The 72,089-nt window shown below is 42.5% G+C and overlaps 3 protein-coding genes across 3 annotated transcripts; all 3 read right to left on the bottom strand.

Annotated features, from left to right (window-relative positions):
- Positions 1–7,741: 7,741 nt before the first annotated feature.
- LOC117368677 (galactoside 2-alpha-L-fucosyltransferase 2-like) lies at positions 7,742–8,768 on the bottom strand. Its single transcript, XM_033962402.1, has one exon. The coding sequence runs from the start codon at positions 8,766–8,768 to the stop codon at positions 7,863–7,865; it is 906 nt and encodes a 301-aa protein (XP_033818293.1). The 3' UTR covers positions 7,742–7,862.
- Positions 8,769–18,324: 9,556 nt separating this feature from the next.
- Positions 18,325–35,069, bottom strand: LOC117368716 (galactoside 2-alpha-L-fucosyltransferase 2-like). Its single transcript, XM_033962468.1, has 3 exons — positions 34,991–35,069; positions 23,825–24,044; positions 18,325–20,360 (listed from the first exon to the last, which is right to left on the bottom strand). The coding sequence occupies exon 3, from the start codon at positions 20,314–20,316 to the stop codon at positions 19,288–19,290; it is 1,029 nt and encodes a 342-aa protein (XP_033818359.1). The 5' UTR covers positions 20,317–20,360; positions 23,825–24,044; positions 34,991–35,069; the 3' UTR covers positions 18,325–19,287.
- Positions 27,900–35,113, bottom strand: LOC117368717 (galactoside 2-alpha-L-fucosyltransferase 2-like). The gene is made up of 2 exons (XM_033962469.1): positions 34,991–35,113; positions 27,900–29,986 (listed from the first exon to the last, which is right to left on the bottom strand). Exon 2 carries the CDS (start codon positions 29,940–29,942, stop codon positions 28,914–28,916), a length of 1,029 nt encoding a protein of 342 aa, XP_033818360.1. The 5' UTR covers positions 29,943–29,986; positions 34,991–35,113; the 3' UTR covers positions 27,900–28,913.
- Positions 35,114–72,089: the final 36,976 nt, after the last annotated feature.

The following is a 72,089-nucleotide window of genomic DNA, read 5'->3' as shown; positions in this document are numbered from 1 at the left end:
ACCTTCTTTTTTTAACTTTAAGATAATTAGCCAGTAATCTTCTCGCCTTATTCGAATTACCATAATACAAAGCTTGCTGACAAAGAATACCTTTCTTAACCAATTTAGAAGAAACCTCATTATATTTATATTTAACTTTTAAAAGATCTTGTAGCGTAGAATTTTCCAATTTTTCTATCAATTTTGCTTCTAAAATCTTAATCTCTTGTTCTAACTTAATAAATTGCTTTTTTAATTGTTTTTTAGAATAAGCTGAAAATGATATTATTTGTCCTCTCGTAGTTGCCTTAAAAGCATCCCACAAGATTTCTAACAAGACTTCTTCCGTATTATTAATTTGAAAATATTCATTTATATTTGTCTGAAATTCGTCTCAAAATTTTGGGTATGCAAGCAATGCATTATCAAATCTCAACACAGGCCTATCATTATCTTGATCAACAAAATTTAAATTTATCCAGACACTACCATGATCAGATAAAATTATTGGATCTATAGTAGCTTGAGTGACATTTTGTACTAACTTATCTGAAACCAAAACATAATCAATTCTAGAGAAAGATTTATGGACATGTGAATAAAATGAAAATTCTCGATCATTAAAATGAAGAATGTGCCAGATATCTTTTAAATTACAGGAATTTGCAAAATTATACAACCCTAATGATTTTAAAATTTTGCTAGGTTTTTTTTATCTAATAAAGGATCCATAACAGCATTGAAATCTCCTGCTACTATCAAATTACTAGCAGCCAGTGATAGAACTATTTGTTGCAGAGTTTTAAAAAATTCAATTTGATTCGAATTAGGGGCATACACATTAAAAAGCGCTACTGTAGTACTGCCCATACTCATGTTCACATGTATCCACCTTCCTAATTGATCTGCAGCCACCAAATTAAACACTGCAGTGCATTTTTTATTAATCAGAATAGCTACACCTGCTTTTTTCCCTACCGCAGGAGCAAAGAAGCAATCTTTCACCCAATTACCAATTAGTTTCTTTGATTCATCTCCAGTATTCATCTCTTGTATAAAACAGACATCCGCATTCTGCTGCTTTAAATATAATAGCGTCTTCTTTCTTTTTATCGGATGATTCAGGCCATTAATGTTTAAAGAAAAATTTTAAAATCCATTTAAACAAAATGAAACATAATAATTACATATTTCTGCATTATAATTATTATATAATCATTTCCCCCACATTGAAAATTTAATTCAATCCCCAACCCATTCCCAAATAGATTCCCATTACACCCCCCACCTTTTCCCACCCCTCCCCCCCAATATAACATTGTCAACTTCGAAGCATACATACATAGCTCAAGTAAGTGAGAAACTCCCCCCAGGCCAAATTCATAACAACTCTCCTAAATATAATAATCATCTTAAATATTACATTGTAAGTCATTTAGCTAACTATAAATCACTTAAAATCTACTCTCAATCCATTTCCTCACTTTTTTTTTCTCTAAATAACATAAAATAAGTATTTGTTATATATCACATATGACAAAAAGTATTTACTTTCTTCTTAAATTCATAACTTAGATCTCCATTAAACATAAGATTTCTGCAGTCCACAAAAATTCATATTCCTGAATATTCCTCATTCCCCTCATTTCCCTCTCTAAAGGCGATACATTCCAATCTTCATGTACTCAAATCATCTCTTATCAACTTATAAACCATCCAATTAGTAAATTATATCATCATATAATTTCCTTTTTCATTCACTCATTCTACCATACATCCTTCACATTTATTCCTGAACTAATAAAATTTATATCCAGAATTGCAGGAACATCTCCATAGCGCCTAAAATAAATAGAAAGCTATTTCTTAAACAAGTTAATCCATTTATTATGATACTTCAGGCTCATATCACCATGGAAGTTCATAATATGATATATAACTAAACCACTCTACATCAACACTTGAACATAACTCCAAGCATTGCTTATGTTATATAAATATTATAGCAGTCCAGCAACATATTCCAAAGCGCAGCAGTTCTTAACATTCTATTTTCAGCTTCACCTATCCATTTCAATGCAGTAGTTCATCCAATTTTCTGGAAACCATCTTCAGGTTCTTCTTATGCTAAGCTGCATCATCCGTACATCTCTATTAAAATTCATATGTAGCACCAAACTTTAAATCTAGGCAAAGATCAGATGTGAAATAGAAATCAAAGTGAGGATCCAGCCGTATCATACAAGCGATCCTCATCAGTCTCAGCACTTCACATCATATTCCACTACCTTTTCCATATTGTCAAATCATTCACCATCTTCCATATTTGTTCATCTTTTTAAACTTCCGCTGACCCTTTGCCATATAATCATTAACCAAAAAAAAAAAATTTATTTTTCTATATCTCTGACATTCCATCACAACACTGCAGCAAGCCTCCCTCATGGCTGGTCACATGACCTAGTCAGAATGTTGAGTTCTTTTCAAAATTTAACTGCATCAAATCCTCCATTTATAAACTTTTAAAAGTTCTCAGTTTAATAATAAAATGATCAAAAACAAAAATCAAATAAACAAGAAATCAGCATCTAACTAATTTTCATGAGTCCATAGATAAATCAAACTGATCCAAAAATTCTTTCAAATTAGCTGCCTCCTCAAAATTATATGTTTTGTTTTCATAAGTCACTCTCATAATTGCTGGATATACCAATCCATATCTTGCACCCAAAGCTCTTAATCTAGGTCTCAAATCCAGAAGCTGTTTTCTTCTATAAGCAGTGGCTTTTGCAAAGTCTGGAACTATGAAAACTTTTGAATATTGGCATTTAAGATCTTTATTATCTTTAGCAAACTTCATCATTTCTGCCACCTGCTGATATCGTAATAGCTTGAAAATAATTGGACAGGGACCCTTTTGACTGCTTGATTTCCTCATTGAGATTCGGTGTGCCCTTTCTATTTCTAATGGGAAAGGACTCTTCAACGGCAAGATTTTTGAAATAAAGGACATCACAAATTTTATAGGATCTTCTTGTTCAACCCCTTCAGGCACCCCAATCAGACGTAAATTATTTCGCCTTTCTCGGTTTGACAGATCCTCCAGATCCCTTTTTAAAGCCTCTATTTCTTTGTGATCCTTTTTGCATTCCCTCAAATCTGCTTCAGATTTTTCAGCGCGCTTTTCCAACTGTTCAATTTTAAAATCAGCTGCCTGCATTCTTTTTTTCAAACTTTCCACTTCCTCTTTAACCTCTTTTATGTTCTTAGCGCTTTCCAATACAATTTCTTTAATTTTCTGTAATTCATTCATCAGATCTTTGTTTTCTATTTCCTCTGATGGCAACGGGACCATTGTCGGGGAGATCTAATCTAATTTTGATCTTTTTACACTCCCCGTTTAAATTCGCCGTATTATTTTTACCATGCTTACCTGAAGCCATTTTCACTCTAGATTTCCACTTTCCACCTGACTTACACAAGTTTTGACTGCTTTATTTTAACAAAATTGGCCTTTCACTGCAGGAGCCACTCGCTCACCCAACCATCCCCATACGCCGTGAAGCCACGCCCCCGTCTGTTATCTTCTTGAGGTCCAAAAAAGATCTCAGAGGTTCAGGCTGAAAGAAGACATCTCTCAGGCCTAGATTTTTAATTACACATTTGCAAGGATTTGCCAATAGATAATTAGCTCCTAGTTTCCTTGATTCCTCTCTCATTGCCAGGAATTGCTTGCTTCTCTCCTGGGTAGACTTAGTTACATCCGGATACAACCATAACCTCTGACTAGAGAATGACACAGTGGCGGGTAACCTGCTAAAACGGGAACAGAAAAAAAGTGGCCTTGTCTCCACAGTGACCTTTCTGCACGCGGACCAGCATCCCCCTCGGGAGAATCGTCGCGTGTAGGCATCTCCCTCTTTCTCTTCCCCTCACCTTACCTTCGTGGCGATTTTCATTTTTGTCTCCCAACAGCCCGAGCGTTTCAACAAGTCATGCATGGCTGCTTGAAAGTTGAAACTTCTCCTCTGACACAACCGGAAACAGGAAGTTGCATCAGAAAAGACATTTCGGCAGCCACACGGGACTTAAGAACTGAAGAAGGGACACGAACAATGGTCAACAGCCAGGATAGAAAAGCAGCAGCAACCATGGGGAAGTCAATCTCTAGGTACGGAAACCCAGGGCCTGAGAAGCCTGTGCTAGTCACATTACACTGCAGCCTGTCCCTTTTAGTACCCCTACCAACACACTGTAGAACGAAAGGCAAGGGAGCAAAATTTCTCTAACAGGATTTTTCTTAGCTTGATCTCCATTTCCCACGCTCTGTCCTTCACATCTAGCTGCACCTCCACCCTCTGACGATCATGTGGTTCCCCTCGCCTTTTCTGCTCAACAGCTGTGTCTTTGAGAGAAATGCTTTACAACCGACAGACTTGTTCATTTTAATTGATAAAATTATTTTGGATAAAAACTGATTAGATCCATTTTTAAGATACACACAGCTGAGAGGTTTTTTTTGTGCACTCTGGTCCTTTTCAGTCTGTTTCTGGTATAGCATTTTCTACAGTACTGGGAGTGTATGGATAAATAGATTCTCCTCTACAGGAATATGTTCAGCAATTAGCACAAATAGATACAATTGGGAAGGAGCGAAAGAGGGGAGCAGACAATGGAAATGGAAAGAGGGAGCAGATGCTAGATGGCAGGGGTAGAGAAAGAGGGCACATGATGGAAAAGGGAAGGAAAGGAGAGATTGAAATGTCATAACATGGGGTATGGGAGAAGGAAGGGACAAAGAGGAGAGAGATACAGACCATTGGCAAGCGAGTTATCAGAAGACAACCAGAGCCTGGGACCAACATGATTTGAATAACGACCAGGCAACAAAATGTAAAAAAATAATTTTATTTTCTGTTTTGTGATTATAATATGTCAGATTTTAAATGTGTATCCTGCTAGAGCTGGTGTTAGACAGCAAGCGTGAACTAGGACCTAAAGGAGAGAGGAAAATTCTTTTTTATTTAATTTGTTTACATCACAGAGCTGGTATAGAGAGATTGTAACCCTATACTTCTACTAAGGGATCCTTTTATTAAGGTGCGCATTTAGCATGCGCTAATCTTTAGCGCATGCTAAATTGGTTAGCGTACCTTAATAAAAGGACCCCTAAGTATCTTAATAAAAAATTTGCAGGGGGCCGCCAGTGCTGTTGAGCACTTTACATCGGGACAAGCAGTCCCTCAGCCGCCTGAGCCCCCAGCCAGCTGGAGAAGGTCCTTGCCATGAGCTTTAATTGCCAGGAGCTGCGGAGGAGATCTGCCACCAGTGCTGTTGAGCAGTTTACATCGGGACAGGCAGTCCCACAGCTGCTGAGCCCCTAGCCAGCTGGAGAAGGTCCTTGCCGGGAGCCTTAAATTGACGGTGAGCTGTGGTATGTGGCTCACGGTCGTGAGCCTCGGGACGCGAGCCCCTTCGGAGCCCGAGAGGAGCAGGGAGCAGTTTAATATCGAATCCTACTACTATGGGCAAAAGGAAAGCTAAAATAATTCCACTTACTCTGATGACGGACCCGATGGATCGTCATCTTTGGCTCCTGTTTTGCCAGATGTGTAAGAGCAGGTAACTGTAGTGTATCATTATCCTCTGGGGAACCTTCACCATCTCCTCAACCATTATATTCTGCTGGGACAGTAGACTCTCCCTTTCAAATTGTGGGAGTAGTCTCATCCCCACAACTACCTTTATTATCTGGACTGGAGATACCAAGTCAATCTTTAATGGGAGCTAAAGGGCTGACCCCTGTGCAGATGGTTAAGGGGCCGACTCCGATGCTCTCCCTAAAGATAAATTGATCACGCTAAATGATGTATGGCTAAGTGTTAACAGAATAGAGTCATCACTACAAAAAACCGTTTTTAATTTATGTCAATTTTCATCTGATATTACTGTAAAAATTTATGAGCATGAAGCTAAATTTGGTGAAACAGCAAATAAGATAGAAAAATTAGAACAAGGGGTAAATACTTTACAGGTTAATGCTGCTTCTAATATTAAGGATAGTATGATGATTCATACTAAATTAGAGAAACTGGAGAACTCTTTAAGGATTAAAAACCTTCATCTTTTAAATTTTCCTATTACACATTACCTATCTCCATTAGAACTCTTGAGAATGTATTTGAGGGAAATACTACATTATGCTAATGTGGAAACTTTTGAACCAGATAACCTCTCTTATATCTCAAGAGTCTCTAAGGCAGGGGTAGGGAACTCCGGTCCTCGAGAGCCGTATTCCAGTCGGGTTTTCAGGATTTCCCCAATGAATATGCAGATCTATTTGCATGCACTGCTTTCAAGGCATATTCATTGGAAAAATCATGAAAACCCGACTGGAGTTCCCTACCCCTGCTCTAAGGAAATAGCAGAAGAAGGTGATATGGACAAATTAGTTTCACCTGATAGTTTAAACATATCCCAGTTTCTCGAATCTTCTAAAGACATAATAAATAAATGGGCAACACTTCTTGTGGCTTTCAAGATAGAATTAGAGAAACAGGCTATTTTCAAGTTTCAAGTTTCTTTATTTTTTATAGACCGTCTATAAAAATACATGTCTAGATCAGTGATTCCCAACCTTGTCCTGGAGGAACACCAGGCCAATCGGGTTTTCAGGCTAACTCTAATGAATATGCATGAGAGAGATTTGCATATGATGGAAGTGATAGGCATGCAAATTTGCTTCATGCATATTCATTAGGGCTAGCCTGAAAAGTCATTTGGCCTGGTGTTCCTCCAGGACAGGGTTGGGAACCACTGGTCTAGATGGTGTACATTCTAAAAAATTATAGGAAACAGTTAAAATAAGTAAATAAAAACAATAATTCATCAAATATTAAATATATTGGACAAATTCAGATTAATGAACATGAAACAGAAGGAAAATAGGGGAGGGAGAGGTTATTTAAAATACATCGAAATAAAAATTATTACAAAAGAACGGTGATTGAGGAGTGGTAAAGACAGGAAGGGGGATCGCTTCAGAAGAAGTGTTAGCTGTTTCAAAGCTACTTATAAGTCAGGAAGTTGAAAACGCAAGATCTGTTCTGTGGCCAACGAATAACAATTTTTCCTGATGTCTCTAGACATACTCAATTTAAAAGGAAACAATTCCTTCAGCTAAAGCCTAAAGTTTTGACAGTTGGAGCCATTTTCTTTTTAAAATTCCCATAGTATGGTAGTGACAAATATATATTTTTTGATCCAGTTTAGCTAGAAGATTTTATTAAGAGAAAAACTTTATTAAAAGTTTAATTTCTAATTTGCTGTTTTTCAGTTAGGAGGATGTTGTATGATATAGGAACTAATCTACAAATTTGTCTGTCATGATGGTAGACTATAATAGTATGATATAATTTCCTATTTAAAACCTGGCGACCATTATAATGTGGACTAGATCATGGTTGATTAATTTCCAGATTTATGTGTCAGTGTATGTATATACAGATGTTCTGTGGATATTCATGAATATTTGTTGTTAATGTAATGAATAATCAGAATAAATAAAAAACTAGAAAAATTTGCAGAGGCGGGGACCGAGCTCGCGGGAATGGAGCTTGCGGAGACGGAAAGGGGCCGAGACGGGGAAAAAATTTTTTCCCCGTGTCATTCACTACCTCTGACCACAATAGCAAAAGGCAGAATTTTTAAAATGAATCCTCATGATAGAATTCAATTTCTGCTCCTCGGACTCAAAGGACCTGACATTTACTCTGAATCATGCATCATTTTAATTTCTCAAGTTTGCTTCCAGGAATTTACCAAATATGCCCTAGAAAGATCCCCGATTTATTCAGATTTTGGCAAGTGAGAGGAGAAAAGGGTTAATTTGTTTTATTTAGCTTTTGAAGAAGAGGTGAAAGGTCAGCAGGGATCCCCTTCCACTCTGGTAAGAAAGCAGCATCGTAATGGAAGACTTTCAAGAATTCAGACTCTGGTAGAGTGAAGTTGGCGAGGTAAATGGTCTCCCCTCCTACCATGTAGCTTGCCCAATAACCAAAGGTGCCAATGGTCATGATAGTGTGGTTACAATGAGCAAGGATGGCAAAGTCCTTCCCAGGTGAGGACTCTACCCCATCCCCGGAGAAGTGGACGTCTCCTCTAGAAGTATCAATGTTCTCCTTACACCACTCCATTCCATTACTGGTCACCACAAAGATGGGTTCCTGATACTTATTACGGAAATAGCTCATTGCCTTCTCCAGGTAGGTCTTGTCTGCCACTACTCCTTTCCAAATATTGGGCATTACATTGAGATAGTCCCCCCTTCGCACGTGAACCCCAATGAAAGTGGCATTCTTCCTTGTCCCTTTCACTTGCTCTAAATACTTGTTGGTCTCATCTCTGATGAAGTCATGGAAGGTGAACTCCCGGAGGATCTCCTCTCGGATGTGGTGGTAGAAGGTCCATGAACAAGGGTAGCCTGTGATCATTACATATTTCTCTTCAATGTACATGTAATCCTCTGACATCCAGTCATGGAAGTTATGGTATTTCCAAGGTATCTTATCAACCACATTTTTATGTAGCACTGGTAGGCTGATCTTGAAGATTGGGGCCAACCAGTCAAAGGTTTCCTGCTGTATGCAGGCCTCATAACCATTAAGTTTTGCCAAGGCATACAGTGTGGCAAATTGTCCCATTTGGTTGCCCAAGCGACCAATGCTGTTCACTGTCCAAATGCCCTTCCCCTTCTTGGTTTTGCATGGCTTGTTTGTGTTACTTGGCATGAGAGAAGCATCCAGGAGCTCTTTACTTCGTTCACCGACCCTCTTATTACTGAGTTGAAATATTACAGATAGAGAGAAGACAACCAGGAGGAAGAACCCAATGATGTAATACTTCCAGGCCATCCTGAAAGCTGCCTCTTTCCTCTTCACTGAGATCTGAGGCTGGCCTAGGAAAGAAAAATGAAAGAGTAACAGGAAAATATAATCTTTCTATACCATAATGTACCAAAGAGCTCAAGAAAGCTTGCAAAGAAAGTATATATATATATATATATATATAAACCAAAACAATATCATGCTATTATATCCCATTATTAAAATATAAACTCAGAAATATACTTTATAAAACCCAGAGTTGGTATTGTGACATCATAATGCCTCATTCCACCAATAAGAGCCAACCTCATCAGTGATGGCACAGTGGCTTCATTGTCCTAGACTTGGCTCACTTTTACCACATTTCGATTTCTAGAGTGGTGCAGTGGTTAAAGCTACAGCCTTAGCATCCTGAAGTTATGGATTCAAATCCCACGCTGCACCTTGTGACCCTGGGCAAATCACTTAATCCCCCCATTGCTCCAGGTACATTAGATAGATTGTGAGCATGCTGGGACAGACATGGAAAAATGCTTGAGCACCTGAATTAACTCATGTAAATCATTTTGAGCTCTCCTCACAGAATAGTATAGAAAATTGAACACAAGAATTGCCACTGCTGGGTTAGACCAGTGGTCCATTGTGTCCAGCAGTCTGCTCACACGGCAGCCCCCAGGTCAAAGACCAGTGCTCTAAATGAGTCCAGCCTCACCTGCGTACGTTCCAGTTTAGCAGGAACTTGTCCAACTTTGTCTTGAATCCCTGGAAGGTGTTTTCCCCTATAACAGACTCCGAAAGCGCGTTCCAATTTTCTACCACTCTCTGGGTGAAGAAGAACTTCCTTATGTTTCCACCAAAAAGAGCCAACCTCATCAGTGATGTCACAATGGCTTCATTGTCCTAGACTTGGCTCGCTTTTACCTAATTTTGATTTCTAGAGTGGTGCATGGTTATAGCTACAGCCTCAGCTCCCTGAGGTTATGGATTCAAATCCCCACTGCTCCTTGTGACCCTGGGCAAATCACTCAATCCTCCATTGCCCCAGGTACATTATACAGATTGTGAACCCACTGGGACCGACATGGAAATATGCTTGAGTACTTGAATGTAAAACCACTTAGGCTATAAGTGGTATATAAATACTACAATAAATAAATAAATAAACTGACCTGCTGCTAGAGACCACAGTCATGGTAGCTACAGCCTGCATGTCACAGGCATATCATATTTTTCCTACAGAAATCTCTCAGACATAGTGAACTCTTTTGTGTGAAATTGGAAAGTGACTTTCATTGTTAGTGTTTGATCGTCACTGTAATATACCATGATAGAACTGACATAGGCCCCTGGACAAACCACTAGGCTAAGCTTATCTCCATGCCAGGGCTGAAGGTTAACCTCAGCAGACTGTTGCCAGTAGCTCCTGCAGAGTTAACCGGACTGGGGAAGCATGAGCTGTGTTCATCCCTCCTCCAAGTCTGCTGATCTGACTGATTGAAGCAAAAAGTACACCTCTCTCACTCTGTTCCTGGAAATCCAAACTTCACTCCCATTCTCCTAACCTCTCCTCCGACAGCCTCCTGAGTTGACTGCTTTGTCCCTTTGAATCAAAGGCAGCCAGGCATGAAATGATAATAATGTGTATCATAAAGCCAGAAAAGAATAAGGGCCTAGATTCACTAAAGTCCACAAATCTATCCGATTCGTGTCATATCCGTTTCCGAGTCATTCTGGCCGATCAATTCAGTAAAGCTTTTCCATTCAAATGATCAAATCTTAAACACGCCCCCATTTGCGCACACATTTCGCTGTAACGTCGATCGATGCACGTGCGCACTGTATCCTTGTTGGTTTTGAAGCACTTAATGCATGTGCTAGCTCTATAGGACTTCACTGTGTAGAAATGGGGCGGGGTTTAATTGTGGATGTCATTGGCGGGCTCCGAATGTGCCTACCACAAAGCATTGTTATTGTAAAAAATGCAATATAAGAACTATAGTTTTTACCAGCCTCTTAAGTGTTGTTGCAAGCTGTATAAGCTGTGACCGTAGGTTTTAGTAAAATTTGTTGGAAAGATTTAAGGAGAAATAGCATCAGAGGTTTGTGAGCGAGCTATGGAATTCTTCAAGTTTGTCCTATTTTTATGGATTGATCTCGAAGTTTATTGCGCGCTTCCAAACAGCTTAACAACTTAACAATTCCAAACAGCTTAACAACTCAAGAAAAGAACTGTTAAGTTGCTAGAAGGCACAGCAGTTGAATGCGCTGGGATCACGCGCCGTTATATACAGCCTACGAATCCCAGGAGGCTGTGCGGTTCTCTCTGCCATAAAGCACGAAGCAAACAAAGGCGACCCCGTGACCTCTGATGCACGCAGCAATCTAGCTGGAAGAAGGGAGGAGGGATAGTTGGCCCTTAAAAGGTATCTTTGATATTTTTTTAAATTTGGCATTGATATATGAAATGTAAAATGCGCAAGGAGAGCACGGAGTTAATCCGTGATTTTCTCGCCATACGCATTACAAATCCGAGATTCACTCCCGTGCTTGCTATGCGCATTCCAAAAAAAAAATTAAAAAAAGATTTCTAATGCTTATGTACATGAAAGTTTACATATATTTAAAGTTTATATATATTTTGGATTTTTTGCAGAGTAGATATATATTTTTAATGGGGTTCTTAACATGCACGCGGCAGTTCCTAGGCAGGAAGTCGTTGAGGATGTAAAGCGACTGGTCAAAACGTTTTGGATTGGAAAGGCCAGTCGGTTTGGATGAAATGGTTTCATGAATCGATTCCTTAAGAAATTTACATGCCTTTTTACTCATTTGCAGGCGCAGATCAGATCGGGTGCAGATGGGGTCTGGAGGAAGGTTAGTGAATTGAGCTATAGTTGGAAAGTGAGCGCATACAGATCGGTACATGATCGGTTTTCTTAGTGAATCTAGCCCAAGGTTAGCACAACCTGGAGTTTTGGGGGGGGATTTATAAAGGATTAATTTGAATCAACCTCAAATCTAGTTGGCAAACATGCCCGAGAAGCATTAACACTTAAGATATTTCACTTTTCATGTACTGAACCTGTGCCAAACCATCCACCTTCATCTCCTTGTATAATTGTCAATCAGTATTTCCCAGAGGCTTTTGGTTACCAAAACAGGTCGTGCCATGGCCTTTTCTTGGAACAAAGCCAGGTGAAGGATTTGTGGATATACGGGCTGAAAAGTTAACTGTCGGTGAGACTTTTACATCAGTCGAAGTTGGAACCTGATCCACTAAACGTCATCTTCCCGGAGACCCAGGGACTGAGTCACTGAAGTTTTCGTTTCCCTCCCTGGGTCTCCAAGAAGGCGAAGTTTAGTGAATCAGGTTCCCAATTTCTTACCTCACAAGCTTAGTTTCCAAAAGTAACTTATTTGCCACTCCCATTTAATCATTATAGAATTATCTTGTGTTTGGAATTCTTTGTTAAAATAAAAACACATCAATTTACTTTCTACTCCCTTTCATATGGTTAACCTAATTATCTTCCCTGTTTAACTATTCCTTACACTTCACAACGCACACTCCAGTCTATTAACGATTATCGCTTGGTCCTGCCGGCTCCCTTTTTGCAATGTTCAGGATCATGGATCATTGGTCTGACCCAGCTGGACACATCTAATGTTCCAATGAAAATCTTCATGGGATAGAACCACGTGTCACAAAAAGGTGGCTTGCTGTATTTGCATATTCATTATTCAAAGCCAGCAAATTCTACTGGTTGAGCACCTGCAGGAAGAGGAAAAAAAATGTCAAGTTATATAATTAGTATTAATTTGATTCAACTAGAATGGGACAGGAGAGGGATTCAGTGTCTGAGTGTCAACTGTGAGGCAACGTTACCCATTCCAGAAGGGAGACTTTTTGGCCAGTCCTGGTTTTAAAATTACATCTCAAAGCAGTGTGGGAGTTGTAGTCCAGGATTCTATTCATTGACATCAGTACTGTAGGTTCTATAATGCACCAGGATGAAGTTGGCAGAAATCCAGGACTGGCCAAAAAAAAATATCCCTTCTGGAATGGGTAACCTGCTCACCCTACCCAGTGGGATCCCCTTCCCGGAGTTCAGGGGCAGTGCAGGTCACCTAGATCTGAGAAATCTTCTCCTAAGGAGAGAGAGACACACATCAAACTCTCAGGCAGGAAACGAAAAGCAGCAAGAATCAGTGGAAGGAAATGTCCGGGTCGAGGTTCAGGACCAGATCTAATCTAATCTGTCTGTACACCGCATTATCTCCTATAGGGAGCTCGGCTTGGTTAACAAGTGAATATCTGATTATAGAGTACAGTAAAACCTTGGTTTGCGAGCACAATTCGTTCTGAAAACATGCTTGTAATCCAAAACACTCATAAGAAATAATGGAAACTCCACAACCCAAAAACTTTAATAGAAAATACTGTATGTACTCGTATTTCAAGAACCACCATCAGCTCAGTTGTGATGATGTGACACGTGTATACTGTAATGTGACCATAGGCACTATTTAAATGAATTTGAATGAAGAACACTCCAATATCCAATATAGTCAAATGTAAGAAATTATCTCACATTCATGCCGTACTTTATTCTCCAAGGTTATAACAAGTCTTACTGGTCCTTAGCGGGTCACCAAGCACTCAAACTACTCTCATTGGGCTGGGCTTTATGCTCCCACTCGTCATTGGATCCAGTTCAATAAATACTTTAATTGTTTTTGATGATTATCATTTAATAAACTTAAATATTTAGCTTAAATCAATATGTACCAAAAGTATTTAGCTGTGCAAAAGATGCTTTTCAACAGGGGTAGAATCACCAACATGTTCTGCCTGTATAAGTCAAAGGGCTTTCTCAAGGTTACCACTCCCTAAAGCAGGGATGTCAAAGTCCCTCCTTGAGGGCCGCAATCCAGTTGGGTTTTCAGGATTTCCCCAATGAATATGCATGAGATCTATTAGTATACAATGAAAGCAGTGCATGCAAATAGATCTCATGCATGTTCATTGGGGAAATCCTGAAAACCCGACTGGATTTTGGCCCTTGAGGAGGGACTTTGACACCCCTGCCCTAAAGAGATAAAAAAGACACCTAAGTCTCCATAACCTAATGCTAAATTTTAGTGCATATTTTACACCTTTAAATAGTCTTAATGCCTTTAAAAAAAACCTCTTCATTCATCTCTATTTTCCTACCTCTTTACACCATTCAAACTGACCATTGCATCTAAGAAGGGATGGCGACCCCGCTCTTAACCCACAAATTTAAACGCTCCACATCCCCGACGTCAACGTCCCATCCGTTCTGGGACGTCAGCGTCTGACATCAGAACGTACATCATTTAACTATTATATTCTCAGTTATATTATAAATGGAACGATGCTACGAGGAACATACCCCCAGGAACCAACCTCCTATAACAGGGAAGCCCACTCAAGTTCATTATTTAACCCATTAGGGGTGACAGTGTTCAAACGATAGATCCACCGTTGCTCCAATATAACCACCATTCCAGAACCCGAGGAGATCGTAATAGGAGACCAAGACGATAAGCTGGTCTATTTAGAGGTAAGCCAAGAGGATGTACTCAAGCAGATTGACAGACTAAAGAGCGACAAATCGCCGGGTCCGGATGGCATTCACCCAAGGGTACTCAAGGAACTAAAAGACGTAATAGCGGAGCCACTTCGACAGATATGCAACCTATCCTTAAAAACCGGAGAGATCCCGGAGGATTGGAAAATAGCAAATGTCACGCCCATCTTCAAGAAGGGCGCAAGGGGGGACCCGGGAAACTACAGGCCGGTGAGCCTGACCTCAGTCCCGGGAAAGATGATGGAGGCACTGATTAAAGACAGCATCTGTGAACACATCGAAAAAAATGGGCAGCTAAAACCGAGTCAACATGGCTTCTGTAAGGGTAGGTCATGCCTCACAAACTTATTGTACTTCTTTGAGGGAGTGAACAGCCAGGTGGATAAAGGGGAATCTATAGACATCATTTACCTTGACTTCCAAAAAGCCTTCGACAAGGTGCCACACGAGAGACTGCTTAAAAAGATATGGAACCACGGGGTACAAGGGGAGGTCCACCGATGGATCAAAAACTGGCTGGCAAACAGGAAGCAGAGGGTTGGCGTAAAGGGACACTACTCAGACTGGAAAGGGGTCACGAGCGGAGTTCCGCAAGGGTCGGTGCTGGGACCGCTCTTGTTCAATATCTACATAAATGATCTAGAGGCGGGAACTAAGTGTGAAGTCATTAAATTTGCAGATGACACCAAACTATACAGCAGGGCTCAAACCAAGGAAGACTGCAAGGAACTCCAAAAGGATCTAACGCAGCTGGAAAAGTGGGCCGAAAAGTGGCAGATGAGCTTCAACGTAGGGAAATGCAAGGTCATGCACGTGGGGAAAAAGAACCCGATGTTCACATACACAATGGGGGGAACACCACTAGGGGTTAGTAACCTGGAGAGAGACCTGGGAGTGATGGTAGACACAACACTGAAGGCATCGGCGCAATGCGCCACAGCCTCTAGGAAAGCAAACAGAATGCTGGGTATCATTAAGAAGGGTATTACGACCAGGACGAAGGAAGTCATCATGCCACTGTATCGTGCAATGGTACGGCCGCATCTGGAGTACTGTGTCCAGTACTGGTCGCCGTACCTCAAGAAAGACATGGCGGTACTTGAGGGAGTACAAAGAAGAGCAACCAAACTGATAAAGGGAATGGAAAATCTCCCATATACCGACAGATTGAAGCAGTTGGGACTTTTCTCCCTGGAGAAGCGAAGACTTAGAGGAGACATGATAGAAACCTTCAAGATCCTGAAGGGCATAGAAAAAATAGACAGGGGCAGATTTTTCAGATTAAGGGGCGCCACAAGTACAAGGGGGCACTCGGAGAAATTGAGAGGGGACAGGTTTAGAACAAACGCTAGGAAGTTCTTTTTCACTCAGAGGGTGGTGGATACATGGAACGCGCTTCCAGAGGCTGTTGTAGACAAGAAAACATTAAATGGTTTCAAAGAAGGTTTGGATAGATTCCTAGAAGAAAAAGGGATTGGGGGGTATAGATAGGTATAGACCATTGCTCAGGCAATGGGCCTGATGGGCCGCCGCGGGTGCGGACCGCTGAGCAGGATGGACCTATGGTCTGCCTCAGCGGAGGCAACTTCTTATGTTCTTATGTTCTTAATCTCCCCTCCCAGTCACCCTCAGGCACTTGCATTGCAAGACCTTACTTGTATATCAAGTTAAAATTTAATAACACATTTTGCTTGTCTTGCCAAGTTACTAGCAATCCAAGGTGTTACTGTATTTGAATTGAAAGCGAGATGGAGTTAATCCAAGAGTTTCTGCCATCTTATAAATGAGTTCACAATCGATAGCAAGTGAAGATTATTCATATTCTCTGAGATTATCAAAGTACTGTTGAAATAAAAGCCTTTTCATAGACCTATGGAAAGTCTGAAGAGAGACAAGTGATCTAATAGATGGAATTCCATTCCAGACCCTACGAGTCTATACTTACCTGTTGATCTTATTCCCTTAAAAGATGGAAAAGGAGAGTTTATATTTTTGAATATTTCTTGAATTGAGAGATCTTTGGGTGTTCAGGGATCAAGGCAGTAGGGATGCAAATATACCATATAAGAGTTTGAAAATTACACAAGCGTATTTAAATTGCATTCTGAAATAGACAGTAAAGCCAGTGAAGTTGCCTTAACAAAGGAGACACAAGATCAAAATTTCTCTTTCCAAAAAATCAATTTTGCTGCAATCAATTGGAGTCGATTTAAGCTGTCCTTGATCAAACTAATATAGACAGAATTGCAATAATCTTGGGATTAATTCTTCACCAGTGACCCTGGCTTACGATTTAACTTCCATCCCAAACCTGCCAAACTCTTTCAAGGGCGTTCTCTTTCTAGATCAGATTAGACATGTTTGAAATTAATCCTCCTCCACCCACATACACACATGGTTCAAATCCCCATTCTGGCTGGGGATTCAGTTCACCTTCTTCAGAGCTGAATTTTTGGAAAAGGTTTCCAGGACTTTAGGTCTCCTCCTGCTTCCTTGCAGAGGACAAATTTTAAAAGGATTTGCACACTCAGAATAAAGGTCTACAGGGAAAAGAATTAGGAATGCATCTAAATAATTCATCCTCTGAAAACAAGATCCCTAGAATGACTTTACTTCACCTGGAGAATTTAAAAAAGTTATTAAATGTTAAAATTAGGTCATCAGGCAGGTCAAGTCTTATAAGAAAGAGGCTTATCCAGTCCTGATTTTGCCCCAATGAATCCTGGGACTTGTGGTTTTGATTTTCTATCTAAGCCAGGGGTGTCCAATGTCGGTCCTCGAGGGCCGCAGTCCATTTGGGTTTTCAGGATTTCCCCAATGAATATACATGAGGTCTATTTGCATGCACTGCTTTCATTGTATGCTAATAGATCTCATGCATATTCATTGGGGAAATCCTGAAAACCCGACTGGACTGTGGCCCTCGAGGACCGAATTGGACACCCCTGTTTTAAATTTTCCTATTACACATTACCTATCTCCATTATAACTCTTGAGATTGTATTTGAGGGAAATACTACATTATGCTAATGTGGAAACTTTTGAACCAGATAACCTCTCTTATATCTCAAGAGTCTCTAAGGCAGGGGTAGGGAACTCCGGTCCTCGAGAGCCGTATTCCAGTCGGGTTTTCAGGATTTCCCCAATGAATATGCAGATCTATTTGCATGCACTGCTTTCAAGGCATATTCATTGGAAAAATCATGAAAACCCGACTGGAGTTCCCTACCCCTGCTCTAAGGAAATAGCAGAAGAAGGTGATATGGACAAATTAGTTTCACCTGATAGTTTAAACATATCCCAGTTTCTCGAATCTTCTAAAGACATAATAAATAAATGGGCAACACTTCTTGTGGCTTTCAAGATAGAATTAGAGAAACAGGCTATTTTCAAGTTTCTTTATTTTTTTATAGACCGTCTATAAAAATACATGTCTAGATCAGTGATTCCCAACCCTGTCCTGGAGGAACACCAGGCCAATCGGGTTTTCAGGCTAGCCCTAATGAATATGCATGAGAGAGATTTGCATATGATGGAAGTGATAGGCATGCAAATTTGCTTCATGCATATTCATTAGGGCTAGCCTGAAAACCCAATTGGCCTGGTGTTCCTCCAGGACAGGGTTGGGAACCACTGGTCTAGATGGTGTACATTCTAAAAAATTATAGGAAACAGTTAAAATAAATAAATAAAAACAATAATTCATCAAATATTAAGTTTAAGTTAAGTTTATTAGGATTTTATATACCGCCTATCAAGGTTATCTAAGCGGTTGTTACAATCAGGTACTCAAGCATTTTTTAAATATATTGGACAAATTCAGATTAATGAACATGAAACAGAAGGAAAATAGGGGAGGGAGAGGTTATTTAAAATACATCGAAATAAAAATTATTAAAAAAGAACGGTGATTGAGGAGTGATAAAGACAGAAAGGGGGATCGCTTCAGAAGAAGTGTTAGCTGTTTCAAAGCTACTTATAAGTCAGGAAGTTGAAAACGCAAGATCTGTTCTGTGGCCAACGAATAACAATTTTTCCTGATGTCTCTAGACATACTCAATTTAAAAGGAAACAATTCCTTCAGCTAAAGCCTAAAGTTTTGACAGTTGGAGCCATTTTCTTTTTAAAATTCCCATGGTATGGTAGTGACAAATATATATTTTTTGATCCAGTTTAGCTAGAAGATTTTATTAAGAGAAAAACTTTATTAAAAGTTTAATTTCTAATTTGCTGTTTTTCATTTAGGAGGATGTTGTATGATATAGGAACTAATCTACAAATTTGTCTGTCATGATGGTAAACTATAATAGAATGATATGATTTCCTATTTAAAACCTGGCGACCATTATAATGTGGACTAGATCATGGTTGATTAATTTCCAGATTTATGTGTCAGTGTATGTATATACAGATGTTCTGTGGATATTCATGAATATTTGTTAATAATGTAATGAATAATCAGAATAAATAAAAAATTAGAAAAATTTGCAGGGACGGGAACCAAGCTCGTGGGGATGGAGATCGAGCTTGCGGAGATGGAACGGGGCCGAGACGGGGAAACATTTTTTTCCCCGTGTCATTCTCTACCTCTGACCACAATAGCAAAAGGCAGAATTTTTAAAATGAATCCTCATGATAGAATTCAATTTCTGCTCATACTTCTGAGGTCATCGGACTCAAAGGACCTGACATTTACTCTGAATCATGCATCATTTTAATTTCTCAAGTTTGCTTCCAGGAATTTACCAAATATGCCCTAGAAAGATCCCCGATTTATTCAGATTTTGGCAAGTGAGAGGAGAAAAGGGTTAATTTGTTTTATTTAGCTTTTGAAGAAGAGGTGAAAGGTCAGCAGGGATCCCCTTCCACTCTGGTAAGAAAGCAGCATCGTAATGGAAGCCTTTCAAGAATTCAGACTCTGGTAGAGTGAAGTTGGCGAGGTAAATGGTCTCCCCTCCTACCATGTAGCTTGCCCAATAACCAAAGGTGCCAATGGTCATGATAGTGTGGTTACAATGAGCAAGGATGGCAAAGTCCTTCCCAGGTGAGGACTCTACCCCATCCCCAGAGAAGTGGACATCTCCTCTAGAAGCATCAATGTTCTCCTTACACCACTCCATTCCATTACTGGTCACCACAAAGATGGGTTCCTGATACTTATTACGGAAATAGCTCATTGCCTTCTCCAGGTAGGTCTTGTCTGCAACTACTCCTTTCCAAATATTGGGCATTACATTGAGATAGTCCCCCCTTCGCACGTGAACCCCAATGAAAGTGGCATTCTTCCTTGTCCCTTTCACTTGCTCTAAATACTTGTTGGTCTCATCTCTGATGAAGTCATGGAAGGTGAACTCCCGGAGGATCTCCTCTCGGATGTGGTGGTAGAAGGTCCATGAACAAGGGTAGCCTGTGAACATTACGTATTTCCCTTCAATGTGCTTGTGTTCCTCTGACATCCAGTCATGGACCCAATGGTGTTTCCAAGGTATCTTATCAACCACATTTTTATGTAGCACTGGTAGGCTGATCTTGAAGATTGGGGCCAACCAGTCAAAGGTTTCCTGCTGTATGTAGGCCTCATAACCATTAAGTTTTGCCAAGGCATACAGTGTGGCAAATTGTCCCATTTGGTTGCCCAAGCGACCACTGCTGTTCACTGTCCAAATGCCCTTCCCCTTCTTGGTTTTGCATGGCTTGTTTGTGTTACTTGGCATGAGAGAAGCATCCAGGAGCTCTTTACTTCGTTCACCGACCCTCTTATTACTGAGTTGAAATATTACAGATAGAGAGAAGACACCCAGGAGGAAGAACCCAATGATGTAATGCTTCCAGGACATCCTGAAAGCTCCCTCTTTCCTCTTCACTAAGATCTGAGGCTGGCCTAGGAAATAAAAATGAAAGAGTAACAGGAAAATATAATCTTTCTATACCATAATGTACCAAAGAGCTCAAGAAAGCTTGCAAAGAAAGTATATATATATATATATATATAAACCAAAACAATATCATGCTATTATATCCCATTATTAAAATATAAACTCAGAAATATATAAAACCCAGAGTTGGTATTGTGACATCATAATGCCTCATTCCACCAATAAGAGCCAACCTCATCAGTGATGGCACAGTGGCTTCATTGTCCTAGACTTGGCTCACTTTTACCACATTTCGATTTCTAGAGTGGTGCAGTGGCTAAAGCTACAGCCTTAGCATCCTGAAGTTATGGATTCAAATCCCACGCTGCACCTTGTGACCCTGGGCAAATCACTTAATCCCCCCATTGCTCCAGGTACATTAGATAGATTGTGAGCATGCTGGGACAGACATGGAAAAATGCTTGAGCACCTGAATTAACTCATGTAAATCATTTTGAGCTCTCCTCACAGAATAGTATAGAAAATTGAACACAAGAATTGCCACTGCTGGGTCAGACCAGTGGTCCATTGTGCCCAGCAGTCTGCTCACACGGCAGCCCCCAGGTCAAAGACCAGTGCTCTAAATGAGTCCAGCCTCACCTGCGTACGTTCCAGTTTAGCAGGAACTTGTCCAACTTTGTCTTGAATCCCTGGAAGGTGTTTTCCCCTATAACAGACTCCGAAAGCGCGTTCCAATTTTCTACCACTCTCTGGGTGAAGAAGAACTTCCTTATGTTTCCACCAAAAAGAGCCAACCTCATCAGTGATGTCACAATGGCTTCATTGTCCTAGACTTGGCTCGCTTTTACCTAATTTTGATTTCTAGAGTGGTGCATGGTTAAAGCTACAGCCTCAGCTCCCTGAGGTTATGGATTCAAATCCCCACTGCTCCTTGTGACCCTGGGCAAATCACTCAATCCTCCATTGCCCCAGGTACATTATACAGATTGTGAGCCCACTGGGACCGACATGGAAAAATGCTTGAGTACTTGAATGTAAAACCACTTAGGCTATAAGTGGTATATAAATACTACAATAAATAAATAAATAAACTGACCTGCTGCTAGAGACCACAGTCATGGTAGCTACAGCCTGCATGTCACAGGCATATCATATTTTTCCTACAGAAATCTCTCAGACATAGTGAACTCTTTTGTGTGAAATTGGAAAGTGACTTTCATTGTTAGTGTTTGATCGTCACTGTAATATACCATGATAGAACTGACATAGGCCCCTGGACAAACCACTAGGCTAAGCTTATCTCCATGCCAGGGCTGAAGGTTAACCTCAGCAGACTGTTGCCAGTAGCTCCTGCAGAGTTAACCGGACTGGGGAAGCATGAGCTGTGTTCATCCCTCCTCCAAGTCTGCTGATCTGACTGATTGAAGCAAAAAGTACACCTCTCTCACTCTGTTCCTGGAAATCCAAACTTCACTCCCATTCTCCTAACCTCTCCTCCGACAGCCTCCTGAGTTGACTGCTTTGTCCCTTTGAATCAAAGGCAGCCAGGCATGAAATGATAATAATGTGTATCATAAAGCCAGAAAAGAATAAGGGCCTAGATTCACTAAAGTCCACAAATCTATCCGATTCGTGTCATATCCGTTTCCGAGTCATTCTGGCCGATCAATTCAGTAAAGCTTTTCCATTCAAATGATCAAATCTTAAACACGCCCCCATTTGCGCACACATTTCGCTGTAACGTCGATCGATGCACGTGCGCACTGTATCCTTGTTGGTTTTGAAGCACTTAATGCATGTGCTAGCTCTATAGGACTTCACTGTGTAGAAATGGGGCGGGGTTTAATTGTGGATGTCATTGGCGGGCTCCGAATGTGCCTACCACAAAGCATTGTTATTGTAAAAAATGCAATATAAGAACTATAGTTTTTACCAGCCTCTTAAGTGTTGTTGCAAGCTGTATAAGCTGTGACCGTAGGTTTTAGTAAAATTTGTTGGAAAGATTTAAGGAGAAATAGCATCAGAGGTTTGTGAGCGAGCTATGGAATTCTTCAAGTTTGTCCTATTTTTATGGATTGATCTCGAAGTTTATTGCGCGCTTCCAAACAACTTAACAATTCCAAACAGCTTAACAACTCAAGAAAAGAACTGTTAAGTTGCTAGAAGGCACAGCAGTTGAATGCGCTGGGATCACGCGCTATTATATACAGCCTACGAATCCCAGGAGGCTGTGTGGCTTTCTCTGCCATAAAGCACGAAGCAAACAAAGGCGACCCCGTGACCTCTGATGCACGCAGCAATCTAGCTGGAAGAAGGGAGGAGGGATAGTTGGCCCTTAAAAGGTATCTTTGATATTTTTTTAAATTTGGCATTGATATATGAAATGTACAATGCGCAAGGAGAGCACGGAGTTAATCTGTGATTTTCTCGCCATGCGCATTACAAATCCGAGATTCACTCCCGTGCTCGCTATGCGTATTCCAAAAAAAATTAAAAAAAGATTTCTAATGCTTATGTACATGAAAGTTTACATATATTTAAAGTTTATATATATTTTGGATTTTTTGCAGAGTAGATATATATTTTTAATGGGGTTCTTAACATGCACGCGGCAGTTCCTAGGCAGGAAGTCGTTGAGGATGTAAAGCGACTGGTCAAAACGTTTTGGATTGGAAAGGCCAGTCGGTTTGGATGAAATGGTTTCATGAATCGATGCCTTAAGAAATTTACATGCCTTTTTACTCATTTGCAGGCGCAGATCAGATCGGGTGCAGATGGGGTCTGGAGGAAGGTTAGTGAATTGAGCTATAGTTGGAAAGTGAGCGCATACAGATCGGTACATGATCGGTTTTCTTAGTGAATCTAGCCCAAGGTTAGCACAACCTGGAGTTTTGGGGGGGATTTATAAAGGATTAATTTGAATCAACCTCAAATCTAGTTGGCAAACATGCCCGAGAAGCATTAACACTTAAGATATTTCACTTTTCATGTACTGAACCTGTGCCAGACCATCCACCTTCATCTCCTTGTATAATTGTCAATCAGTATTTCCCAGAGGCTTTTGGTTACCAAAACAGGTCGTGCCATGGGCCTTTTCTTGGAACAAAACCAGGTGAAGGATTTGTGGATATACGGGCTGAAAAGTTAACTGTCGGTGAGACTTTTACATCAGTCGAAGTTGGAACCTGATCCACTAAACGTCATCTTCCCGGAGACCCAGGGACTGAGTCACTGAAGTTTTCGTTTCCCTCCCTGGGTCTCCAAGAAGGCGAAGTTTAGTGAATCAGGTTCCCAATTTCTTACCTCACAAGCTTAGTTTCCAAAAGTAACTTATTTGCCACTCCCATTTAATCATTATAGAATTATCTTGTGTTTGGAATTCTTTGTTAAAATAAAAACACATCAATTTACTTTCTACTCCCTTTCAAATGGTTAACCTAATTATCTTCCCTGTTTAACTATTCCTTACACTTCACAACGCACACTCCAGTCTATTAACGATTATCGCTTGGTCCTGCCGGCTCCCTTTTTGCAATGTTCAGGATCATGGATCATTGGTCTGACCCAGCTGGACACATCTAATGTTCCAATGAAAATCTTCATGGGATAGAACCACGTGTCACAAAAAGGTGGCTTGCTGTATTTGCATATTCATTATTCAAAGCCAGCAAATTCTACTGGTTGAGCACCTGCAGGAAGAGGAAAAAAAATGTCAAGTTATATAATTAGTATTAATTTGATTCAACTAGAATGGGACAGGAGAGGGATTCAGTGTCTGAGTGTCAACTGTGAGGCAACGTTACCCATTCCAGAAGGGAGACTTTTTGGCCAGTCCTGGTTTTAAAATTACATCTCAAAGCAGTGTGGGAGTTGTAGTCCAGGATTCTATTCATTGACATCAGTACTGTAGGTTCTATAATGCACCAGGATGAAGTTGGCAGAAATCCAGGACTGGCCAAAAAAAAATATCCCTTCTGGAATGGGTAACCTGCTCACCCTACCCAGTGGGATCCCCTTCCCGGAGTTCAGGGGCAGTGCAGGTCACCTAGATCTGAGAAATCTTCTCCTAAGGAGAGAGAGACACACATCAAACTCTCAGGCAGGAAACGAAAAGCAGCAAGAATCAGTGGAAGGAAATGTCCGGGTCGAGGTTCAGGACCAGATCTAATCTAATCTGTCTGTACACCGCATTATCTCCTATAGGGAGCTCGGCTTGGTTAACAAGTGAATATCTGATTATAGAGTACAGTAAAACCTTGGTTTGCGAGCACAATTCGTTCTGAAAACATGCTTGTAATCCAAAACACTCATAAGAAATAATGGAAACTCCACAACCCAAAAACTTTAATAGAAAATACTGTATGTACTCGTATTTCAAGAACCACCATCAGCTCAGTTGTGATGATGTGACACGTGTATACTGTAAAGTGACCATAGGCACTATTTAAATGAATTTGAATGAAGAACACTCCAATATCCAATATAGTCAAATGTAAGAAATTATCTCACATTCATGCCGTACTTTATTCTCCAAGGTTATAACTAGTCATACTGGTCCTCAGCGGGCCACCAAGCACTCAAACTACTCTCATTGGGCTGGGCTTTATGCTCCCACTCGTCATCGAATCCAGTTCAATAAATACTTTAATTGTTTTTGATGATTATCATTTAATAAACTTAAATATTTAGCTTAAATCAATATATACTAAAAGTATTTAGCTGTGCAAAAGACGCTTTTCAACAGGGGTAGAATCACCAACATGTTCTGCCTGTATAAGTCAAAGGGCTTTCTCAAGGTTACCACTCCCTAAAGCAGGGATGTCAAAGTCCCTCCTTGAGGGCCGCAATCCAGTCGGGTTTTCAGGATTTCCCCAATGAATATGCATGAGATCTATTAGCATACAATGAAAGCAGTGCATGCAAATAGATCTCATGCATGTTCATTGGGGAAATCCTGAAAACCCGACTGGATTTAGGCCCTTGAGGAGGGACTTTGACACCCCTGCCCTAAAGAGATAAAAAAGACACCTAAGTCTCCATAACTTAATGCTAAATTTTAGTGCATATTTTACACCTTTAAATAGTCTTAATGCCTTTAAAAAAACCCTCTTCATTCATCTCTATTTTCCTACCTCTTTACACCATTCAAACCGACCACTGCATCTAAGAAGGAATGGCGACCCCGCTCTTAACCCACAAATTTAAACGCTCCACATCCCCGATGTCAACGTCCCATCCGTTCTGGGACGTCAGCGTCTGACATCAGAACGTACATCACTTAACTATTATATTCTCAGTTATATTATAAATGGAACGATGCTACGAGGAATACCCCCAGGAACCAACCTCCTATAACAGGGAAGCCCACTCAAGTTCATTATTTAACCCATTAGGGGTGACAGTGTTCAAACGATAGATCCACCGTTGCTCCAATATATTTAATCTCCCCTCCCAGTCACCCTCAGGCACTTGCATTGCAAGATCTTACTTGTATATCAAGTTAAAATTTAATAACATGTTTTGCTTGTCTTGCCAAGTTACTAGCAATCCAAGGTTTTACTGTATTTGAATTGAAAGCGAGATGGAGTTAATCCAAGAGTTTCTGCCATCTTATAAATGAGTTCACAATCGATAGCAAGTGAAGATTATTCATATTCTCTGAGATTATCAAAGTACTGTTGAAATAAAAGCCTTTTCATAGACCTACGGAAAGTCTGAAGAGAGACAAGTGTTCTAATAGATGGAATTCCATTCCAGACCCTACGAGTCTATACTTACCTGTTGATCTTATTCCCTTAAAAGATGGAAAAGGAGAGTTTATATTTTTGAATATTTCTTGAATTGAGAGATCTTTGGGTGTTCAGGGATCAAGGCAGTAGGGATGCAAATATACCATATAAGAGTTTGAAAATTACACAAGCGTATTTAAATTGCATTCTGAAATAGACAGTAAAGCCAGTGAAGTTGCCTTAACAAAGGAGACACAAGATCAAAATTTCTCTTTCCAAAAATCAATTTTGCCGCAATCAATTGGAGTCGATTTAAGCTGTCCTTGTTCAAACTAATATAGACAGAATTGCAATAATCTTGGGATTAATTCTTCACCAGTGACCCTGGCTTACGATTTAACTTCCATCCCAAACCTGCCAAACTCTTTCAAGGGCGTTCTCTTTCTAGATCAGATTAGACATGTTTGAAATTAATCCTCCTCCACCCACATACACACATGGTTCAAATCCCCATTCTGGCTGGGGATTCAGTTCACCTTCTTCAGAGCTGAATTTTTGGAAAAGGTTTCCAGGACTTTAGGTCTCCTCCTGCTTCCTTGCAGAGGACAAATTTTAAAAGGATTTGCACACTCAGAATAAAGGTCTACAGGGAAAAGAATTAGGAATGCATCTAAATAATTCATCCTCTGAAAACAAGATCCCTAGAATGACTTTACTTCACCTGGAGAATTTAAAAAAGTTATTAAATGTTAAAATTAGGTCATCAGGCAGGTCAAGTCTTATAAGAAAGAGGCTTATCCAGTCCTGATTTTGCCCCAATGAATCCTGGGACTTGTGGTTTTGATTTTCTATCTAAGCCAGGGGTGTCCAATGTCGGTCCTCGAGGGCCGCAGTCCATTTGGGTTTTCAGGATTTCCCCAATGAATATACATGAGGTCTATTTGCATGCACTGCTTTCATTGTATGCTAATAGATCTCATGCATATTCATTGGGGAAATCCTGAAATCCCGACTGGACTGCGGCCCTCGAGGACCGACATTGGACACCCCTGTTTTAAATTTTCCTATTACACATTACCTATCTCCATTATAACTCTTGAGATTGTATTTGAGGGAAATACTACATTATGCTAATGTGGAAACTTTTGAACCAGATAATCTCTCTTATATCTCAAGAGTCTCTAAGGCAGGGGTAGGGAACTCCGGTCCTCGAGAGCCGTATTCCAGTCGGGTTTTCAGGATTTCCCCAATGAATATGCAGATCTATTTGCATGCACTGCTTTCAAGGCATATTCATTGGAGAATCATGAAAACCCAACTGGAGTTCCCTACCCCTGCTCTAAGGAAATAGCAGAAGAAGGTGATATGGACAAATTAGTTTCACCTGATAGTTTAAACATATCCCAGTTTCTCGAATCTTCTAAAGACATAATAAATAAATGGGCAACACTTCTTGTGGCTTTCAAGATAGAATTAGAGAAACAGGCTATTTTCAAGTTTCAAGTTTCTTTATTTTTTATAGACCGTCTATAAAAATACATGTCTAGATCAGTGATTCCCAACCTTGTCCTGGAGGAACACCAGGCCAATCGGGTTTTCAGGCTAACTCTAATGAATATGCATGAGAGAGATTTGCATATGATGGAAGTGATAGGCATGCAAATTTGCTTCATGCATATTCATTAGGGCTAGCCTGAAAAGTCATTTGGCCTGGTGTTCCTCCAGGACAGGGTTGGGAACCACTGGTCTAGATGGTGTACATTCTAAAAAATTATAGGAAACAGTTAAAATAAGTAAATAAAAACAATAATTCATCAAATATTAAATATATTGGACAAATTCAGATTAATGAACATGAAACAGAAGGAAAATAGGGGAGGGAGAGGTTATTTAAAATACATCGAAATAAAAATTATTACAAAAGAACGGTGATTGAGGAGTGGTAAAGACAGGAAGGGGGATCGCTTCAGAAGAAGTGTTAGCTGTTTCAAAGCTACTTATAAGTCAGGAAGTTGAAAACGCAAGATCTGTTCTGTGGCCAACGAATAACAATTTTTCCTGATGTCTCAAGACATACTCAATTTAAAAGGAAACAATTCCTTCAGCTAAAGCCTAAAGTTTTGACAGTTGGAGCCATTTTCTTTTTAAAATTCCCATGGTATGGTAGTGATAAATATATATTTTTTGATCCAGTTTAGCTAGAAGATTTTATTAAGGGAAAAACTTTATTAAAAGTTTAATTTCTAATTTGCTGTTTTTCAGTTAGGAGGATGTTGTATGATATAGGAACTAATCTACAAATTTGTCTGTCATGATGGTAGACTATAATAGTATGATATAATTTCCTATTTAAAACCTGGCGACCATTATAATGTGGACTAGATCATGGTTGATTAATTTCCAGATTTATGTGTCAGTGTATGTATATACAGATGTTCTGTGGATATTCATGAATATTTGTTAATAATGTAATGAATAATCAGAATAAATAAAAAACTAGAAAAATTTGCAGGGACGGGAACCGAGCTCGTGGGGATGGAGATCGAGCTTGCGGAGATGGAACGGGGCCGAGACGGGGAAAAATTTTTTTCCCCATGTCATTCTCTACCTCTGACCACAATAGCAAAAGGCAGAATTTTTAAAATGAATCCTCATGATAGAATTCAATTTCTGCTCATACTTCTGAGGTCCTCGGACTCAAAGGACCTGACATTTACTCTGAATCATGCATCATTTTAATTTCTCAAGTTTGCTTCCAGGAATTTACCAAATATGCCCTAGAAAGATCCCCGATTTATTCAGATTTTGGCAAGTGAGAGGAGAAAAGGGTTAATTTGTTTTATTTAGCTTTTGAAGAAGAGGTGAAAGGTCAGCAGGGATCCCCTTCCACTCTGGTAGGAAAACAGCATCGTAATGGAAGACTTTCAAGAATTCAGACTCTGGTAGAGTGAAGTTGGCGAGGTAAATGGTCTCCCCTCCTACCATGTAGCTCGCCCAGTAACCAAAGGTGCCAACGGTCATGATAGTGTGGTTACAATGAGCAAGGATGGCAAAGTCCTTCCCAGGTGAGGACTCCACCCCATCCCCAGAGAAGTGGACATCTCCTCTAGAAGCATCAATGTTCTCCTTACACCACTCCATTCCATTACTGGTCACCAGAAAGATGGGTTCCTGATACTTATTACGGAAATAGCTCATTGCCTTCTCCAGATAGGTCTTGTCTGCCACTACTCCTTTCCAAATATTGGGCATTACATTGAGAAAGTCCCCCCTTCGCACGTGAACCCCAATGAAAGTGGCATTCTTCCTTGTCCCTTTCACTTGCTCTAAATACTTGTTGGTCTCATCTCTGATGAAGTCATGGAAGGTGAACTCCCGGAGGATCTCCTCTCGGATGTGGTGGTAGAAGGTCCATGAACTAGGGTAGCCTGTGATCATTACGTATTTCTCTTCAATGTACATGTATTCCTCTGACATCCAGTCATGGACGTTATGGTATTTCCAAGGTATCTTATCAACCACATTTTTATGTAGCACTGGTAGGCTGATCTTGAAGATTGGGGCCAACCAGTCAAAGGTTTCCTGCTGTATGTAGGCCTCATAACCATTAAGTTTTGCCAAGGCATACAGTGTGGCAAATTGTCCCAATTGGTTGCCCAAGCGACCACTGCTGTACACTGTCCAAATGCCCTTCCCCTTCTTGGTTTTGCATGGCTTGTTTGTGTTACTTGGCATGAGAGAAGCATCCAGGAGCTCTTTACTTCGTTCAACGACCCTCTTATTACTGAGTTGAAATATTACAGATAGAGAGAAGACACCCAGGAGGAAGATCCCAATGATGTAATGCTTCCAGGACATCCTGAAGGTTGCCTCTTTCCTCTTCACTGAGATCTGAGGCTGGCCTAGGAAAGAAAAATGAAAGAGTAACAGGAAAATATAATCTTTCTATACCATAATGTACCAAAGAGCTCAAGAAAGCTTGCAAAGAAAGCATTTATATATATATATATATATATATATATATATATATATATATATATATATATATATATATATATATATATAAACCAAAACAATATCATGCTATTATATCCCATTATTAAAATATAAACTCAGAAATATATAAAACCCAGAGTTGGTATTGTGACATCATAATGCCTCATTCCACCAATAAGAGCCAACCTCATCAGTGATGTCACAGTGGCTTCATTGTCCTAGACTTGGCTCACTTTTACCACATTTCGATTTCTAGAGTGGTGCAGTGGTTAAAGCTACAGCCTGAAGTTATGTATTCAAATCCCACGCTGCACCTTGTGACCCTGGGCAAATCACTTAATCCCCCCATTGCTCCAGGTACATTAGATAGATTGTGAGCATGCTGGGACAGACATGGAAAAATGCTTGAGCACCTGAATTAACTCATGTAAATCATTCTGAGCTCTCCTCACAGAATAGTATAGAAAATTGAACACAAGAATTGCCACTGCTGGGTTAGACCAGTGGTCCATTGTGCCCAGCAGTCTGCTCACAAGGCAGCCCCCAGGTCAAAGACCAGTGCTCTAAATGAGTCCAGCGTACGTACCTGCGTACGTTCCAGTTTAGCAGGAACTTGTCCAACTTTGTCTTGAATCCCTGGAAGGTGTTTTCCCCTATAACAGACTCCGAAAGCGCGCTCCAATTTTCTACCACTCTCTGGGTGAAGAAGAACTTCCTTATGTTTCCACCAAAAAGAGCCAACCTCATCAGTGATGTCACAATGGCTTCATTGTCCTAGACTTGGCTCGCTTTTACCTAATTTTGATTTCTAGAGTGGTGCATGGTTAAAGCTACAGCCTCAGCTCCCTGAGGTTATGGATTCAAATCCCCACTGCTCCTTGTGACCCTGGGCAAATCACTCAATCCTCCATTGCCCCAGGTACATTATACAGATTGTGAGCCCACTGGGACCGACATGGAAAAATGCTTGAGTACTTGAATGTAAAACCACTTAGGCTATAAGTGGTATATAAATACTACAATAAATAAATAAATAAACTGACCTGCTGCTAGAGACCACAGTCATGGTAGCTACAGCCTGCATGTCACAGGCATATCATATTTTTCCTACAGAAATCTCTCAGACATAGTGAACTCTTTTGTGTGAAATTGGAAAGTGACTTTCATTGTTAGTGTTTGATCGTCACTGTAATATACCATGATAGAACTGACATAGGCCCCTGGACAAACCACTAGGCTAAGCTTATCTCCATGCCAGGGCTGAAGGTTAACCTCAGCAGACTGTTGCCAGTAGCTCCTGCAGAGTTAACCGGGCTGGGGAAGCATGAGCTGTGTTCATCCCTCCTCCAACAGTCTCCTGATCTGACTGACTGAAGCAAAAAGTACACCTCTCTCACTCTGTTCCTGGATATCCAAACCTCACTCCCATTCTCTTAACCTCTCCTGAGTTGACTGCTTTGTCCCTTTGAATCAAAGGCAGCCAGGCATGAAATGATAATAATGTGTATCATAAAGCCAGAAAAGAATAAGGGCCTAGATTCATTAAAGTCCACAAATCTATCCGATTCGTGTCATATCTGTTTCCGAGTCATTCTGGCCGATCAATTCAGTAAAGCTTTTCCATTCATAGAAAACATAGAAACATAGAAATAGACGGCAGATAAGGGCCACGGCCCATCAAGTCTGCCCACTCCAATGACCCTCCCTATCTATCTTTGCGGATAGATCCCACATGTTTGTCCCATTTGGCCTTAAAATCTGGCACGCTTCTGGCCTCAATAACCTGAAGTGGAAGACTATTCCAGCGATCAACCACCCTTTCTGTGAAGAAGAACTTCCTAGTGTCACCGTGCAGTTTCCCGCCCCTGATTTTCCACTGATGTCCCCTTGTTGCCGCGGGACCCTTGAAAAAGAAGATATCCTCTTCTACTTCGATGCGACCCGTGAGGTACTTGAATGTCTCGATCATATCTCCCCTCTCTCTACGTTCCTCGAGTGAGTAGAGCTGCAACTTCCCTAACCGCTCCTCGTACGGGAGCTCCTTGAGTCCCGAGACCATCCTGGTGGCCATTCTCTGGACCGATTCCAGTCTCAGTACATCCTTGCGGTAATGTGGCTTCCAAAATTGTACACAGTACTCCAGGTGCGGTCTCACCATGGATCTATACAGTGGCATAATGACTTCCGGTTTACGGCTGACGAAACTCCTGCGTATGCAACCTATGATTTGCCTTGCTTTGGATGAAGCTTGCTCAACTTGATTTGCAGACTTCATGTCTTCCCTGACAATCACTCCTAAGTCTCTTTCTGCTTCAGTTTTTGTCAAGATCTCGCCATTTAGGGTGTAAAGTTTGCGTGGATTTCAGCTTCCCAGGTGCATGACTTTGCATTTTTTGGCATTGAAACTGAGTTGCCAGGACCTAGACCAGTGCTCCAGTAGAAGTAGGTCATGCATCATGTCATCCGCCATTGAATTATTGTCTGTTGTGCTCTTGTTCACTACATTGCTTAGCTTGGCATCATCGGCGAATAAAGTTATTCTTCCTCGGAGCCCTTCTGTCAAGTCTCCTATGTAGATGTTGAACAAGATCGGGCCCAGGACGGAGCCCTGTGGCACTCCACTTATCACCTCTGACATTTCGGAGGGGGTGCCATTCACCACTACCCTCTGAAGCCTACCTCCAAGCCAGTTCCCAACCCAATTTGTCAATGTGTCGCCCAAACCTAAAGAACTCATCTTGCTTAGCAACCTGCGGTGTGGTACGCTATCAAATGCTTTGCTGAAATCTAGGTAGACAATGTCCAGGGACTCACCAGCATCCAGCTTCCTCGTCACCCAGTCAAAGAAGCTGATCAGGTTGGATTGGCAGGATCTCCCCTTAGTAAATCCATGCTGGCGGGGATCCCTTAGTTTCTCCTCGTCCATGATTCTATCCAATTGGTGTTTGATTAGGGTTTCCATTAGTTTGCTCACTATCGATGTGAGACTCACTGGTCTGTAATTTGCCATCTCCATCTTGGAGCCTTTCTTGTGGAGTGGGATGACGTTAGCTGTCTTCCAGTCCATCGGGACGTTACCTGTACTAAGGGAGAGATTGAAGAGCGCGGATAGCGGTTCCGCTAGGACATCACCCAACTCCCAAATCTTAAACACGCCCCCATTTGCGCACACATTTCGCTGTAACGTCGATCGACGCACGTGCGCACTGTATCCTTGTTGGTTTTGAAGCACTTAATGCATGTGCTAGCTCTTTAGGACTTCACTGCGTAGAAATGGGGTGGGGTTTAATCGCAGGTGTCATTGGCGGGCTCCGAATGTGCCTACCACAAAGCATTGTTATTGTAAAAAATGCAATATAAGAACTATAGTTTTTACCAGCCTCTTAAGTGTTGTTGCAAGCTGTATAAGCTGTGACCGTAGGTTTTAGTAAAATTTGTTGGAAAGATTTAAGGAGAAATAGCATCAGAGGTTTGTGAGCGAGCTATGGAATTCTTCAAGTTTGTCCTATTTTTATGGATTGATCTCGAAGTTTATTGCGCGCTTCCAAACAACTTAACAATTCCAAACAGCTTAACAACTCAAGAAAAGAACTGTTAAGTTGCTAGAAGGCACAGCAGTTGAATGCGCTGGGATCACGCGCTATTATATACAGCCTACGAATCCCAGGAGGCTGTGTGGCTTTCTCTGCCATAAAGCACGAAGCAAACAAAGGCGACCCCGTGACCTCTGATGCACGCAGCAATCTAGCTGGAAGAAGGGAGGAGGGATAGTTGGCCCTTAAAAGGTATCTTTGATATTTTTTTAAATTTGGCATTGATATATGAAATGTACAATGCGCAAGGAGAGCACGGAGTTAATCTGTGATTTTCTCGCCATGCGCATTACAAATCCGAGATTCACTCCCGTGCTCGCTATGCGTATTCCAAAAAAAATTAAAAAAAGATTTCTAATGCTTATGTACATGAAAGTTTACATATATTTAAAGTTTATATATATTTTGGATTTTTTGCAGAGTAGATATATATTTTTAATGGGGTTCTTAACATGCATGCGGCAGTTCCTAGGCAGGAAGTCGTTGAGGATGTAAAGCGACTGGTCAAAACGTTTTGGATTGGAAAGGCCAGTCGGTTTGGATGAAATGGTTTCATGAATCGATTCCTTAAGAAATTTACATGCCTTTTTACTCATTTGCAGGCGCAGATCAGATCGGGTGCGGATGGGGTCTGGAGGAAGGTAAGTGAATTGAGCTATAGTTGGAAAGTGAGCGCAAACCGATCGGTACATGATCGGTTTTCTTAGTGAATCTAGCCCAAGGTTAGCACAACCTGGGGTTTTGGGGGGATTTATAAAGGATTAATTTGGATCAACCTCAAATCTTGTTGGCAAACATGCCCGAGAAGCATTAACACTTAAGATATTTCACTTTTCATGTACTGAACCTGTGCCAAACCATCCACCTTCATCTCCTTGTATAATTGTCAATCAGTATTTCCCAGAGGCTTTTGGTTACCAAAACAGGTCGTGCCATGGCCTTTTCTTGGAACAAAGCCAGGTGAAGGATTTGTGGATATACGGGCTGAAAAGTTAACTGTCGGTGAGACTTTTACATCAGTCGAAGTTGGAACCTGATCCACTAAACGTCATCTTCCCGGAGACCCAGGGACTGAGTCACTGAAGTTTTCGTTTCCCTCCCTGGGTCTCCAAGAAGGCGAAGTTTAGTGAATCAGGTTCCCAATTTCTTACCTCACAAGCTTAGTTTCCAAAAGTAACTTATTTGCCACTCCCATTTAATCATTATAGAATTATCTTGTGTTTGGAATTCTTTGTTAAAATAAAAACACATCAATTTACTTTCTACTCTCTTTCATATGGTTAACCTAATTATCTTCCCTGTTTAACTATTCCTTACACTTCACAACGCACACTCCAGTCTATTAACGATTATCGCTTGGTCCTGCCGGCTCCCTTTTTGCAATGTTCAGGATCATGGATCATTGGTCTGACCCAGCTGGACACATCTAATGTTCCAATGAAAATCTTCATGGGATAGAACCACGTGTCACAAAAAGGTGGCTTGCTGTATTTGCATATTCATTATTCAGAGCCAGCAAACTCTACTGGTTGAGCACCTGCAGGAAGAGGAAAAAAAATGTCAAGTTATATAATTAGTATTAATTTGATTCAACTAGAATGGGACAGGAGAGGGATTCAGTGTCTGAGTGTCAACTGTGAGGCAACGTTACCCATTCCAGAAGGGAGACTTTTTGGCCATTCCTGGTTTTAAAATTACATCTCAAAGCAGTGTGGGAGTTGTAGTCCAGGATTCTATTCATTGACATCAGTACTGTAGGTTCTATAATGCACCAGGATGAAGTTGGCAGAAATCCAGGACTGGCCAAAAAAAAAATCCCTTCTGGAATGGGTAACCTGCTCACCCTACCCAGTGGGATCCCCTTCCCGGAGTTCAGGGGCAGTGCAGGTCACCTAGATCTGAGAAATTTTCTCCTAAGGAGAGAGAGACACACATCAAACTCTCAGGCAGGAAACGAAAAGCAGCAAGAATCAGTGGAAGGAAATGTCCGGGTCAAGGTTCAGGACCAGATCTAATCTAATCTAAGACTTAAGTCTGTACACCGCATTATCTCCTATAGGGAGCTCGGCTTGGTTAACAAGTAAATATCTGATTATAGAGTACAGTAAAACCTTGGTTTGCGAGCACAATTCGTTCCAAAAACATGCTTGTAATCCAAAACACTAATAAGAAATAATGGAAACTCCACAACCCAAAAACTTTAATAGAAAATACTGTATGTACTCGTATTGCAAGACCTTGCTTATTTAGAACAGTCGCTACACTCCTGCAGTGTCAGAGAGAGAGAGAGAACCACCATCGGCTCAGTTGTGATGATGTGACACGTGTATACTGTAATGTGACCATAGGCACTATTTAAATGAATTTGAATGAAGAACACTCCAATATCCAATATAGTCAAATGTAAGAAATTATCTCACATTCATGCCGTACTTTATTCTCCAAGGTTATAACAAGTCTTACTGGTCCTCAGCGGGCCACCAAGCACTCAAACTACTCTCATTGGGCTGGGCTTTATGCTCCCACTCGTCATCGAATCCAGTTCAATAAATACTTTAATTGTTTTTGATGATTATCATTTAATAAACTTAAATATTTAGCTTAAATCAATATGTACTAAAAGTATTTAGCTGTGCAAAAGATGCTTTTCAACAGGGGTAGAATCGCCAACATGTTCTGCCTGTATAAGTCAAAGGGCTTTCTCAAGGTTACCACTCCCTAAAGAGATAAAAAAGACACCTAAGTCTCCATAACCTAATGCTAAATTTTAGTGCATATTTTACACCTTTAAATAGTCTTAATGCATTTAAAAAAAACCTCTTCATTCATCTCTATTTTCCTACCTCTTTACACCATTCAAATCGACCATTGCATCTAAGACGGAATGGCGACCCCGCTCTTAACCCACAAATTTAAACGCTCCACATCCCCGACGTCAACGTCCCATCCGTTCTGGGACGTCAGCGTCTGACATCAGAACGTACATCACTTAACTATTATATTCTCAGTTATATTATAAATGGAACGATGCTACGAGGAATACCCCCAGGAACCAACCTCCTATAACAGGGAAGCCCACTCAAGTTCATTATTTAACCCATTAGGGGTGACAGTGTTCAAACGATAGATCCACCGTTGCTCCAATATATTTAATCTCCCCTCCCAGTCACCCTCAGGTACTTGCATTGCAAGATCTTACTTGTATATCAAGTTAAAATTTAATAACATGTTTTGCTTGTCTTGCCAAGTTACTAGCAATCCAAGGTTTTACTGTATTTGAATTGAAAGCGAGATGGAGTTAATCCAAGAGTTTCTGCCATCTTATAAATGAGTTCACAATCGATAGCAAGTGAAGATTATTCATATTCTCTGAGATTATCAAAGTACTGTTGAAATAAAAGCCTTTTCATAGACCTACGGAAAGTCTGAAGAGAGACAAGTGTTCTAATAGATGGAATTCCATTCCAGACCCTACGAGTCTATACTTACCTGTTGATCTTATTCCCTTAAAAGATGGAAAAGGAGAGTTTATATTTTTGAATATTTCTTGAATTGAGAGATCTTTGGGTGTTCAGGGATCAAGGCAGTAGGGATGCAAATATACCATATAAGAGTTTGAAAATTACACAAGCGTATTTAAATTGCATTCTGAAATAGACAGTAAAGCCAGTGAAGTTGCCTTAACAAAGGAGACACAAGATCAAAATTTCTCTTTCCAAAAATCAATTTTGCCGCAATCAATTGGAGTCGATTTAAGCTGTCCTTGTTTAAACTAATATAGACAGAATTGCAATAATCTTGGGATTAATTCTTCACCAATGACCCTGGCTTACGATTTAACTTCCATCCCAAACCTGCCAAACTCTTTCAAGGGCGTTCTCTTTCTAGATCAGATTAGACATGTTTGAAATTAATCCTCCTCCACCCACATACACACATGGTTCAAATCCCCATTCTGGCTGGGGATTCAGTTCACCTTCTTCAGAGCTGAATTTTTGGAAAAGGTTTCCAGGACTTTAGGTCTCCTCCTGCTTCCTTGCAGAGGACAAATTTTAAAAGGATTTGCACACTCAGAATAAAGGTCTACAGGGAAAAGAATTAGGAATGCATCTAAATAATTCATCCTCTGAAAACAAGATCCCTAGAATGACTTTACTTCACCTGGAGAATTTAAAAAAGTTATTAAATGTTAAAATTAGGTCATCAGGCAGGTCAAGTCTTATAAGAAAGAGGCTTATCCAGTCCTGATTTTGCCCCAATGAATCCTGGGACTTGTGGTTTTGATTTTCTATCTAAGCCAGGGGTGTCCAATGTCGGTCCTCGAGGGCCGCAGTCCATTTGGGTTTTCAGGATTTCCCCAATGAATATACATGAGGTCTATTTGCATGCACTGCTTTCATTGTATGCTAATAGATCTCATGCATATTCATTGGGGAAATCCTGAAAACCCGACTGGACTGCGGCCCTCGAGGACCGACATTGGACACCCCTGATCTAAACCAAAGGGAACAACCAAAAACTACAAGTCCCATGATTCACTGGGGTAAAACCAAGCCCAGAATACTTTCTTCCTTAGGACATGGAATTAGGTGGCAAATCTATATATAAAAATCACCCTGAAAACTTTGACATTTGATAAATAGGAAAATAAGTCAAGGGGGCTAATGTTTTGCTCCTTACAGACAAATCTGAAGTGATCTTGTTTTCAAGAATATAGAAAATTATACCCAGAGAAAATCCTAAAACCAGTCAAGAGACAGGAGTTTCCAAATAGCTCCAGTATCAGTTGTAACAACAATTTCTTTCTAACCATTTCTATTCACCCTGCTATAGAAGATCTTTGTACAGTACTAGCAATAATTCCTTCTCCTTTAGGAAAGTCCTCTAAATAAGACCATTACACAGTCCCAGCAGTAATTCCCCTATAGGAATATTTTCCTCTATAAGGTCTGTGTGCTTTCTTCTCTGCGGTATCTTTGCTCAGTACCTCTCTAACTCTTGCTCTTTCAGTCTCACTCATTCTCCAAAGGTTGATGCCACTTTATCTTGCTTCATATTCTATGCTGACATTATTCCTAGACCTGATGGATGATTTCTGTTACCTTGTGCCCACCCCACCCCCTGCTTACCTGTCTGCATTTCTTGGGTCTCAGGGAGGGGTTTTGTCCTCTTTGAAAGCCTCTCTCCTGAGAAGAGCGCTGGAGTAAACTCCTGCCTAGAGGACTTGGCTATGCCAGAATTCCTTGACAGCCTGCCTGTAGAAAGAAGGGCGTAATTATACCTGCTGGTCTCTGGGTTAGTTATGATGAAGGCTGCTGGTGAGAGGAGGAGGAGAGCTATCAGTGTACAGAGACTGCAAAAGAGATGGAGGTGAAGTACCAGGAAGCACTAGCACATAGCACTATGGAACCTGACACTGACTGCACAGCTGAGTTTTATTGTTGGCGGAGGGTGGCAGGCAGTTTTCGCAGAGAACAGATTTTCCATGTCAAAGAGATGTAATTAATGCTTCAGATAATGTCCAAGCCTGGAGCAGCCAGCTGATGGCTAAGACCTTGGCAAGGGTACCTGTCCCTGTCTGGGCTGTTGAGGGGCCATTTGAGGGTGTAGGGAGGGTTTAAAGGTTTAGGGGGGTAAACCAAAGTGCCCATTCCAGTGTGGCACTCTCCTTCAGGCACCTGACACATTAGATTCTTAAGACCAGGACTCTCGCACTCTGATATGATCCGGGAGATACCGGACAAGTCAGTTTATTCCAGAGTCTTGGTCTATTAAGATAAAATGTGGAAGATAAGGTAAGGAGCAGAGGAAGGTTTCAACTCACGTAATACAAGTTGAGCTGCAGTCAACCGCAATAAGAGAAAGGATAAAGGAGGGGGGGGGGGGGGGCATTCGACGTGTTCCAACACATCTGGAATCTGTGCTTTAAAGCAGCAGCATCTGGAACAGAGGTTGAAAATTCCCAGAAAAGAGCAGAGAGAGAGAGACAGGCTGGAGTGAACAGGGCACAGCTGGGAGCTTGGGGTGGGCAGACTGCTTCTCTTCTCAGATATGGGGAGCGGGTCAGCAGGGTGTGCCACTGTTATGAGCTCAACCTGGTGGAGAATAAAGAGGAAGACCCCCACCCCAGTACCTAATCACTGTCAATATCCCAGCCCATCCTTTCTGTCTCCTGCTGATCTTCCTACTAGAGAAGGACACGGGGAAAAAATTTATTCCTGTCTCTGCCCGGCCCCGTGAGCTCGGTCCCAGTGCTCACCCCATCCCCACAAGCTCAGTCGCTGTCTCTGCAAAGCTTCTGATTCCAGCCGCACAAGCCTCAAATAATTATGATTTTATATTAAACTTATTTTATTAAAGTATAGAAAGAAACAATATTCTGTACAATTGTCATTTTATAAACACAAATAATACAGAGCAAGGATCAATAAATCCCCTGTCTCTCCTCCCCTTCACAAATATCCCCTCCACTATGGAGAAAACTGAATAAGCCAAATTATTACAGAATGCTACACAGAAAATTCAAACTAACAGAATACTTCAGTCACACATGGCAGGAATAATGTTAGGGGAGTGCAACTAGGGCAATTGCTCCCTGGTCAGAGAGCCCTAAGCCAGCTGGAAGTTAAAGAAGCCTGGCCTGGGCTTTGCAGTCCTCGGTTATGTCTAACACTAGCTCTAGCAGGATACATATTTGAAATCTGATATATTCTAATCGCAAAATAGAAAATAAAATTATTTTTTTCTAACTTTTTGCTGTCTTATCATTTTATTCTTCAAATCATGTTCTCAGGTGCTGGTCTGTTTTCTTTTGTTTTCTCTTAATTCACTTGCCAGGGTCTCCTGACTATTTGACATTTCTTCATGCTCGCCATCCATCTTCTATCTCTATGTATGTATTGTTCCCCATGTTCAGCATCTCCCTTCTCTATGTCTCCTATACATCCCTTTCTAGTATTTCCCCTGTGCCCATCTCCCTGCCTTCATCATCTCACCATTCCATAATCCCCTCCCCCTGTATACAGGAGATGGGGAAAGAGAGAGAGAGAGATCCAGGGTGCATCTCTCCCACTCCCTCTACTGCCACATCTCCCTCTCTCATTCCCCAGATCATGTGCAGCATTTTTCACCACTTCCCACCAGCCCCATGCCCAACATTTCTCCTTCTATCACCCCTCTCCAGCACATGCCACACCTCTCCTTCCATCATTATGTCCAACATTCCTCCCCCTTCATCCCCTTTAATCTGTCCCACTGTTCCCTCTCTATCTTCCTGTCATCCTTCTCTTCCCCATGTATCCATCCCATCCTTCTCTTCCCCATGTATCTCTACCTCACTCCTCTCTCTCTATGACCAACAATTTTCCTCTTTCATCCTTTCCCCATGTGCACCATCTCTTTCCCTCTCACTCACACACTCAGGCCCAACAATTCTCGCTTTCTATTCCTTCCCTCCTTCCTATGTCCCGTTAGTTCCCCCTTTTTCCCTCCTTTGTGTACCAAGTTCAGGCCCCCTCCCTTCCTTTTATGCCTCCTGTTCCTGCCCCCTCCCTGCCTTCCAGCCTTTGTCCCAAATTTGTGCCCCTCCCATGTCCCAATGCTCCATCCCCTCTCTCCTTTACTTGTTCCCTTCAGGGCCATCCAGCTGGGCTGCTCCTTCCTGCCTTCAGCCACACTTGTTCTTTGCTCTTGCACACTGCACACGGCTGACCTGCAAGCATTCCCTCTAATGCCAGCTCTGACTTCAGAAAGAAGTCATCTCAGCCACCTGCAGCATACAAGAGCCATTACCCGTATCCCTGCAAAGAACAAGTGCAGCTGAAGGCAGAAAAGAGCAGCCCATCTGGAAGAAGGACTGTTGAGATAACTGGAATCCCTAGCTTCCCTCCAACGTCAGCTCTGACATTGGAGGGAAGTCTTCCGGGTTGGCTTCAGCAGAGGCGGGGCATGCAGCTAGAGGGCAGAAAGGAGGCATGTTTACAAATGGGATCCCCAGTGGTGGCAAACGGCAGTGGCTCCACATTGGGGAGGAAGGGGCGAAAACTGCACAGTGTCGCGTACCCCCTGAAGTGGTTAATGGTGGTTAGGAATGAAGGGGTGCTTCCAACGGTGCTTCCAGAACTTTACATCGTTCTCGTGGGTGGTGAAAAGTTTTGTTCCTGTGTCTCCTATTCTCCTTCCAGCCCTGTTGAGGCCTGCAGCTATAATCCATGATAGAAAATATTCAAATAAATCGTAGCTCCAGGAATTAATCCAGTAAAAAGATCTCGTAGAAGTCCCTTGGCCTATTCCAGAAAGTAGCCACAGAGGGCGCCAATTAGTCATGTTCAGTGCTGCTACTTGGTGGTCATTATCCAGAATATAAATTGGACCACACTGAATTACAACCATGTGGGGCTGTGTTAGTCCACCGTTTCTTTAGTTTTACTTCAATTTATTACCTGAGTTGCAGAGAGGGTGAGCCACCTGTTCTGAGCCTCCTCAGACTATGATGGAGCCATTTCCTCTTTTAAATATAACAGTAAATACTTCCTGTACCTAAATGAAGCTTGCCTTAGAAAAAGGCGTGAGCTAAATGCTTAAATAATAATTTATTTTTATACATCGTTTTTACAGAATCTCCAGGACATACACAGTGCTGATCGGTGATAATAAATATTCAGTACATTAAGTCTCAAGCTTAGTTAAAGACTTAGTGAGCATTTAAGGCAATGAAAGATACAATATGTTGCACAAAGTCACAAGATGTGTTGGTGGTAGATGTGAGATTGGAACCTAGATCCCAGTCTGTTTCTTTAACTAATATGCTACACTTTCTCAGAGTGATGCATCCTGTTCAACAAGCATCTTTTCAGCTGTCCTTTAGCTGATCTTTCTGCTCATATTTCTGAGTTCCTCAGACTGAAAGACCCTGGCATTTACTCAGAACCATGCATAATTTTAATTTCTCAAGCTTTGCTTCAAGGAATTTACCAAATATGTCCTAGAAAGATCCCTGATTTATTCAGACTTTGGCAAGTGAGAGGAGAAAAAGGGGTTAATTTGATTTCTTTAGTTGTTGAAGAAGAGGTGAAAGGTCAGCAGGGATCCCCTTCCACTCTGGTAGGAAAGCAGCATCGTAATGGAAGACTTTCAAGAATGCAGACTCTGGTAGAGTGAAGTTGGTGAGGTAAATAGTCTCCCCTCCTGTCATGTAGCCCGCCCAGTAACCAAAGGTGCCAATGGTCATGATAGTGTGGTTACAATGAGCAAGGATGGCAAAGTCCTTCCCAGGTGAGGACTCCACCCCATCCCCGGAGAAGTGGACGTCTCCTCTAGAAACATTAATGTTCTCCTTACACCACTCCATTCCATTACTGGTCACCACAAAGACAGGTTCCTGATACTTATTCCGGAAATAGCTCATTGCCTTCTCCAGGTAGGTCTTGTCTGCCACTACTCCTTTCCATGTATTGGGCATTACATTGATGTAGTCCCCCCTTCGCACGTGAACTCCAATGAAGGTGGCATTCTTCCTTGTCCCTTTCACTTGCTCTAAATACTTGTTGGTCTCATCTCTGATGAAGTCATGGAAGGTGAACTCCCGGAGGATCTCCTCTCGGATGTGGTGGTAGAAGGTCCATGAACAAGGGTAGCCTGTGAACATTACGTATTTCCCTTCAATGTGCTTGTATTCCTCTGACATCCAGTCATGGACCCAATGGTATTTCCAGGGTATCTTACCAACCACATCTTTGTGTAGCACTGGTAGGCTGATCTTGAAAATTGGGGCCAACCAGTTAAAGGTTGCCTGTTGTAAGTAGGCCTCATAACCATTAAGTTTTGCCAAGGCATACAGTGTGGCAAATTGTCCCATTTGGTTGCCCAAGCGACCAATGCTGTTCACTGTCCAAATGCCCTTCCCCTTCTTGGTTTTGCATGGCTTGTTCTTGTTACTGTCCTCTGTGGCTTTATCCATGCTTGCTATGAGAGAAGCATCCAGGAGCTCTTTACTTCGTTCACCGACCCACTTATTACTGAGTTGAAAGATTACAGACAGAGAGAAGACAACCAGGAGGAAGAACCCAATGATGTAATACTTCCAGGACATCCTGAAGGTTGCGTCTTTCCTCTTCACTGAGATCTGAGGATGGCCTAGGAAAGAAAAATGAAAGAGTTACAGTAAAACATAATTTCTCTATACCATAATGTACCAAAGAGCTCAAGAAAGTTTGCAAAGAAAGCATTTATATATATATATATATATACACAAATCAATATCATGCCATTATTAAAATATAAACTCATAAACATACTTTATAATAAGATTTTAAATAGTTTATGAAAAGGTGTTCAATGTTGTTCATCTCGATTCTACAGGAAAAGAGTTCCATATTTGCAGGTTTCAGCTATATTCAATTCTTATAAGAAAATGACAATCTAATTTATTAAAATGCAGCCGTCAATTTGATCCATTCTGAGCTTGTAAACTCATGAAATTTTATAGGGCCACATCATCTTTGATTAAGTTATACTGGCTTGTATTGTTCAGGCTTATATTGAACGTAAGCTAGCATGTCTGATATTCAGCTTATCTGATAGTTTGAGCCCAGAATATTTATAGAGTTTATTATAATTTCCTTTACATTCAAAATACTGTCATGCAGGGTTCTACTCCTTGATTTTTTCCCCTCCTTCTTAGGTGTGTAATACAAGAAAATATTAGAGAAATCTATATCTTACCACCTCCCTCCCCACTTTACAAAATCGTTGCGTGGTGTTTAGTGCTGGCCGCGGTGGTAACAGTTTTGATGCTCATGAGCATCGGAGCTGTTACCGTCATGACCGGTGTTAAAAACGGCGCTACGGTTTTGTAAATGGGTGCAAGTGAGCTAAAAACTTTAACAGCCTGGTAAATCATGCCAAATCATATCTTCCTATTTGATTTGATTTGATTTCTTATATAAATGTATTTATTTAGAAAATATCCATTATGATAATTTCCTGACACTGATTCTTGGGATGATTGTAACATTACAAGAAATCATTATAAAGCATAAAATGTTATTTCTATCCTGAAATGTTATTTCTATACCTTGCAGCATAGGCAGCAGAACGCAAGCTCCGCCCACAGACCCCGCCCAATCTCTGCCCCAGAACCTGTCCCCATAATAGTACTACTGAAATTGTAATACCATTTTTTCCATTCATTTTTCATATATACACACAATATAATCTTATTAACAATACATAATGGTTAACTACATAAAGCACATTCTATGCTTCTCAACATTCATTCCCACCAGAACACCTGGCCTTGGTCACACATGCAGAACACAGATAACCCCTATGCAAATACAGGATCATAAACTAAAAGTACTAATATATACAAACAAAACCCTAAGATGCAAGACTCTACGTGCACTACAACCCCCAGAGAAAGAAACAAATACATTTCTTCCTGAAAAGTGCAAAATATAGACAGCAGATGTCATTTCTCAAAGCTGACACAATTCAATCACTAAATTAAAAATAAAATCATTTCCCCTATCTTTGTTGCCTGGTGATTTTGGTTTTCAAACCATATTTCCCAGTCTCTGGCTGCACTTCCTTCTGTCTGTGCTCTTAACTATGTATCCAGGGCCACTTACCCATTTGATGGCTTTCTCTCCTTCACTTTCTGCCATAGATCCGTCTGGAGCATTAACTTTTAACATTCAACTTTCTTCAATTTTTCTGCTTTCTTCCCAAAATCTACTTTTCCATGTCTTCCCTTCCCATCTATCCATGTGCACCATCTCCTTCCTCGTTCTTTTCCCCTACTCCCTTCTATCCATAAGAAGCATTTCTTCTTATCTCTTCCCTGTCGCACCCATCTCTGTGCATCATCTCCTCCCTCTGTCTCCCCTTCCCCTCCATTCCTATGCATCATCTCATCCCTCTCCCATGGTCAGTCATCTCTTTCCCCCCCCCTCATATGGTCTGGCATCTTTCTCCTTCCCATAGCCTGGAATCTCTCTCCTCTACCATGGTCTGGCATCTCTCTTTCCTGCCCTCCCTCTTCCCAAGGTCTAACATCTCTCCTCTCCTTTCTGCGGTCTGGCATCTCTCTCTCCCCTCCTTCCCTTCCATTATGTGGTCTGGCATCTCTCTCTCCTTCCCATTCCAATGGTCTGACATCTTTCCCTTTGGGTCATCTCTCCTCCCTCCCAGTGTAACATTTCTCCCTCCTTCCTCTCCACCACTATTATGACAAACTATTCTCCCTCTTTCTTCCTTTCCCCATATACATCATCTCTTTCCCTCTCACGCCACACACTTATGTCCAACAATTCTCTGTCCCTTTTCCCTCCCCCACCGGCAGCATTTATTTCTCCCCCTTCCCACTACTCTACCTGTGCAGCATCTCTCTTTTCCTCCTTTCTTAACCCCCCCCCCAGCCCGTGCATTTGTCCTTCTCAACCCTCTCCCAGTACGTGCAGTATCTGTCTTTCCCAACCCCCTGAGCATCTGTCCTCCCTGCCTTTCCAACGCCTTACCCTCTGCACCCAGCCTCTCCCTGCCAGGCTCTGCACCCAACCCCCTCCCTCCCTCATTGTCAGGCCCCACACCCAGTCCCCCTCCCTACCCGCCAGGCACTGCACCCAGTCCTCTTCTGTCCCCTGTCAGGCTCTTCATTCAGCCCCCTTCCTTCCCAACTCCTGTCAGGCTCTTCACCCAGCCCCATTCCTTCCTTCCCTCCCAACCCCTGTCAGACTCTGCACCCAGCCCCCTGTCAGGCTCTTCACCCAGCCCCCTTCTTTCCCTCCCAACCCCTGTCAGGCTCTTCACTCAGTCCCCTTCCTTCCCTCCCAACCCCTGTCAGGCTCTTCACCCAGCCCCCTTCCTTGCTTCCCTCCCAACCCCTGTCAGACTCTGCACCCAGTCCCCCTTCTTCTCAGGCTCTGCAGTTCACCCTGCCCCATCCTCCTACCTCCTCCCGGTTGATGGCAGCTGATTTCTTCTGCCGCTGAACGGCAACCAGCATAAGCGCGCTTTGGCACTGCCTGCTCAGCGCTCGGTGGCTTCTTTGATTGGCTCCCATTAATTATTGCGTACCATGAGAATTCATGGGAGCCAATCAAAGAAGCCACTGAGTGCCGAGCACCAAAGCATACTCCTGCTGGTTGCCGCTCAGCGGCAGAAGAAATCAACTGTCACCGACCGGGTTAGCAGCGGGCAGGAGCACGGAAAGCTCGCTCCTGCCTTCTGCTCCCCTGGACCACCAGGGATCAAATTTTGGGGGAGGCCACGGCCCCTGTGGACCCCCCTTCCAGCACCCATGCTTTGCAGTTCAATCTGGTTAACAAACAATAATAGAAACTACATATACAGAGAATTACACGTATAACTCACACATACACCCTTTTACAAATCTGTAGCACATTTTTTAGCGCTGGCCGCAGCAATAACCGCTCCAACACTCATAGGAAGTCTATGAGCGTCAGAGCTGTAACCGCCATGGCCAACGCTAAAAACCATGTTACAGTTTTGTAACAAGGGGGGACAATTAATAAATCGACAATCATAAATTCAAGTTCCCAAGTTAATTTTAAATTTTCTATCCTCTTCAAGGCAGCATACAAATGAATATTTAAATGCTATGGGGCTCATAATTGAAACTTAAACACTTCTAAACACCTGCCCAAGTCAGCACTTGGATGACCTAAAAGACAGGTCGTCCAAGTGTAACGTGACCATTTATTTTTTTCATCAAAAGGGGACATCTATTAATTATCAGTCCCGCCCCCAATCCCGCCCTAGTCCCGCCCCAAATTTCTTCCATTCATTTTTCATGTACACATAATATCGTCATATTAATTCATAATGGTAACCTCAAAATTAAAAAAAAAACTACAAAACACACTATACGCAGAGAAAATGTTAATTATCATTTGGGGTTTTCAAAGATGTCAAGGCAAATGACTTTAAAATATGCAATGTCACCTCAGTAACTATAGAAAAATAGACAAATATAGTGCAAAATATAGACAGCAGATATAAATTCTCAAAACTGACAGGTTTTGATCACTAAATTGAAAATAAAATCATTTTTCCTTCCTTTGCTGTCTGGTGATTTCATGAGTCTCTGGTTGTGTTTCCTTCTTACTGTGTATCCTTTCTTTCATTTTTTTCTTTCTTTCTTTCTGCACTCAGGCCCAACAATTGTCCCTTTCTATTCCCTCCCTCCTTCCTTCCTATGTCCTTAGTGCCCCCTTCCCATGTCCATAGTGCCCCCCAGTGTCTCTGTCCTGTGTCCTTAGAGCCCCAGTGCTTCTGTCCTGTGTCCCTAGTGCCTCCCAGTGCCTCCTTCCCATGTCCATAGTACCCTCAGTGCCTCTGTCCTATGTCCTTAGTGCCCCAGTGCCTCCTTCCAATGTGCATAGTGCCCCCAGTGCCCCAGTGCTTCCTTCCCATGTCCATAGTGCCCTCAATGCCTCCTTCCCATGTCCATAATGTCCCCAGTGCCTGTCATGTGTCCTTAGTGCCCCCAGTGCCTCCTTCCCATGTCCATAGTGCCCCCAATGCCTCTTTCTCATGTCCATAGTGCCCCCAGTGCTTGTCCTGTGTCCTTAGTGCCCCCAATGCCTCCTTTCCATGTCCATAGTGTCCCCAATGCCTGTCCTGTGTCCTTAGTGCCCCCAGTGCCTCCTTCCCATGTCCATAGTGCCCTCATGCCTCTTTCCCATGTTCATAGTGCCCCCAGTGCCTGTCCTGTGTCCTTAGTGCCCCCAGTGCCTCCTTCCTATGTCTTCTCTTGCCTTTGTCCCTCCCCCCGAAGCCATCCTGCCTGCCTACTTCCTTCCCTCTCTCCAGTGCCTGATTCAACCCCCCCCCCCCCGCAGATTCAACCCCCTGCGATTCAACACTCCCCCCCCCGTGATTCAACACTCCCCTCCTCCCAGCGGATTCAATACTCCCCCCACGGATTCAACACCCCCCCCTACCCGCAGATTTAACCCCCCGTGGATTCAAACCCCCTGTCTGCCCACATGTGTACCGCTGCTGCCTTCCAATCTGCCTCCCTGCTGCGCCGATTGAAACGCTGGACCGCCGCCGCTGCTTCTTGACTTCTTCCCGACGTCAATTTTGATGTCGGAGAGGAAGTTCGGGGCCAGCCAATCGCTGCCTGACTGGCCCCAACTTCCTCTTTGCACTGGGGCGTGGCCTAAGGCCTCAGACTCATCGCAGGAGGCATTGGAATAGGAGGGATTGAGCACTCCTCCTGCTCTGTTAAAGGTATGGGGAGGGGGATGGGGAGGGGGCGTATGGGGGTAATGGCATCAGGGAGTTGGCATCCCTCCTGTCGTTACCTTAGTTTTTGGGTGGAACTGATGGCAGGAGGGAGTGGGAACCCTCCTTTCATAATTTTTCTAAACGTGGCTGCAGGGCAAATTTTTTGGGTGGTTTGCCTCCAATTGCACATGGATCGGAGGGTTAGTGAATCTAGCCCGTTGTCCCTGGAATTCCAAACCTCACTCCCATTCTCCTAACCTCTCCTTCAACAGCGTCCTGAGTTGATTACTTTTGTCCCTTTGAATCAAAGGCAGAAAGGCGTGAAATGATAATACTGTGTACCATACAGCCAGAAAAGAATAAGGTTACCACAGCCTGGGGTTTTTTTTGTTTGTTTATTTGTAAAGGATTAATTTGAATCAACCTCAAATCTAGTCAGCAAACATGCCTGTGCCAGACCTTGTGCCTTCATCTCCTTGTATAATTGTATTGCCAATCTGTATTTCCCAAACTGAGGGTTTTGGTTAGCAGAACAGGTCGGACTGCTGGGCACGATGGACCACTGGTCTGACCCAGCAGCGTTCTTATGTGCCATGGCCCTGGTTTAACTATCCCTAATTTCTGCTTTCTTAGAACAAAGCCAGGTTAAAGATTTGTGGATATACAGGCTGAAAAGTTAACTGTCGGTGAGACTTTTACATCAGTCGAAGTTGGAACCTGATTTACTAAACGTCATCTTCCCAGAGACCCAGGGACTGAGTCACCGAAGTTTTCGTTTCCCTCCCTGGGTCTCCAAGAAGGCAAAGTTTAGTGAATCAGGTCCCAATTTCTTACTCCAGAAACTTATTTTCCAAAAGTAACTTATTTGCCACTCCCATTTAATCATTATATAATTATCTTGTGTTTGGAATTATGTGTTAAAATAAAAACACATCAATTTACTTTCTACTCCCTTTCATACGGTTAACCTAATTATCTTCCCTGTTTAACTATTCCTTACATTCAACAACGCACACTCCAGTCTATTAATGATCATCGCTTGGTTCTGCCGGATCCTCATTTTTCCTGACTTGAATCCACTGGATGCAGTGCTTTTTTCTTTATGGTTCCCTCCTGTACTTTGGAATTCATTACCACTGGCAAGTCGTAGTGAGCTTTTACTTTAAAAAGTTCAAAACTGCTATACAAACATGGTTTTTCGAACAAGCCTTCAACGAATAATGGTTGGACTTCCTAGGATCTAAACAGAAATGTCCGCTGCCCTCTATACCACCCTATTAAGAGTTGTAGATTGATAGCATGATCCCTATGTATAAATGACTTTATCCTATTGTAAATTGTAGTTCTTTTCTGATATTTTAATCATAGACTATACGCAGCTTTGCTTTATCATAATAGTTAAAAGCAGTGTAGTAAGTGCAAAATTAATTTAAAACCAACAGCACCACCTACAAAAACCAGCCTAGGAGCAAAACTGCTCTTTTTCAACACCTCTGGTTCTGAGTGATATCTTCCTGTTCTGATTTTATGGGCCCTTATTTCTTAGAAGCAGCTTAGACTTCGTCAGCTAGGTCGACTCTGCAGAATCTGAAAACAACAGCCTTTGCACAGACATGGCATTCTCTCCATCTTACAGCGATTGGCAACGCGAGATCCTTCTGCATGCACCATGAGTTGAGCAGGTAGCTCAGCCGTTCTGAAAGGACATACAGCTGTGAAGTGATCACCAGTACCTCCATTTTGTATATGAGATTGGCCCTGCCACTAGGTATAGATATTCTTCTTGGGCAACTGTAACTGGGATGCATTAGGGGTAAGAAGAAGAGAAAAGGGGAGGGTGATGATATGTGAATAGGTGGGTAGTATGGAAGGGAAGGGGAGATGCTGGACTGTGAGAGGGGGGAAGGAGAGAAGTAAAATTCTGGATGGAAGGGGTAGGGAAGGGGAGATGCTGGACTGTAGGAGAGGTAGGAAACGGGAGAGGTGAGATGTGAAACTGAGGGGTAGGAAGGAGAAGAAGAGAGTTACCGGATGCTAAGGTCCATCTTGGGGATTAGCGCCCAAGAAAAGGATCTGGGTGCCATCGTAGACAATCTGGGTGCCATCTGATGTGTGGCGGTGGCCAAAAAAGCAAATAGGATGCTATGAATTATTAAAAAAGGAATAGTTAACAAGACTAAGAATGTCATAATGCCCCTGTATCACTCCATGGTGCGACCTCATCTGGAGTATTGTGTTCAATTCTGGTCTTATCTCAAGAGAGATATAGTGGCGCTAGAATAGGTTCAAAGAAGAGCGACCAAGATGGTAAAGAGGATGAAACTCCTCATATGAGGAAAGACTAAAACGGATAGAAAAGAGACGGTTGGAAAAGAGACGGCTGAGGGGAGATATGATTGAAGTCTACAAAATCCTGAGTGGAGTAGAACGGGTACAAGTGGATCAATTTTCCACTCCGTCAAAAATTACAAAGACTAGGGGGCACTCGATGAAGTTACAGGGAAATACTTTTAAAACCAATAGGAAGAAATTTATTTTCCCTCAGAGAATAGTTAAACTCTGGAGTGTGTTGCCAGAGGATGTGGTAAGAGCGGTTTTAAGAAAGGTTTGGACAAGTTCCTGGAGAAAAAGTCCATTGTTATTGAGAAAGACACGGAGGAAGCCACTTCTTGGCCTATATCGGTAGCATGGAATATTGCTACACCTGGGGTTTTGGCCAGGTATCAGTGACTTGGATTGGCCACCGTGAGAACGGGCTACTGGGCTTGATGGACCATTGAGCTAACCCAGTAAGGCTATTCTTATGTTCTTATGCTAAGCTGTGAGGGGTAGGGAAGGTAGGGAAGGGGAAATGCTGATATGTGGGGGATAGGGAAGGGGAGATGCTGGACTATAGAAGGGAAAGGAAATGGGAGAGGGGAGATGTAAAACTGAGGGGTAGGAAAGGGAAGAAGAGAGATGCTAAACTGTGAGGGGTAGGGAAGGGGAGATGATGAGCTCTGGGGGATAGGGAAGGAGAGAGCGAAGATTCTGAACTATAGAGGGTAAGGAAAGAGAAGGAGATTGAAGTTGATATACCACCATTTTTATGGTTACCATCAAAGCTGCCTCTTTGGTGGGGGGAAGGGGCTTCTGCATAGCTGAAGGTTTACCTAAGCTGTTGGAAACCCTTGGTCCAGTGCTGTTCTCAAAAAAACAGACTTTCCCTAATGCCTGCGCCTCAGAGCTCCTGATTCTTCCAGTCATGGGCAATGATTTCCATCCCCCAGCCCCACCCCTAATTTCTTTTTAGCCTTATTTCAGTGGCTGTTTTTAGAATTTCAGCACAACAAAGGAAAATGGGGAGACCAAAAAAACAAAAACTGTGGATACAGATGTTCTGGAGATAATTTATTAAACACTGACATATAAAACCATGAAAATTCAATTTAAAAAGTACAATGATAAAAAATACTATGATAAAAATCCAACCGGACCCTACACGGTCCGTGTTTCGGCGAACACGCCTTCCTCAGGGATCCAATGGTTTGCAACCTCACATATACTTCAGATTGTCTGTGGTGTTCTTTGCTCATGTTTAAAAACAATAGACTGTTTTCAGTCCAATTCTTTATATGTGAGGATGCAAACCATTGGACCCCTGAGGAAGGCGTGTTCGCCAAAACACGGACCGTGTAGGGTCCGGTTGGATTTTTATCACAGTATTTTTTATCATTGTACTTTTTTTTTTTTTTAATGTCTTTATTAGCAATTGCAAAGGAACATACAATCAGGAGTGGAATAAGCATAGAAAAACAGAGCAGGCAGAGAAAACAACACTTGAAACCTATGACAGCAGATAATGCACAGTACATGAACCTAAGGACTGAATGCCCAACACAATTGACATTTTTGATATACAAAACCCCTCAAGCAAACACACACAAACCCCAAATGCACAGCCACAAACCACAACAAGCAGCCAGCAACCACTCCACAGTCATACCCCCAGACAACCAAACCCCCAAATGCACACATACGCACAAGTGCAGCCACCCAGGGAGAAACAACAAAAAATCAAGGTGAGGGGGTCCGTGTCCTCTGGTTCCGAGCTGGAACAGAAAGTTAACGCTCGCTTCCAGAGAGCCTTATAGCAACGAAGGACCAGAGTCTCAGACTTAGGGGCTCTTTGCAACTCATGCCGCCCCACCTCAGCAAAACGAGCAAGCCAGTGCGGGAAAGAGGCAACTAAGTCATCCACCCAGTGCTGCAACAGGAGCTTTTTTACCACCAAGACAGCCATATAAAGAACCTGGCGCTGGGGAAGCATAAGCCCACCCTCAATCAAATTGCGTTGATCTCCCAAAAGCAGGAAACCATAAGACCAGGGCACATCACGCTGAAGAATGCGTTCCAAAAAGGGAAGAACTTGCAGCTATAAGGCTGAAGAGGGACATTCCAAAAAAATGGTGCGTGAGGGTACCCAAAGAATGATTACATTTAGTACAAACATCTCCCTCCCACAGGCCCATACGAGCCCCCTGAGCCCAAGAGATATAGGCCCTATGCAGAATTTTAAATTGCATTTCCCTAAAATCCGTGAAGCCCTTCAAAGTATGCACAGCGGCAAAAGGATCAAGAAATGCCCTGCGATCCAGGGCAAGATCAAGCTCAGACTGACATTGGGAGGCCAATCGATCAATAGATCCCATATCCGATGCATTCTTCAGAATCCGATACCAGGTAGCTAATTTGTTAAAATCAGGAGATACCTGAAAAAATTGAATATCCAAGGGACCACAGAGCCAAGCATCCCCCCATTTACGACACAGAGACAAATAGTAATGCCGGACTTGAAGGTAGGCCCAGAAGTGAGTCCGGGGCAGATGCCAGTGAGCTTGCAGTAGGACAAAAGTAGGAAATTGACCCCCCCCCCCACGGCAAGGAAATCCTGAATAGTTCTACCCCCTCTCTGCTCCCACTGTCGAAACCAGGTATGACCCACTCCGGAGGAAAGTCGATATTTCCATACAGTTGTAACAAAAGGGAAGCTGCCGGCGTTTTGCCCTGTCGATGCCGCCACCACCTCCATGCACGCCGCAGGGGTAAAAGATACGCAAACTTGACCCCCCTCCCCCCGGTATAACAGACAGCGGAACGTGAAGAAGGGACAAGACCGAATGGGGAGCACACCAGGACTCTACCCAACCCCGGGGAGCGAATTTATAACAACCCGACCTTCCTTCATGAATAAAACGAAACAGAGCAGCGACGTTATAATATCGAAGATCAGGAAGGTTCAATCCACCCCTATACTTATCCAAAGCCAAAGTGGCAGAACTAATCCGGGCACGCTTATGCCGCCAAATGAAAGAGGAAATGATCGAACGAAACAGTCTCACCTCCTTCTCAGTAACCCAAATGGGTATAGCCTGCAAGGGATACAGAATCTTGGGGAGAAGTACCATTTTAGTCAAAGCCATCCGACCCCAAACACCCAGTGGAAGATCCCTCCATTTAACACACAAACGCTGGATCGCATCTAAATGGCGTGTCACATTATAGTGATACAAAAGCTTGAGATCAGGACTTAAATACACACCAAGGTACCGCATTGGCCCCTGCACCGTTGGGATCTCTAGGCTCGCGTGCCAAGTCTCCACCTTAGTGGACCATAACGGGAGAAGTTCAGATTTATCGCAATTAACACGCAGACCAGAAAGATCTCCAAAGGAGCGAACCAAAGCAAGAACCCACCCCAGATCCCGTCGAGGTTGTTCAAGATAAAGGAGAATATCGTCGGCAAAAAGATTAATGCGACTTTCCTGGTCCCCGAGCCGAATACCCTGAAAAGTCGGATCAGCGTGAATCCTAACCGCCAAAGGTTCGATAGCTAGCACAAAAAGCAACGGGGATAAGGGGCCCTCCTGGCGCATCCCTCGTCCCAAAGCAAACGGTGCAGTAAACTGACCATTGACTAAAAGTCTGGCCTGCGGTTGTATATATGAGCTACAAATCCACTGATGAATGGAACCTGCTATGCCAAACTGCCGCAGAACCCAGAAGAGATATTGCCAGGAGATGCTATCAAATGCCTTCTCCATGTCCAATCCCACTATGGCCGACTCTCCCTCCAATCCGCGCCGAGAATGAAGAGCCATCAAAGCCCAGACGAGATTCATCGATGCATAGCGGCCTGGCACGAAGCCCGCCTGGTCCTCATGGATCAACATCGGCAGAAAGACATTCAATCTACGTGCCAAGATCGCGGCAAAAAGTTTAGCATCCTGATTAAGGAGGGAAATAGGTCGATAAGATCCCACCTGGGCCGGGTCCTTGCCTGGATTAGGCAAAAGCACAATGTGGGCCATATTGGGTGTCCCCAAACCCCGCTCCTCAGAGAGCACATTGAACGCCGCCGCCAATGCAGGGGAGACCTGATCCGACAATATCTTATAATACTCAGAGCCAAACCCATCAGGGCCAGGGGCTTTAGTTAACTTGAGCTTCTTAATACCAAGCTGCACCTCCCCTGGAGAGATAGACACATTCAATTTCTCCACCTGAGCAGTCGTCAACCTAGGAAGCTGGAGCCCCTGGAAGAAAGCGTCCCTTTCAGAGTCCAAGAACAGTCGATTAGCATATAAAGATTCATAAAAGCGAACAAATTGTTGTTGAATCTGCTGCGCCTGGGTGAAACGATTACCAGCCTTGGCTTGTATAGACAAAATAACTTGGCGCGTACGTAGGGGGCAAACCAGATTAGCCAACAGATGCCATGTCTTCCCCCCCCAGGAAATATAGCTTATACCGTTGAAAATAAATATCCCGGGAAGCCCTCCTCGTTAGAATATCATCAATCTGTCGACGTACAGTCAACAGCCGAAGTCGATCAGCCTCGGAAAGGGAAATACTATGACGCGCCCTCAAATTCCGAAGCTCTCCGGAGAGAGCCAATAAATCAGCATCCAATTTTTTCCGCTGACGAGAAAGATAGGCAATAATAAACCCCCGCAAAACCGTCTTGGAGGCCTCCCAGAAGGTCACCGGGTCGATGTCATCAGTATTATTATGAGAGCTATACTCCAACCACTGCTGCCGGAGATATTTATGAAAGTCCAGATCTCTATAAAGGGAACACGGAAATTTCCAGTGCCTCTCACCGGGCTCTGGTGCAACCTGAAGGTCCAGGACAATGGGGGAATGATCCGAGAAAGGAGCCTCCTCGATATCAATCCCAGACACTCTTGGGAGCAGAGAGGGGGAGATCAGCAGATAATCTAACTGGGAATAAACATTATGGAGAGTTGAGTAAAAAGTATAAGTGCGTTCAGACGGATGCAAAGTCCTCCAAATGTCCAATAACTGCAACTGACTAAGCAAAAGTTTACCCCCTTAGCTCCATGGTCTCTGGTCCCCTTCTTCGCCGGACTACAATCCAAAGTAGGATCTACAGTGATATTAAAATCCCCTCCCAACAACGGTTGGTAATTGGGATACATGGCTATCTTGGCAAGCAGAGCTGAAAAAAATTTATGATTATACACATTAGGAGCATACAGATTGTAAAATAACCAGTTGTGCCCCCATAACTCCCCCAACACTATGACAAAGCGTCCCTCCTGGTCTTGAATGATTTTGTGAAGATGGAAGGGCAGTTGTTTATGAAGAAGTATTGCAATCCCTTGTTTCCTGGTACCAAAGGAGGAATAATAGACCTCACCCACCCATTCCCTACGAAGCTTGAGATGTTCCGCCGAGGAAAGATGAGTCTCCTGCACAAAAGCAATGTCCGTTCCCCTCCTTCTGAACCAGTTGAGAACTTTCTTCCGCTTGACAGGAGAGTGAATCACATCCACATTTAAAGTGGCTATAGTTAGTTTAGTCATGGAGGAAATATACTTCCACAGTGAACATTAGGAACCAAAATTAGAAAGTAGATGGAAAGCCCCCCAGCTAGGCCTCCCACCCAGACGAATTGGGACACCAGCACCCCAAAAGGGCACCAGAGACTCAGAATCAAAACCACGTCCTCCCAAGTGAGTTGCACCACCCCACAGCCATCCCACCTCCCTATGTTTCTATGTTACTTACCGACCAGGCAGACCCAAACGGCGACGGCAGCCAGGAGGACCAGGGTGCAGACAACCAGGAGGGTGCAGGCGACCACAAGCAGCAACACGGCGGGAGCACAGCGTCGCAAAGTGGCAGCATTGAGATGAGAGGTGCAACGCATCCCGCGCGTAAACCTAGTTTTACGTGCAGGATGCATTACACCTCTCATCTCACGGCTGCCACACTTTGCAACGCTGTGTTCCCGCCGTGGTGGTTGTACCTGATTGGGTTTTTTTAATGTGTGCCGGCAGGCCAGCTTCAGTGCAAATTTTTAATTGTCAGGTGGGCCAAATTTTATTCCACCGCGGGCCAATTTTGGCTCATGGGCCAGAGTTTGACACGTCTGTAAGGGGAGAGACACATCAAACTCTCAGGCATGAAATGAAAAGCAGCAAGAATCATTGGACGGAAATGTCCGGGTTGAGGTCCAGGGTGAGATCTAATCTAATCTAAGACTTAAGTCTGTATACTGCATCGTCTTCTAAAGGGAGCTCGACTTGATTAACAAGTGAATATCTGATTAGATAGATAGTATTTGAATTGAAAGTGAGATGGACTTAATTAATCCAAGAGTTTCTGCCATCTTATAAATAAGTTCACAATTGATAGAAAGTGAAGATTATTCATATTCTCTGAGAAGATTATCTAAGTATTGTTGAAATAAAAGCCTTTTCATAGACCTACGGAAAGTCTGAAGACAGACAAGTGTTCTAATAAAAGATGGAATTCCATTCCACATTTCTACGAATCTATGCATATAAGATCGGCAGAACTTACCTGTTGATTTTATTCCCTTAAAAGATGTAAAGGAGAGTTTATATTTTTGAATATTTCGTAAATCAAGAGATCTTTCCAAAAATCAATTTTGCTCCCGTGTTCTGAATCAGTTGGAGTCGATTTAAGCTGCCCTTGCTCATAGTTCAATCGGTCACTACAGTAAAAATCTTAGGAGTTGTAATAGATCAAAAGTTGACCTCTCATGATGAAATTAGTATGGTAGTTAAAAACAGTTTCTGGAAATTAAGGATGATCAGATCAATAGCTAAAGTTCTAGATCCTGTCGCTCTCAATATCCTTATTCACTCATTAATAATATCCAAATTAGACTACTGTAATTCTCTATATAAAGGCTTTTCTCAAAAGGAAATAAGGAGGCTACAAATAATACAAAATACTGCAATAAAAATCATGACCAACTCAAAAAAGTATGAGCACGTTACTCCACTACTAAAACCAGCTCATTGGCTTCCAATCCAACACAGAATTTCCTATAAATTAGCTCTTTTAACGTTCAAAATCAGACAGTCAAAATTACCAGCTTTCCTGGATAGACTCCTTATTCCATATTCTACATCAAGAACCTTAAGATCAACAAATCAACATCTTCTTACAATCCCTTCTTTAAAGGTAATTAATACAAGGCGAAATGAAATATTTTCTGTTACAATACCTCAGTAATGGAATCACTTACCAATTTACCTCCGGGAAGAAACAATATTAGAACGATCTAAATGTTCACTAAAAAGCTTCCTTTTCGTTGATGCTTTCAGGAAATAGCCTTAGCATAAAACCACTGATTTCTTTTGCTCCGCCATTAATGCTGTGATCTTGAAAAATAAGCATGTGTAGCTCTGTTCTTTCTCCCTTAATGATTTTTTCCTTAATTGTTCTTTTCTTTTTGAAATTGAAGTTCTATCCTACCCTTTACCCCTCCCTTTCAAGTATGACGCCTATAGTTAGTCCATTGTATGTCTCTATGCGATTAATTTTAATGTACATTGCTTTGAATTTATTATAAAAGCATTTTTACCAAATTTTAATAAAACTTGAAACTCTTGAAACTAATATAGACAGAATTACAATAATCTTCAGAATAATTCTCCACCTGCGACCCTGGCTTACGATTTAACTTTCATCCCAAACCTGCCAAACTCTTTCAAGTGTGTTCTCTTTCTATATCAGATTAGACATGTTTGAAATTAATCCCCCCCCCCCCCCCACACACACACACACATGGCTCCAGCCTCCATCCTGTCTGGGGATTCAGTTCCCCTTCTTCAGAGCTGAATTTTTGGAAAAGGTTTCCAGGAATTTAGGTCTCCTCCTGCTTCCTTGCGGAGGACAAATTTTAAAAGGATTTGCATACTCAGAATAAAGGTCTACAGGGAAAGGAAGTAGGAATGCATCCATATAATTCATCCTCTGAAAACAAGATCCCTAGAAATGACTTTACCTCACCAGGAAAATATAAAAGAATTTTTAAATCTTAAAATCAGGTCCTCAGCCAGGTCAAAGTCATAAGTTTAATATCTGATTCCATATCCTGAGAAAAAGGCTTATCCAGTCCTGATTTTGCCCAATGAACCCTGGGACTTGTGTTTTGATTTTCTAAGGAAACAAGGGGACAACTAGAACTATAAGTCCCATGATACACTGGGGTAAAACAAGACACAAGAGCTAATTGTTTTGCTCCTTACAGACAAATTTGAAGTGATCTTGTTTTCAAGAATTGAGAAAATTATACCCAGAAAAAATCCTAAACCCTGTCAAGAGACCGGACTTTCCAAATACCTCCAGTATCAGTTGTAACAACAATTTCTTTCTAACCCTGCTATAACCCTGCTATAGAAGATCTTTGCACAGCACCAGCAATAATCCCTTCTCCTATTGGAAAAGTTCCCTATATAAGATCTTTGGACTTTGGGAACAGTAGCCTCTCCTATAGAAAAAGTCCCTACAGAAGATCTTTGTGCGAATATTAACTTCTCCTGTAGTAAAGGTCACCTATATAAAATCTGTGGAAAGTGGGAACAGTAACCTCTCCTATAGGAAATGTTCCCTCTGTAAAACCATTATACAGTCCCAGCATTAATCCCCCAGAGGAATATTTTCCTCTATAAGGTCTTTGTGCATTCTTCTTGCGATATCTTTGCTCAGTGACCCTCTAACTCTTTCTGTCTCTCTCATTCTCCAAGCATTGCTGCCACTTTATCTTGCTTCACATTTAATGCTGACATTATTCCTAGAACTAATGGATGGCTCCTGTTACCTTGTGCCCACTCCACCCCCATCCCCTTACCTGTCTGCATTTCTTGGGTCTCAGGAAGGGGTTTTGTCCTCTTTGAGTCTCTCTCCTGAGAAGAGTGCTGGAGTAAGCTCCTGCCTAGAGGACTCTGCTATGTCAGACTTCTTTGGCAGCCTACCTGCAGAGAGAAGGAAGTTGTTACACTTGCTGTTCTCTGGGTTGGTTGGGAAGGCTGTAGGTGAGAGGAGGAGGAGGGCTATCAGTGTACAGAGACTGCAAACGCTAACACCTGTTTGGAAGATTAATGTCGAAGAGATGGAGGTAAAGTACCAGGAAGTTGACTGAAGCACAAGCACATAGCACTATGGGACCTGGTACTGACTGCACAGCTGAGTTTTACTGCTGGCCAAAGGTGGCAGGTAGTTTTCACACAGAACAGACCTTCTCCATCAAACGGATGTAATTAATGCTCCAGATAACGTCCAGGTCTGGACCAACCAGTTTATTCCAGATTCTTGTTCTATTAAAAGATAAAATGTGGACGATAAGGTAAGGAGAGGAGGAAGGTTTCAACTCATGTAATACAGGTTAAGCTGCAATAAGAGAAAGTATAAGGGGGGAGGAGGGGGTCACTCGACATGTTCCAACATATCTGGAATAACCCCTGCAGAGTCCCCCAAGGCTCGCCACTATCCCCAACACTCTTCAACCTCTACATAGCCACACTCGGCACATGCCTAGACAAATTGGACATAACATCATACAGCTATGCAGATGACATCACCATCATCCTGCCTTTCAACCAATCCACCAATGACACAACAATCAAAATATACACAACACTAGAAACAATATCACAATGGATGAGAGACCACACACTAAAATTGAACCAAGATAAAACCAAATTCCTACTTCTAGAAAAAAACAAAACACCTTCCATAACAAACCTAGAATTAAATTCCATCCTGTACCCCTTACACCCCAACTTAAAACTGCTGGGAATAATGATAGACAAGGGCTGCACCATGCAACTTCAAATCAGCAAAACAGTCCAGAAGGCATTTGCAACCATGTACAACCTAAGAAAAATCAGAAAATACTTCAACAAAGAACAATTCAGACTCATGGTCCAAGCGCTAATCCTGGACCTCATGGTCTACTGTAATGGCCTATACCTGTCATGCCCCGCCTACACTTTAAAACAATTACAAACAGTGCAAAACACAGCTCTCAGATTGATATCTAATCTAATTTAATCTAAACCTTAAGTTTATATACCGCATCATCTCCATGAGAATGGAGCTCGACACGGTTTACAAGAACTTAAAATAGTGGGTAGAGAAGAAGAAAAAGGATTACATGAACTTATGTGTAGAAGGGGGGATATATTCACTGAAAAAATACGCTCACATTACCACTGCTTTCTGAGACTCATACTGGCTCCCAATACAGGCACTCATACAATACAAATTATTTTGCACCCTCTTGAGAGCCCTAAATGGAACTGGTCCTAGCTACCTAAACAACCACCTAATCAGAAATAACATATTAAGACCAAGGAGAACACAGGCTCTCTTCACCCATCCCTCAGCAAAAGGCATACAATCAGTGAAAATAGACCCCCAAATCTCCAAGCTACTGACCAAGACAACCAACTACAAAACATTCTGGAAAGAACTGAAGACTATACTTTTCAAAAAATTTGTCAAATGATCTAACTAAACCTTATAAACCCTTCCCCAGATCCCATCGCTCATTCTATTCATCAATTCTTCTAAGCTCATTCTATCTATCAATTTTGTAAGCTCCTTGGGAATGCCCAGATCAGTTCTTTTTTGTAAACCTCCTGGAACTGAAAGGTATTGGTGGGATAGAAAACACTAATGTAATGTGCTCTAAAGAAACCATCTGGAACAGAGGCTGAAAATTCCCAGAAAAGAACAGACAGTCTGGGGTGAACAGTGCACAGCTGGGAGCTTGGGGTGGGCAGACTGCTTCTTTTCTGAGATATGGGGAGCGGGTCAGCAGGGTGTGCCACTGTTATGAGCTCAACCTGGTAGAGAATAAAGAGGAAGACCCCCACCCCAGTACCTAATCACTGTCAATATCCCAGCCCATCCTTTCTGTCTCCAGCTGATCTTCCTACTAGAGGACATGGGGGAAAAATTTGTTAAGTCTAACACCAGCTCTAGTAGGATACATATTTGAAATCTGATATATTCTAATCACAAAATAGAAGATAAATTTATTTTTTCTGCCTTTTGTTGTCTTGTCATTTTATTCTTCAAGTCATGTTGGTCTCAGGTGCTGGTCTCTGTTTTCTTTTGTCTTCTCTTAACTCATTTGCCAAGGTCTCCTGACCATTTGACATGTCTTCTTCCTCCATGCTCACCATTCATCTTCCATCTCTGTGCATGTTTTTCCCCCATGTTCAGCAAGCATCTCCCTTCTCTGTCTCCTATTCTTCCCTTTCTAGTATTTCCATTGTGCCTATCTCCCTGCCTTCATCATCTCATCATTCTATGAACCCCTCCTCCTGTGTACAGTATCACTCCTCTATATCCTCCCTGTCTAGCATCTTAAGAACATAAGAATAGCCTTACTGTGTCAGGTCCATCAAGCCCAGTAGCCCGTTCTCACGGTGGCCAATCCAGGTCATTAGTACCTGGCCCAAGGAGTAGCATTCTAATTCTCCCCCATGTCTAGCCAACTTCTCTCTTTGTCCATATACCCTCCCATGTCTAGCATTACTCCTCTGTCCATATATCACACCATGCAGATACAGCATTCCCCTTTTTGTTCCTGTTCCTTTACTCCCATCCATGCCCACCATCTTCCCTCTTTTTGTATATCTCCCTGTTTCCAGCTTCTCTCCTTTCTTACTCCCTTACACCAATGTGTCTCTCACACTCTCTCTTTCCTCCCTCCCTCCACTATGTTCAATATTTCACTCACTCTTCCTTCATCCCTTTGGTTCAGCTTTTCTCTTTCCCTTTCTTTCTCTCTCTTCTTCCCTGCAGGTATTGTATCTCTCTCCCTTCCCTCTAGACCCCTTCCCATGTGTCTATTCCCCTCCCTTCAGTACCCAGTTATGGGTCTGGTGCCTCTCCCTTCCTTCCGGCTCCACTCCATAAGAACATAAGAATCGCCACTGCTGAGTCAGATCAGTGGTCCATCGTGCCCAGCAATCCGCACAAGCGGCGGCCCTTGGTTTAAAGACCAGTGCCCTAATTGAGCCTAGCTTTACCTATGTACTTTCTGGTTCAGGAAAAACTTGTCTAACTTTATCTTGAATCCCTGGAGGGTGTTTTTTCCTATATCAGCCCAGCACCTTTTCTTCCCCCCTACCCCAAATCCCGGGACCAGATCCAGCAACTGTCTCCCTTCCCTTCAACTCCAGCCAGTACAGCAGTCCAAGCAACAGCCTCCCCACTTCATGGGTGCAGCAGCAGCCCCCATCCTTCCCTATCACTGGTCCAACAGCCCTCCTTCCTCGCTCCCGATTGTGGGTCAAAACCGGTAAAAAAAACCCAACCCTGTGACTCCCCTGGGTCGGTCCCTTTACGCCTCCTGGGGCAGGCCTACCAGCCTCTCAGAAGCTTTGTGGACGAATAGGCAGGCAGCATCACACGCAGAGCTGCTCCAGTTCACTGGAAGTTACATTGGAAGGAGGGACTTGGCCGGAAGAAGGTTCCAGAGCAGCTCTGCGTGTGATGCTGCCTGCCTCTTCATCCACGAAGCTTCTGATAAACTGGTAGGCCCACTCCGGAAGGCGTAAAGGGGCTGACTTGGGGAAGTTGCAGGTTTTGCCGATTTTGACCTGCGATCGGGAGGAAGGGAGGGGGGATGTTGGACCCACGATAGGGAGGGAGGGGGCTGCTGGACTTCTGAGGGGGATTGCTGGCCGGGAGGGGTGCGAAGGGAGGCAACTCGCGGCAGATCTATTGTAGAGAAAAGGCCATTTATCGCTCCGTGGGGCGGTGAAAAGCCTCGTCTCATACCCATGGCAAAGGGCCAATTTCCCCCCCCCTGTTCCTGAACGTTAGCCATAGGAAACAGTCCCCATGCTTGTGAGCATGTCAATCTCTACTTCCTACTTCTCTGGCCACCAGTCTGCATCTTTTATTTCCATATGTAATGAATGTGGGATTTATTTTTAGATAGGAAAAATAGAAGGAAAGGGTGAGTGAAGGGTGAAAGGTGATGGATTAGTGGAAGGAAAGAGAATGTACAGTCTCAAGGGACTGTGTCTGGTAATGAGTGAGTGCTCCAGCATCCCACTTAAAGCCCTTCTCAGTTTCTTTCACAGCATCCTTGGGTGTTTGTCAAGCCTCTTCCTAGGATCACACTAGTGGGGATCATCAATGCTGTGGTACGGCCTGGAAAAATGTTTCTCAACACCCTCTGGCTTTTCTCCACAATGTGGTATCTTGGGTCCGAGAAAGTTCATTCTGGGCTTGTTGCACTGGTGTAACACCCTCTCCGAAACACGGCCCGTGTAGGGTCCGAGTCTCACTTCTTGTGAGCATGTACCATAAGTGACACAATTTGTACCTAATTGACATTTAGGTTGCTTTTTAGCCTGATTTTAAAGTGTTCTGAATAAATTATTTATCCTGGACATCCAGAGACTTGTGTTCCCCTTTGCGTTTTCATAACACTCTCTCCTCACATGTTCTTATCACATTTACCTAACCCTGCTTGCCATCTTTAACATCATAGCTAAGTATCCTGATACAGCTGTGATCTCACTGGAACCTGATACAACTGGGCCCCAGATTCCAGATGTGGTCTCACTGGATCTTGACACAGCTGTTCCCCAGACTCCAGCTGTTGTCTCACAGGAGTGTAATATAGTTGTGGACCCAGTGACCAGGGCCATCCCTGAACTTGGACCATGGTCAGGGTGCTCAGAGGGAGCTGCTTTGACCATTGTCCAGTGAATGCAGGTTCATCTGTAACCTGTCCTCAAGCCTCATAATTACTGCTTCTGCTTCTGTGTGTTATGAACTTTAGATTAAAGAAGAAGAGCCAAACAATCTCTTATCTAGAGTAGGCTAAAAATTTTCATAAGAATAGAAGTTTCACATGTCTTGTAGTGAGGGATTGGAACTGAGGCCCAGGGAGATAGTGTGACCCACCCACGGTTACACACACAGTAAGGAAGGAGTTTAGAAATCTCATCACAATTTCCTCCACATCTTGTGCAAAGTCCCAGAGGTGGGGCAGCTTCTCATCATCCCATTCAATAATTATTTACCTATTCTGTATTTCTAAAGGGCTTTTGTGTGTGTGTGTGTGTGTGGAATGGTGGGGGGGTTTGGACCTCTAAAGTCCAGCCTTTTTATGCGTGTTTCTGCCACAGCTGGTACCAACACAACTGTGCCCTCTTGAAACTACATAGTTAAACCTTCACCAGCTCACCTTCCCTCCTCCAATTTATTTAATTTTCTAGTACTGAACCTGTAGCTTTAACTGCTGCATCACACAATCCTGTCTTCCTTGTACTCAGGCTTCACGCTTCCTTCTGTATTGCTTCCTGCTGGTTTTTAGTTCTTTATTGCTCAGTGCAAACACAATCTTACAACATATTGGCTCTTAAAATGTCTTTTTCTGTGGGAGGGGAAGGGTGGTGGACGGGTGGTGGTGGTGTCTCGCTGTCCTCATGATCAAATCTAATTTCAAGCAGGAGTGTTCTTTGCTAACATCCTCTATGGGTTTATTCCTCCCTGTTTTTTGTGTGTGTGTGGGGGGGGGGGGGGAGTTAACTGTTACAACCATTCCTTCCATATTTTCCCATGTATTTCTGTTATGTCCTGTCCTGGCTGTTGTGTCTATCAGATTTTATTGACAAGTCCACTCCTCATTCAAAAAAATATTTTTGACAATTTTTTTTTTTTTTTTAAATATGCCCGCCCCTTTTACAAAACCATGGAAGCGGGTTTTAGCCCAGGTCGGTGCACTGAATGCTCTGTGTGCTGCTCCCGACACTCATATGAGTGTTGGGAGCAGCGCAAAGCATTCAATGTGCCGGCCTGTGATAAAAACCGCTATTATGGTTTTTTAAAAGGGGGGGGAGGGATGATGTGCTCAGACCCCTCCTGAAGCCAAAAGTGGCGAAACCCGAGTCGGGGGAAGTCCTTGAGTTTGTGTGTTACATGTTCAAATAAGGGATTAACGTCCAGGTGGAAAGAAAAGCTGTGAAGTGGAAGAACCACCAGTCACACTTGAAAAATAAGTACGTGGGGTTTATATATAGGAGATGGTGATAAAAAGATTGTAAAAGTGTGACAAGGTATAGACGGTCCCCTGCTAACCCCTGCCTACCCTATGGCACTTTGGTTATGTGTCTAAGCATGTCAAATTGAAAAAATATATATTTTTTCAATATATTATTTTGAATGAGGAGTGGTGCTTTTTTGGTGGAATTATTGCTAGGAATTATTTTTTAAAAAAGGATGGTTAACAAGACTAAGAATGTTATAATGTCTCTGTATTGCTCCATGGTGCAACCTCACCTGGAGTATTGCATTCAGTTCTGGTCTCCTTATCTCAAGAATGATATAGCGGCACTAGAAAAGGTTCAAAGAAGAACAACCAAGATGATAAAGGGGATGGATGGAACTCCTCTCATATGAGGAAAGACTGAAAAGGTTAGGGCTCTTCAGCTTGGAAAAGAGATGGCTAAAGAGAGATATGATTGAAGTCTACAAAATCCTGAGTGGAGTAGAATAAGTACAAGTGGATCGATTTTTCACTCCGTCAAAAATTACAAAGATTAGGGGACACTCGATGAAGTTACAGGGAAATATTTTTAAAACCAATAGGAGTAAATATTTTTTCACTCAGAGAATAGTTAAGCTCTGGAGCAGTTAACCTGGCTGGTTTTAAAAATGGTTTGGACAAATTCCTGGAGGAAAAGTCCATAGTCTATTATTCAGACACACATGGGAGAAGCCTCTGCTTGCCCTGGATCGGTAGCATGGAATGTTGCTTCTCTTTGAGTTTTGGCCAGGTCCCAGTGACCTGGAGTGGCCACGGTGAGGATGGGCTACTGGTATGGATGGACCATTGGTGTGACCCAGTAAGACTATTCTTATGTTCTTATATCCTACAATCCCGATTGTCTGGTGGTCCCCCTGGACAGGGTTGGAAACCACTGGTCTAGCCCCACACTTTCATCTACGATTACATAGATGCATTTTTGTCCAGCCATAGGCTCGTCTGGGATTCATGCGCTTGGCACTGGCCATCTTAGTGACGTCCTTGGGTCTGTTTCAGTCCAGCGACTCCTAAGTCTTCCCGAAAAGGCTCTTCATCAAACAAGCTGAGTCTATAGGATCAGACAAGATGAGGAAGATGCTGAACACAAATATTTGTCTAAGAAAATATATTTTAATTCAGTTCCTTTCAATCTTTGCCATCCAGTGACACAGATACTTGTACTGCTATTTATCATTTCTAAAGCTTAAGTTTGAATTGCTGCATCCAAAGATTCATCCTGTAATGGAAAGGATGAATCTTTGGATGCAGCAATTCAAACTTAAGCTTAATCCTGATAAAAACAAAGTTCTTTTATAGCATCTCCTACCAAACTTTTTCATGAAATTTCCATCAATATACTTTCAACATCTTATACAATCCACCCAACGATTAAAATTTTAGGAGTCATATTAGATAAACATCTTACTATGAAAACCCAGATTTCATAGTAAGCTGTTGTAAGTAAAAGTTATTTTACTTTATGGAGATTTCGAACAACTAGACCCTATTTTGAATTTTCAGCCTTTAAATTATTGGTCCAGTCATTACTGTTGAGTCTCCTTGACTATTGCAATATTGCTTATTTATCAATTACTAAGAAGGAATTATTGAGATTATCATTGATACAGAACACAGCAGTTAGATTGATTTACGGATTGAAGAAATACGATCATGTTATGTTATTTTATTGCGAATTGCATTGGTTGCCTGTGGAAGCTCGAGTATTATTCAAGTTGGGCTGTTTTTGTTACAAGGTTTTATATGGTGCAGCCCCTACTTATCTGGCTAATAGTTTTTCCATAGCTACGTACAAATGCAGTAGAAAATCTCAAATGAGGTTATTAAGGAATCCACTGTGCTAGGATTCAAAGGCAAATTAGATGCACATCTCCTTACGAGAGGCATAGAGGGATATGGGTGACTAAAACTACATCAGGTATACAACTGACTGGGCCTCCGCGTGTGCGGATCGCCGGACTCGATGGACCATGGATCTGATCCGGAGATGGAGGTTCTTATGTTCTTATGCTCTGTTCAATTTCCCTTCTGTAAAAGGTTGTAAAAGCAAGAATTTCCTAAATCACTCTTTAGCATCTCAGGCAGCTTCTCATGAAAAGGAATTTCGATCATTGTTGCTCACAGCTAAAACCATATCTTTCCTCCAAAAAACCGACTAGCTGACTCATTCAAATATACGATTATGTTTAATGTTCATAATCTTTTGTAAATTGCGTAGAACTTTTTGGTAACGCGGTCTATAAGTATAATGTTATGTTATGTATGTACCAGACGCAAGCAGCGATGTACATTAAACACACATGTGACTGTCCTCGCTCGAAAGAGCTTGCAATCTAATTATGAAAGACACACCGACAAAAATGGTAAATCAATATCAGCTGATACCTTCCGTGATCTAGCAAGTGGCAGTTTTTTTTGTGAATTTAGAACCAAATAACGGTCCTTTAACTACTTAAATACTGCATCCAGGCAACTCTGGGTTCGTTAATACTGGGTATTGTCATGATTCTTCACTTACATTTAAGGATCAACTAAACTCGCTTATTAAAAAGTTTTTTCAGCCTCCGTGCTCTGAGAAGAGTGAGAGCACTTTTTCACCAACAACACTTCTCTGTATTGGTTCAATCAATCATTTTGTCAAGGTTGGATTACTGCAATTCAGTGTATTTGGGTCTTTCAAAGGTCAGTCTGCAGAGACTTCAATTAATACAGAATACTGCAGCTAAACTTATCTTTGGCAAGAGTAAATTTGACCATGTAACCCCTCTGCTCAAGGAATTACATTGGCTTCCAGTGTATCTCATGTAAGTGCATTTGTATTGCATTTAAGATCCTATTTGGCATTTTTGCTACTTTGATTCCTTTAGACTGGAATGTTCATAGATCTCATCTTGCCAGAAGTTCCCAAAAAATAAAGCATACATTTCCCTCTCTCAGAGATAAAAACAGAACCTTTAAGAGATTTAGTCATTCTTTTGCTTTTAAATTAACCGAATTCTGGAATGCTTTACCGCTTACATTAAGAAGTTTCGGCTCTTTTGCTTTATTCTGGAAAGCTCTGAAAACTTTTTTGTTTGCTAACCATTTTGGAAATTAACTATTTCAGTCTACTTTTCCTTGTCAAGTTTATGTATTATCCCAGGACTAGCAGGCAGCATATTCTCACACATGGGTGACGTCACTGACGGAGCCCCGCAGCGGACAGCCTCGAAAGCAAACTTGCTTGAAGATCTCGAACTTTCGAGTGCTGCACCGCGCATGCGCGCGTGCCTTCCCGCCTGAACTAGGGGGCGCATCTCCTGTGAGGATCCTCAGTTCGTTATTTTCCGCGGAGCCAAGAAGACGCGTTTTCTTCAGCTCTGCAGCGAAATTTGCCTTCTCTTCACCGCGGCTGCTTCTTTTCTTTTCATAAGTTCGGTCGCTGTGTATTCTTTTTCTTTTCCTTCTTTTATTTCTAAAAAAACAAAAACATAACTATTTTTTTTTTTCTACTTCGTCCGGTCGGTGAGCCTTGGGCCTAGGCCCAACCGCTCACTTCGTTCGACACGGACTTTATTTTTTCCATGTCCCGGCCTCTTACCGGGTTCAAGCGCTGTCGTTAGTGTAATCGCGTGATCTCTGTCACCGATCCTCACTGTCGTTGTTTACAGTGTTTGGGTTCGGTCCATTCCCCAGAAGACTGTCACCGTTGTTTTACTCTTACACCTCGAGCTTTTCGTCGTAGGTGTGCCCAGTTTCAACAACTTTTCGGTGACATGGAGCAACCTTCGGACAAGGCCTCGACTCCGACCCCCGGTGGCGGCCCCGACTCGAAGGCCTCGACTCCGACATCGACAACTTCGGTCTCGAAGACCTCGACCTTGGCTTCAGCTGGAGCTTCGGTCTCGAAGGCCTCGACCGTGACTTCCATTCTTGCTCTGACTTCGACGCCCTTAAAGGTCTCGACGGTGACCTCGGTGAAGACATCCTCGGTGGGTAAGTCTCCTGTGTCTCTTTCAGGTGCCGTACCTAAGAAGCCACCAGAGGCCTCCTTGTGCCCTCCATCTAAGCATGCCTCCAAGATAAGGGAATACTCACCTTCGAGGTCGCCCTCTTTGGAGCGCACTGCTGCACCTATGAGGTCAAATCCTTCTGTCTCGGTGCCGATGCTCGAGGACATGCTCAAGTCCATCTTGACCACTCAGTTACCCTCCATCGTGGCTCAACTGCTTCCGGCCTCCACTCTGCCTCGGGTAGACCAGCCTGAGCCCCAGCGGGATCCTCCAGTCCTCATATCTCGAGGCAGGTCTCGTACTTTGAAGCGACTGTCCTCCAGTGATTCTTCACCTGAGTTGCCTCGTTTGAAGCACCTCTCGAAGCATTCGAGGCATCTTGCTTCCAAGCTTCGTCATGAGTCCTCTGTACTGCATTCTTCTTTGGATACTGAGACTTCTCTACCTCACTCTTCCACCTCAAAGCACAGATCTCACATGCACTCTGCCTCGACCCAAAGTCCATCCAGGTCGAGGACTCCTCCTTCGAAGCCAGCTCACCGGGACTCCTCTCCTCCTGCTTCGACTCATTCTGTGCTTCGCATTTCGGGTACTTCCCCATAGCGGAGCCTGAAGCGAAAACATTCTATGACTCCACCTCACAGTGCAGCTTCTTCTTTGACCATGCATCTCGAATCTGAACCAGTCTCTCAATACTCTAGAGAGGCTTCTCCTTCCTACTCGGCGGCTCCGAAGTCTCGAAGTCCTTCTCCTGATGAAGCATCGGATTCCAAGTCAACTTCCTTTGCCAAGTTTGTGTTTGACATGGGTCAGGCTCTCAAACTGGACCTCCATTCAGATTCCAAATATACTCCTGAATATTTGGTGGACATGGAACTTCCTCATCCACCTAAAGAGTCTTTGCGACTGCCTATGACTCCAGTCCTTAAACAGACTTTCATTCGTAACATGGAGACTCCTTATTCCATCACTGCTATCCCATCTAAGCTGGAATCCCGTTATTGTACTGTTCCCTGTAAGGGATTTGTGAAGTCCCAACTTTCTCATCAATCCTTGGTGATAGAATCATCTTTAAAGAAAGCCCATCCTTCCAAGATATATGCTGCAGTTCCTCCAGGCAGAGAGGGTCGTACTATGGATAAGTTTGGTCGCAATTTATACCAAAACTCGATGATGGCCAATCGAATTCTTAACTATAATTACATTTTCACCAATTATTTCAACCATTTTCTCAAATTGTTGCCTTCTTTTTATCCGGATGTATCCAATACACGTCTTTCTGAGTTCAAGCAAATCCTCAATTGAGACTCTTCATGTTGCAAGCCTCTTATGATCCTTTTGAATTGTCTTCGCGAGTCTCTGCATTTGCTGAAGCCATGCGTAGACTGGCATGGCTACGTATTGTTGACATGGATTCCAATCTCCAGGATCGTTTGGCAAACCTACCTTGTCAAGGGAATGAGTTATTTGATGACTCTATTGAAGCAGCCACTAAGCGTCTCTCAGAACATGAACGCTCTTTTGCTTCTCTCATTCGCCCTAAACCTAAAACTACACCAGCTAGGGCGTTTAAACAGACTCCACGTCGTTACCCTCAGAAAACGACTCCTGCTTTTTCCAGGCCTTCAACTCGCCGTCCTCAGCAGCAACGTCAACAAAAGCCACAAACTCCTGCTGCCACCAAGCCAGCTCAGTCTTTTTGACGTTCTCAGCTTGAGCATTCCAGTCTCCCTATTTCAGAATTCTCCTCTTCCCATAGGGGGTCGCC

This window comes from Geotrypetes seraphini, chromosome 10 (assembly GCF_902459505.1).
Source record: "Geotrypetes seraphini chromosome 10, aGeoSer1.1, whole genome shotgun sequence".
Lineage (NCBI taxonomy): Eukaryota > Metazoa > Chordata > Amphibia > Gymnophiona > Dermophiidae > Geotrypetes > Geotrypetes seraphini.
This window is presented reverse-complemented; position numbering and strand designations above follow the sequence as displayed.

Bases quoted from the DNA above. Each gene is read 5' to 3' on its own strand.
- LOC117368677 (XM_033962402.1), bottom strand. From the start codon at position 8,768: ATGCCAAGTAACACAAACAAGCCATGCAAAACCAAGAAGGGGAAGGGC.
- LOC117368716 (XM_033962468.1), bottom strand. From the start codon at position 20,316: ATGTCCTGGAAGCATTACATCATTGGGTTCTTCCTCCTGGGTGTCTTC.
- LOC117368717 (XM_033962469.1), bottom strand. From the start codon at position 29,942: ATGTCCTGGAAGCATTACATCATTGGGATCTTCCTCCTGGGTGTCTTC.